The sequence below is a fragment of the Salvia splendens genome, chromosome 2 (genome assembly GCF_004379255.2).
Source record: "Salvia splendens isolate huo1 chromosome 2, SspV2, whole genome shotgun sequence".
Lineage (NCBI taxonomy): Eukaryota > Viridiplantae > Streptophyta > Magnoliopsida > Lamiales > Lamiaceae > Salvia > Salvia splendens.
The window spans coordinates 9544639-9614626 of record NC_056033.1 but is presented as its reverse complement, the minus strand read 5'-3'; the positions used below and the strand labels follow the sequence as shown (position 1 = coordinate 9614626).

Here is a 69988-nt window from a genome sequence, read left to right as displayed (position 1 = left end):
TTACCATATGTACCATCATCCTCTCTTCTCCAATACCGCCTTAACAGAAGATCCCTTCTTTTCATACCCCTGTAACAGATTATGCTATATATAACTCTTGAAGATAAATAAATAAATGTTCAATACTGACAGAAAATGTATAGATCAGACCAAGGAAGCCAATCGTGGAATAGAAGCTTGTGAACTATATCAGTATGTCCATCAATATGTTCAATCACAGAACCCTTATGAAAACAGAAGTCCCATCTGCATAAATGTAAACATAAGGTTATCAAGAAAGGGTGAGTGACAACTGAGATGAACAGCTCTACGATAACTGTCTCCAAAACGCATACTGGTATCTTTCTTAGTAGCCTCCAGTCTGATATGTAAGAGAACTACACAGTGGAGGTATCATAAATGGCATATATTTCACTTGTACAGAAGCTATAAAGTTCCGTGACATTAATTTAAATCTGGGAATGGATTTTTATGAACATGATTAAACATGTATCAAAGTCGAAGATTGATTGTAAGTTCAGATCGGTCTTATGTATGGCCTGATAGTGTTTACTTACTCTGATCTTGAAGGACCAAGAGACATTAGAGTCTGAAAAATAGCCTCTGAAGTTGCATCAATTACACCAACAGCCATTATTGCAGGATGATCATCCCACTACAGTATATGGAATTAATTCATATCAATTTAGCTTAGAGATATCAATGCATCAACTAAACTTCTCAACCTACCTTCCTATGAGATTCTTTGTCTTTAGCCTCCTTAAATAACCGGAGACCTGCAGATTTTTACATTAAACAAGGCACCCAGCAGTTTTACAAGATAGGAAACAAGCTTAAAACATACCATTCTGGCAACCAAATATTTTCCAAGGTGATGGTGCAATAACATCAGATGTCATTGCATCACTGACTGAGGATGAGTAGACAGTCCAGTCAATGGAATATGAATGCTTGCTAGAATAGTTTAGCCTGAACAATATGGAAGGACAGAGAGCATTAAAACTGATCTTATTTAGGCAAAATAAGATGGGTTTGAAATAAGAAATTAATGACTACAGATACTTTAAAGTCATTGTGAAAAAAAGTTTTAAACATATGACATTCAGCAAGGTAAAACCAACTCAACAAGGTTGATGAGAATTGAGTAGAGCAGTTTCATCTGAAATTGTTGGGTCAATCAGTAATAAAAGCTAAAATTTTCACCTCGATGACTGCGGTACACGTCTCGAAAGTTCAAAATCTCCTTGATTCTGGTTTGGCTGTATTAATTGGTAACATTAGTTTTCAGTCTACAATTACCAGAGAACTCACAAAAAGAACAGTTTCAACCTTTAAAGCTGATTCCTGGAAAGACTGGATCCATCTTGCGGCTTCTTCAGGCCTGTTTGCTCCCAACTGCAGATTGCAGACATTTCTACTTGCAACGTTGAGTTAAAGGAAAGGGCTAAAATTCAGAGTAGAAAGCTTGCATACCTTCAGTTGATCGTTGTGATTCGATGTGTTATAAAGAGTAAAGATGAAAAAGACCTGCAAATTACATATAGAAGAGAACCGTGCCATTCAGTATTTAGGACTGAACACAAATTTAATTATAGGATAAAAACAGGCACATAGAAAAGGAAATTTCATGCAACACCATTCGGTGGCATACCTTCCTCTGAATGCTCTCCCTTCCATTGTCAGTCACCCTTATGCAAGAATCAATAATGGCACTTCTAACAGGATCCTGAAACAAATGTTTCATGTAAGTCTTAGGCAATACATGACCTATAAGTATTTACTGGTACCAAATACCTATGCTAAACGAAAATGTGACAGCATCGACACTGGATTGAATATCAGATTTTCACTATAAGTTAGATAATCCTAGGCTAACAGGCTAACAGCTACTCCAACTGAATCATGCACTAATCTACCTTCTAGTGAAGGACTAGGTAAATGAATGCTACTAATTCTATCACATAATCGGCAGAACAGCATACAAAAATTTGAAAAACTATTCAAGTCAACAGAGTGGCAAGTGGCAATTTTTGCAGCTATGCAAATCAGTTTCTACTTGTAACCATCATACATCATCAATAATGAAAGGAGAAACAGGTAGGACCATGAGCTTTTCTCTAATATCAATCAAATTAACACAATATCATCAAATACATGTTTCTGTGCCGGACTATTCAGATAAAGTGTCAGATTAGTAAGAGGTGAAGATTGCTTTTAGCAGATTCCCATCTATGTTTCTCAGATTAATTAATTAAATGTGCATTGTATTCTGCTTATCACCTTGAGAACATATAGTTCTACCCATCAGATAGCTATACTCATAAACTAAACAAAGTAAAGAACAAATTAAACACAAAAATGTTTCACCATCATCCAAACGTGCATCCTAGGACACTTGCAAAAGAAGAAACACAAAATCAGATTTGAATCCTCTACATCAAAATTATGCAAAGAGTACGGAATTCGTGAACCACATTCTTGCTGATTCTTCAGCATCATCATGAAGAAAAAAGTAGAGGAGTTGGATGCTCACACTTACAGCATGACAACAGACCAATAAATGAAGACCACTCTATAACTACGCTGGATACTATATGCATAGTCCTAATTCTTGTGACTCGATATACATACGCGTTAATGCTAAGGAACCAATACACGCATCTCCATATTATGCATGATCGTATGTTTGTGGCATAGAAAAGGCTCACAAATTAAGACTATAAGTCCTACTATAACACAAAAGAAATCCCAAGAGACAGACTCTCCTAAACTTCAGTGCATACAAAAGTCACGCACTTATACAGTGCACCAAGCCTGATAAAAAAATATCACCCAACAATACAAATTATCCCAGTCCATGAGGCTTATAACTCTCTGCCTGACTACATAGTCCTGATTCAGTAAGCAAGCGCCAGATATGATACAACTAATCAATAGAAGAGATCAAACTCTCCGTTAACACGATATAACAATAACATCAGGAGATTTCAACAGATAAAACGAAGTCAAACCTCTCCGATTAGGAAATTTTACCGAACCACTGGACTCCTACTATACAATGGGGAAGCACAAGTACCGAAGCCAATCAAAACAGCAAGCAGAAGTCGAAGTTCGCCACGCATATAAAATTACACCACAGGACACTCGTGCATTTACACATAAACAACCGAAACATACATCGAAATGGACTGAGTTAACAAAGTAAACCTCGTCGGGTGAAGCTGGCACCGATTTGAAGCTCCTAAGCAGGTGATCTTGTAGAATGAAGTAGCGTTTCCTCGAATACTGAAGTCCAATCCGATTCGAGCGTATCGAATAAAGCCAGCCTTCCATCCTTCCACCATCACTCTGCAAAGCCGCCATTTCTATATCCGCCAATCCGAAATACGACCGCGCTACCCAAACTCCCCCAAAATCGTTGGATATTGTAAAGGAAAATGCCGGATTGAAGTCAAATCATGGAAGCGTGCGGCAATACGCGGAGGTCGCACAATTCGCAGCTGCTCTATGTTTGTGTGTGTGAGACGGAATATGAATATGTATAGAGAGAAAAGTGGTTGTTTAATGGCGTCGCCCGATAACTTCTTCTTTCTCTCTCCGTAGCTAGCTATAGCTATACGTTGGTTGGATGTTTGTTTTTACTCATTTGTTAAAAGCAACAGAAATCGATGCAACTGCAAATGTGAGACAAAAGCTTGTCATTCTACAGAAGCCTAATGATTTGCCACTTCAATGTACCAATTTGCCCTTTCTACCAGTATTAAATTCACCATCCTTTCACTATTACGCATCTAATTATACTTGATCAAAAGTATTAATCATTAATTGACTTTTGCTTTTTCAAGAAAATTATGTTAATTGTTTTGTCAAAGTATTGATCAGATCTTCGTGTTCAGCACATTCAAATTTGATTTTTATTTTTCAATTTCGATTTGAAGATAATATTCCCTCTATTTCATAAAAGTATATGCACTTCTCATTTTTATCACTATTAAATACTAGTTCATTCTTCTGTTAATAGAGACATATTTCTTTTCGGCACTATGTATAAGAATAGTGTGTTAAATGGATTATGAATAAAGTAAGAGAGATGAAGAAAGAATAAAGTAAAAAAGAGAGTTATTTTTTTTGTCAAAAATAGAAATGACTCAATTATCTTGGAACTTCCCAAAATAGTAAAATGACTCAATTATATTGAAACTTTCCAAAATACTCCCTCCGTCCCACAAAGTTTGTTCCACATCTTACCAAAAATAGACATTAAATACATCTCTCAGAGCATCCACAATCCCGGCCCGGATTCAAGCCTCAAGTCCCCTCCACGTCATCATTGCCCTAAATTTCTGCGTTAGGCCACAACTCCTCTAACCATGCAATCCACATCCAAGCCTCAACTATTAAATTACACTATTCACAACTATAAGCTATTTTACTCCTAAAAATTCATTGTTCAATTGAAAATAAAAGATTACAAACCCTAGAAAATAAAAATTACAAGTCCTAAAAATGGAAAAAAAAATTAAAACTAGTTCTTCTCCATCCAAACAATAAATATTGAAATAAATAGAGGATAAAAGTGAGAAATTGGTGGAATAATGTTGAAGAAATGGGATATAAATAAGCAAAAAATTGGAAGAAAAAAAAAGGATTCGGGTCCGACCCGAAGGCCCCATAACGCCGGGCCGGGACGCAATGTGGCACGGCCCCAGAGGCTCCAACGCCGGGCTGCTCCACCGTCCCCAGGCGCGGCTCGGGGTGCGCTTTCTTCTCCTCCAACGCGCTAGGTCGTGGACCGGGACCCAGGTGCGGTCCGGCCCGCGGCGTTATGGATGTTTCAATCTCCTCAATGTGGAACCTTTATTCCACTACGTACCTCCATTTAATACAAAGTCAAACAATTTCTTAAAATTCGTGTCGGGTCAAACTGGGACAAACTTTGTAGGACGGAGAGAGTGGTAAAATAACTCAATTATCTTTAACTACTATTTCACTCCTCTATTTTACTTTATTAATTTTATCTTAATTTTCATGTCATATCAATTACTTATTTTCTATGGGAGTAAATTATGTACGTGATATTTTTTACGAAACATGAATATAAATACTGAAACACTAGTACATACCTAAGGCTAAGAATACTTGATTTTCTAATTATAGCTAGATAACAATTACCTCAAAATCATGTGCCAACAACCAATGCAATCGGGAATCCCACAATTGTTCTTTAAAGTAGTCATATGCTGTGATGATGATATAATAACAATAATTCTAATGCTAGTATTACTATAGGTACGATAAAAAAATATTAAGTGTGGTTATTTTATGTTTACACGCTGCAGCTGCACTTTGATCATAAAAGTGTGTAAAAAGTGACAATTTCATAGGGCAATAATGTACAAATACCGAGTCTTTAGAGAGTGATTTTGAATATCCAAAAAAAAATACGAACTTAAAATGAATAAATTAGACAAAAAAATAAAGGGGATAGGATTTGTATGAGTGGTAATTAAGCATGATTGGGACATATGTGGTGGAGTTAGCCAATTTACTTAATTAATAGGAATTCCATCTTTTTAGGTTTGTCTCATTGTAATGGTTTCCAGTAGTTAGGATTAAATATAACCTAAATTAACACGCGAATGTATTTAATTAACCTAAAATACATCTTTACTTTTTTCCCCCTCACCTTTTAAGTGTAAAGAACGGAAGAATAGATTGGGCTTTAGTATCTTGCTTTTTTCCTTTTAAAAGATAAATTAGGTAAATTGCGAGGATTACACACTTGAAAAGTTTGAGATCACCGATTAAAAAAACAAAAATATATAAAATCAAATCATTAATAAAATGCTATGTATAATTAGTATAGTTGGGTAGCAGCAGGCAATTATTGAAAAAAAAAGAAACAAAAGTAGGCTACGCTTGTTCAAAAGTAAGTTACTGGAAATAACAATTATCACTATCAAAGTATCAATTAGATCGATATCGAAAACATGTAGTACGTGGTTTCTTAAACTATAATTTAAATAGCAAGTATCTGAGAAAATAGTCAGTTGCGAGGAATATAGAGAATTATAAATACTAGTTAAAATTAACAAAAAGAAAATATTATATAGCATTTTAAAATTATAGAATTAAACTACAAAGAATAATAAGTACTCCATAAAGTTTAGTACTCCTATTTTATAACAAATCAAACTTCGGTAACTAATTTAATACAATACCATAATTTGGTAATAATTTATGTAACTTGATGATTCCGCGAATTTTTGATGATGATAAATGCTCGTAAAAATAAATTACGACACAGAGAATTTTACGTGGTTCGATTTACTGAGGTAAATCTACGTCCACGGGGAGAAATGGGGGCAGGTTTGTATTGCTTGATCTGCGAATTACAGCTTACAACACAGACTTTCTATATGATTATTTCTCTAGAGAGATTCTAACCCTTTTCTACCAGATCTAAGTTCTATTTATACATTGAACTAAGATCGTGGCTTACATCATCACTCTAGGTCGTGGATGTCGTGTAGGTCATGGCCTAAGATCGTGGCCTGAGTTGACGCCACGTGGTAGTGGGTGTGTTGGAAGTTGTGGAAATCCTGCATGGGTCCACTAACTCCTTGTTCGGTCGAATACTGAGACCGAACTGCTTTGGTTGCCGATCTGAGAGTAGAGCTTGATGCCGACCTGAGAGCAGAGCTTGATTGGTTGGCTTTTACCGAGCTGTAGGCTGAGGCCGAACTCTTTGGTAATGCCGAACTCATCCGAACTCTTTGGTCATGCCGAACTCATACTCTTCCTTGGGCTTCGGGCTGATGGGCCGTCATTGCTGTTGGGCTTGTTTAGTCCGTACCCCATCACTACCCCCCCCGAAAGACGAAGCGAATCACTTCGGCGAAGCGAGTCACTTCGGCATTCTGGATAAAGGTACGGGGGAGGCTGACGTCAGGGGACGTGCCTTGCATGTGACTGCATTAAATGCGACAGTAAAATCCGGCCGTTGAATCCTGAAAAGGTGGGATTCGAAACGGTGCGACGATTTTGAAATCTTCGCCGAATCTGATAAATATGCTCTTTCTTCCTCATTTGAACACCTTTGCTGTTGCGTCTTCTATACTCTCTCTTTCTCGAGAAATTTTCTTCCGCTTTCAAGAGCTTCTTCAGACTTTCTTCACTTTCAAAAAGTAAGAAAAATGTCTTCTTCTTCTTCTTCGGTGTCGGGTAGCGGTAGGAAAGGGGATAAGGGGTCTTCTAGCCGGAAAGAATCCGGGGAGAAGACCGTAGAGTATTTTCACAGTATCTTGAGTAAGGATACTGTGATATCCCTTCACGAGAAATATTTTTTACCTGGGGGGAAGGCGGTGGTTCCCGACGATGATCATAGGGCTAACGACCCGCCGGAGGGTTATGCCACCGTTTACGAAGCCTGCTTAGAATGCGGGCTTCGTTTTCCTCTTCCCCCACCTTTTGTAGAGCTTCTTGATTTTTTTCAACTCCCTTTAGGTCAGGTGACTCCGAACTCTTGGAGGCACTTATCGGCTTTTGCTGCCGAACTGCGTAGGCTAGATAAGGATCTGTCTCTGAGGGCAATCCTTAATTTTTTCCAGTTTAAAAGGAAGGGATCTTGGTTCTACTTGATCCCCTTACAGCCTTTTAGGGCCTTCTGCCGAACCAAGTGGCCGAAATGGCAAAACCGTTTCTTTTTTTATAATAGGACTTCGGCTCCGGGCTTTCCTTGGAGAAGGCCGAAGTCCGTGATTCCCCATCCTCGGTTAGAACCGTTGGCCGAGCTCGAGGGCGAGCTCAATAAGATTCCTATGATTAGGAAACAGTATTCGGAAACTGAGCTCGTCAAGGGCGACCTCGTGTTCAATATCTCGTCTTCGGACGAAGAGGCCGAGGGTGAGGATTTCTCTTTATCTTTATGCTCTACTGCTTTAACGAAGAAAACTAACCTTGTTTTCTTGCTTTTTGGCAGTGTTCATGCTGAATAAGGCTATCCGAAAGTCCTCCGAGCTTAAGGAGCCGGAGAAAGAGAAGGCTACCAGCTCGGCGCCTGATGCCGAGAAGAATCCGAAGAGGCAAAAGACCTCTTCGGGTCCAAAGAAGCCGGAGTCGACTTCGGCAAGTAGGAAGGGGAGGACCCAGAAGCCCCCGAGAGCGCCAGAGAGAGATGTGGTCTTGGCGCCTCCTTCGGAGCATATCTGTGAGCCATTTTTATGGCCCACGGACTTCGCCGAGGTGAATTGTCTTCTTGATTCTTTGGCTTGGCTTCTGTCCTGTATTTTTGGTGCCCTCTGTTGACTTTTTTCCTTATCCATTTTCAGAGGAACGATATGCTCTCCAAGCTCGTCGCCGTCGAACTCTCCAAAGCGTCCAATGACTATGCCGAGATGCAGAGGAAGTTGGCGGCTGCTTGTCATCGGGCCGAACAGGCTGAGGCTAAATTTGAGAAGGCCAGAGCTGCTAGGATTTCGGCCCAGGATGAAGCTCAGTTTGCCAAAAACCAGCTCGTCATCCAGCGAGAGCAGGCGAAGCGGAGCGATGCTGCTGCCGTGGTTGCCCAAGGGGAGGCTCTCCGTGTTTACACGGAGAAACTCTTTTTGAGCAGCCAGTTCTCGGCCTTTGTCGGTAGCCTGGTAAGGCTAATTGCCGATAAGGGCGAGCAGGGGGCCGATGTCGTGCTGCCTCTGTACAGCCGAGAGATAGCAGCTCGGCTTCAGAATCTGCCGCTCCTTGAGGAGCTCGCTTCATCCTCGGTCCTGCTTTCTGCAGACCGAGTCCGGAGTTGTCGAGCTGATCGGGACGAGAACCTGGAGGCTATCTTTGCCTCCGTGGGACCCGTTTCACCCGCTTCGACTTACAACGGAGAGGGTGAGGCCGAGCCGATGGAGCGGGAGGCCGAAGTCGAGCGAGCTGGGCATCCGGAGAAGGAAGCCGATCAGGAGACGCAGCAGATCGGCTACGGTGGCGCCGAGCAGGCTGAGGAGAGCAAGGAGGCAGAGGCTGAAGCTGAAGCAGATGAGAAGGAAGCTGAACCTCACCGAGAAGGTGGAGACGAAGCTAGCGAAGTATGATTTCGTCTCCCTTCTCTTAGTTTAGTTTCTTCCTTTATGTAAAATGGCCTTGAAGCCCTCCTTGTATAAAAAATTTTTTTTCTTATGAATGAAAAAATTCTTCTTTCTGCTCTTGTGTCTTCGTATAGCCTTTCGTACTCTCTTTTACTCCTGTTGTGGTTTACTACCTGCTCGGTAAGCTGAAATGCCGAACTGACGTAGCTGCTTTGTATTCTTAACTCTCAAGGAGCTGGAGGTACTTCACTGGAAGCGGCTGTACTCTTCGGCTTTAGACGAAGCTGAGAAAAGAGCTATAGCCGATCAGACGAAGAATGACGAGCTTCTGGCTCGTTTAGTGAAGCTGGATGCCGATAATAAGGACTTAGAGTCCGATAAGAATGATCTGGAGGCCGAGCTGAACACGACCATTGCTGAGAGGACTGCGTACGAGGATTACATCCGTGTGCGCGGGGGAATGACCATATCAGATGTTCAGAGTCGAGTTGACGAACTGTGGGAGGAATATAATGTACTCCGGAGGAACAATGCGCTGGAGAGCTCGGCTTGCCAACAAGTCGTGACATCATTGCGGCGCTGGGCTTCTCGGTACAACATTGTTCTTTCTCGGCGCCCCTCCATAGAAAGATTCCTTCGGCATATCGTGCCAACAGATGCTCGCACTCCAGATCAAACCTTTGATTCACTTGCTCAAAACCGTACTCCAAGTCAGCAACGAACTCTGGAACAGCCGGAAACGTCAAGACGAGAACAGGCTGAAGTTCGTAGAGGAGCTGTGATTATGAGTGAGCAAGATCGACAAATGCTTCGTGAAGAGACTCTTCGCCGCCGAGGTGCTAGGGCTTCCCGGGCTCAGAGAAGAGGTGGCAGGTCGATTAGAGCATCTCGTCGACCTGCTTATTCTGCAGCTGCCTGGAACGCCCGAACTCAGCTTCACGAGGATTTTGTGAATAGATGGCTCAACTTTAGCAACCCTGGACAGTAGAATAGTCCTTTGTAATAGCGTAACGCCATCTTGTAGGGTAGCGGAGTTGTGTGCCGAACAAGATTTGAAAATGAAATTTTGTTTTTGTTTTCGCTTCTAACACTGTGTATTTACAGCTTAGCGAAAAAATTTCATCGTACTTGTCCTCGGTCTTATGAAGTAAACTTCTTTGACCGGACTTGTCTTTGGTCTGATGAAATAAACATCTTTGACCGGACTCGTCTTTGGTCTGATGAAATAAACATCTTTGACCGGACTCGTCTTTGGTCTGATGAAATAAACATCTTTGACCGGACTCGTCTTTGGTCTGATGAAATAAACATCTTTGACCGGACTCGTCTTTGGTCTGATGAAATAAACATCTTTGACCGGACTCGTCTTTGGTCTGATGAAATAAACATCTTTGACCGGACTCGTCTTTGGTCTGATGAAATAAACATCTTTGACCGGACTCGTCTTTGGTCTGATGAAATAAACATCTTTGACCGGACTCGTCTTTGGTCTGATGAAATAAACATCTTTGACCGGACTCGTCTTTAGTCTGATGAAATAAACATCTTTGACCGGACTCGTCTTTGGTCTGATGAAATAAACATCTTTGACCGGACTCGTCTTTGTGTTCTAATTTGGCGATTTTCGTCGCCGGGATCGAACTTTCCCTTGTCCTAATTCGGCGAGTTTTATCGCGTGGATCGGACTTTCCCAGTTAACCGAAGTGGTCTTATGCAGTAAACCTCTTTGACTAGACATGGTCGTCCTCGGTCTTATGAGGTAAACTGCTTTGACCGAACTTGGTCGTCCTAATTCGGCGAGTTTTATCGCGTGGATTGGACTTTCCCTTGTCCTAATTCAGGCAAGTTTTATCGCGAGAATCGGACTTTTGTTGCAGTTCGTTTCAGACGAAGTGCTTGATTCTTAAGCAGAATTGTGGTCTTGTATCCTCTTTAGAAGCTTTGACACACAATCGTGGGCTTGTTGCAGCTCGTTTCAGACGAACTGCTTGTTTAAGCTGAATTGTGGTCTTGTATCCTCTTTAGAAGCTTTGACGCACAATCGTGGGCTTGTTGCAGCTCGTTTCAGACGAACTGCTTGTTTAAGCTGAATTGTGGTCTTGTATCCTCTTTAGAAGCTTTGACGCACAATCGTGGGCTTGTTGCAGCTCGTTTCGGACGAACCGCTTGTTTAAGCTGAATTGTGGTCTTGTATCTTCTGTAGAAGCTTTGACTCACAATCGTTTAGCTTGTATATGTTCTAAGAAGGGGATCAGCCTTCGAAGAACAAGATACCTCAGTAACATTTGTAAGAGACGACACGCACATAGACAGACAAGACGCATATAGACAAATAAAAAGCACATAGAGACGAACAAAAACCAAGCAAACCAAAGAAAGCACATTGACCGGACTGTCTCTTACAAATGGAACTTTTTGAGGTTGGAAACGTACCATGTTCGGGGTACTTGTGCTCTTGACACGTGAGTCAATTTGTAAGACCCTTTGCCGAGGACTTCTGACACCCGATATGGAACTTCCCATGTGGGTTCGAGTTCGCCCAGCTTTTCTGCTCGGCTTACTTCGTTGTTTCTCAAGATGAGATCTCCCACTTGAAATTGCAGCTTTTTCACCCTTTGGTTATAATACCGGGCTACTTGCTCCTTGTACTTGGCTGCTTTTATGCAGGCCAATTCTCTTCTTTCTTCGGCCAGATGTAGTTCGGCTCTTAGTCCGTCACCATTCATTTCTGAGGAGAAATTGAGTTCGGGGACTGGATATGCCGATCTCAACCGGAATCACGGCTTCAGTGCCGTACACCATCGAGTTCGGCTCCGGTGTGACTTCGGTCATTTCGCCGGCCTCTGATTCCGGCTGCTGTGATTGCTATGCTTGATGGTGCCGAACTGATTGCTCGGCACTTTTAAGCGCAATCTGCGAACACACTTGCTCTTTTTCGATCACCTCGGATGACCGCTATCTCTCCTTTAGTGGAGAAGGTGTTCGGCGAGGATGCCTCTGATCGCTATGACCGGGCTTCTTTTTGTCTTCTCTAGATGAGCTGTCTAAAGACCGTTTTCGACGGTCTGCCTCATCGGCACGAGAAAACTTGTCCACAATGTCCCACATCTCTTGAGCTGTTTGCGGACCGCACTCCACGAGCTTTCTGTAGAGAGCTCCGGGCAGGATTCCATTTTGGAATGCCGAAATGACAAGTAGATCATTGAGATTATCTACTTGTAGGCATTCCTTGTGGAATCTCGTCATAAAATCGCTGATCTTTTCGTCGCGACCTTGACGTATAGAAAGCAGCTGAGCCGAAGTGCTTCTGGCTTCCGCTTTCTGAAAGAACCTCCTGTGGAAAGCATCCATTAGATCTCGGTAGGATCTAATGCTGCCTTGAGGGAGGCTATCGAACCACCTTCTTGCGTTCCCGATTAGCAGCTCGGGAAACAGCTTGCACATGTGGACCTCGTTGAGACCCTGGTTCGCCATGTTATATTGATAGCGTCCCAAGAAATCATGAGGATCCACGAGTCCGTCATAGGTCATCGACGGAGTTCGGTAGTTCTGTGGTAGGGAAGTTCGGGTAATATCGTCCGAGAACGGAGTCCTCAATGCTCCGTACATGGCGAACCCGACATTTCTTCGGTATGGAGGAGATGGAGTTCTCCTGTGATTCCGGTACCGAGGATTCTTTCTTCTGGAAGACATGATACTACTGCGGTAGTGACTGTCTCGTATGGAGGGAGAGAGAGAATCCGCCGTTTTCGTCTCCGGCTGCTTTTGGCTTCTCTGCAGGAAGGTTAAGAATTCCTCCTGCTTTTCCGCCAAAAACAGCTTGACAGCCTCGTTCAAATCGGGCTGCTGGGAAGACTCGGTGTGACGGCTTTTGGAGCGGCTTGTTCCTCCACCATGAGAACTGGTGGTGGATTTATCCCTAGGCTGTTTTCCCGACCTATGGGATGGATTGGCTTCCTCCTGGTTCTCACGGGCAGGAATACGGGTACTCTGCGACCTGGTATGCATTTTTTGGGTTGAAAAAATGGTCAAAAATTCGCTTTATCACAAATTTGGTTCTCTGTTTCCCACAGACGGCGCCAGTGATGATTCCGCGAATTTTTGATGATGATAAATGCTCGTAAAAATAAATTACGACACAGAGAATTTTACGTGGTTCGATTTACTGAGGTAAATCTACGTCCACGGGGAGAAATGGGGGCAGGTTTGTATTGCTTGATCTGCGAATTACAGCTTACAACACAGACTTTCTATATGATTATTTCTCTAGAGAGATTCTAACCCTTTTCTACCAGATCTAAGTTCTATTTATACATTGAACTAAGATCGTGGCTTACATCATCACTCTAGGTCGTGGATGTCGTGTAGGTCATGGCCTAAGATCGTGGCCTGAGTTGACGCCACGTGGTAGTGGGTGTGTTGGAAGTTGTGGAAATCCTGCATGGGTCCACTAACTCCTTGTTCGGTCGAATACTGAGACCGAACTGCTTTGGTTGCCGATCTGAGAGTAGAGCTTGATGCCGACCTGAGAGCAGAGCTTGATTGGTTGGCTTTTACCGAGCTGTAGGCTGAGGCCGAACTCTTTGGTAATGCCGAACTCATCCGAACTCTTTGGTCATGCCGAACTCATACTCTTCCTTGGGCTTCGGGCTGATGGGCCGTCATTGCTGTTGGGCTTGTTTAGTCCGTACCCCATCATAACTCGAGAAAAAATACTTTGAGTTGTAAGTAAGTAAGTACTCACTGATAAAGTAAGTTATACAAAATATTGCTAATAAATGTAAAAATTGTTACTCACGTATGTAGTTATGTTTATCAAGTTCATGCATATAATCTACGATTTCAGACTCTCAGTCCATTATTTATTTTGAATGTGACAGTTTTTATTAACCTAATATTTTATTAAAATTCATGTTGCACACTATAGTTTTTTGAGGTGGTTGATGAGCAACGTGCAAATATGCCCTTTCTGTTTTCTTGAAATGCATTAACATTTCCCATCAAATTACAAAATTCGTCTGAATTGTTTCATCTAATAAAATCGGAACCAGCATACATACTTAGTATAATTTAGTACTCCTTCCCCCTCACTTTAAGAGTTCCAATTTACCATTTTTGGATATCCCACATTAGTAATCCTGATTAGAATATTCCATAAATGATAATTAGTCTCACATTCCACTAATATTTTTTCACTAACATTTTATTATAAAACTAATATATAAAAGTAGGACACATTCCATATATTTTTTCATTAATTTTCCTTTATATTTTTTAAAACTTGTGTCGAAATTAAATGAGACTTTTAAAGTAGGATGGGGCGAGTAGTATTTAATAGTAGTAGTTTTTGCTTTTGATGCTAAGATTCCTACCATCACGGAGTAATATTGTATGATAAAGACTTTTCGTTTGTGTTTAATTGACCCCAAGAAAAGGGCTAATTGAACGTTAACCAATAACCATGGAATCTTATTACTTAAATATAATCAAAATGTTTAAGCTGAAAGAAAAGGAGAAAATTAAGAAAAGTTTGATTAACCGAAAATCAGGCATGGGCCTCTATTTTAAACAATTGAAATTTAGACTCTTTGTCTAGATGGCTCACTAACAGCGGTGTGCTTTCCCTCTCTTTAACCTGAGACAAACAAAAATAAATAAACAGATCAAAACAGAAAACTATACTACTATAATACTATAATGATTCCATACGAGGCATACAAAATTCATTTATAATATAATAATAAATCTCACCACAATTTCTGCTCATTTTAAGAAATAGTATGACTTATATTTGTATCAGGAAACATTAAACACGCACAATAGTTCACCACTTGGGATCTTCAATTTCATTTTTGTATGTTCCAGTACCGATATTTTTTAATCACTTATTCAATTTCAATTGCAAAATTATTAAATATGTCACTAACCCAATTAAGTTTTATAATTATATAGTACAATATATATCAATGGTATGACACGAAACATTATTTAATACTAGGATTTATCATATTATAATTAACTTTATTCTCAAAAAAATTATTAAAATTATGGAAATTAATAGCCGGAGCCCGGATACAAAAAACTATGGCACAAATGAGCTGAACTGTCAATTATAAGTTTGGTGGCCTTTTCTATCATCATTTAACAACACTTGACACTGTCAAACTCATCAAGATGACAAAAAAATAACTCACAATCACCATCATATCATACAAAGTCATCAAAAAAGTCAAGTAGGCAAACATAGAAAAATTGAGAGAAGAATGTTTGTATATTACCTGGGAGGAGAGAGAAGGGGTGTGCTTGTTCTTGGTTTCAAGAGTGCAGAAGTAAGAATATAATCCCATCCCAACCATGGCAACAAGTATGCCAAAGATGTTCCTTGAAGTGAAAGGATCATGCAACAGAGTATACCCAAATCCAAGAACAAGACATGTCTTAAGATGCCCCAAAACCTGGTATGTAACAGGAGAAGTCTTGCCTATCACCAAGAATGTGCTGAAGTTCACAAACACAGCAATCAAGCATGACAGCAATATGAAAACCTGCACCAATCATCTCAAAATTTACTACTACTACTACTACTACTACTACTAGTATTCTTGCTATTATTGCTAGTGTTGGTTTTCTTGATAGATACCATGACACTGGGGGAGTATGTGTAGGCGAAGACGTTCTGTCCGGTGAGGCACTGGTCCAAGAAGGGGCCGATGACGAATAGAATGGCTGCTTGGAATGGAGATGACTGATACAGAAGCTGAGTTGATGACACATTTAGCCTCTTCTGTATTGTGTTTGTCAACTGTAAAAGGATTTGTGAGTAACTGACAGATAATATGGTTGAGTTGATGAAGAAGTGAAGATATGTACACACAATTTGGCCAATGCAAGTTGTTAGAATGGCTATGAGCGACAGAATGGTTCCAACGAGGTTTAGCTGAAGATCGGTCACAGATGCAATGCCAACTCCAAGTAGTAGTATTGACAAAGAGATCTTTATCTTGTCACTGCATGCCCACAAAAGACACACATATACTATATACATCAGTCAATGTTGAGATCCTTCTGAGAGTCAGTTTCACTAACCTGAATTGCTTCTTGAGGAACAGAGTTTCCAACATGACTGTGAAAGGAATTATTGCAAGTTTTGTCATCTGCATCATAAGAATGAGTGTCATCACATCAACAAAATTGGTGTTTTAAGCAAGAATTGATCAAGAACCTGATAGAAGCCAATGGAGTTGAATCCCAAGCTGAGGTTCAGGAATCCAATGGAGATGCCATTCAGAATGCCAAAGACCATCACTGTCTTCATGTCAATTGTCTTGTTTTCGAAGAAATTTAGGCGCGATGCAATGTGGAGAGTGCAATATGTTACCATCAGATGCCAACTGGTAAGTGTTGTGGCTACAACAAAAAAACAAGTTGATATATTTGTTCATTTTCATGGCAATTTGTCTTCATAAAGCATGCTAATGTATATTACTATTGTTTATGAAGTTTTCACATACCAAATTGGAAACCAAGATTGCTCATCAAGGCCTTGTTGCAGATGACTATGGAGACGGACGACGCCACGGAGAGGAACAGTGCGCCCATCACTCCCAATTGGTTGTTCGACATCTCCCCCATCTTCTATGGAGATCACAAAAAAAAATAGACCAATTTTATTTTCATGAAAACAAAGTTATACTATTAGCTATGCAGATATCTTTAATACTATAAAAGACCATATTTCCTTCTCTCCATTTTTTTTGCTGGTGGTCATTCACATTCGCATTAAGTGAAATATTTATTGGAAAGCACACATTTAGTAAAAGTTTAGTGACAAGGGAATTACAAACCATGTGGCCTAATTAATCTGGAATCCCAAGTTAATCAATCTTTCATGTGACAATTAAAATCATTAAGTGGGATGGGACAATATATGATTATACAACATAGTATGAGATGTGCAAGATAAAGTTAGAGCCAAACCTCTTGTCCTCTCCAATAGAGAGAGTGAGAGAAAGAAAGAGAGAGACTTGTTGTAGAATGAAGAAGAAAGGAGAGTTGGCTTATATTATATCTATTGCCACGTGGTTGTTGCTAAGGTTGTTTGATATGGCTATTGTTGGCTTTGCCATTATTAACGACCATTTTAAGCAAAGGGTAGACCTTTCGATTCGTCATACATAAGGTTACTTAGCCCACCATTCATTCAAGATCTTGAAATTAACAGTATGTAATAATTATATATAGAAACATATATAAAATTATCCTTAAATTGTAGATTTTGGGTAATTTTGCTATGTCAACATGATTATACTAATTAGCATATGGATACCGTGCAACGAAGCTGGTGTCCGAATTGTGCATTATTAATGTTGCTAACTAGTAACATATATATTCTCAAAAGATGTTCCTAATGCTAACTAACATTTATATTATTATAGATTATAGATATGTATAGTCTTGGCACGGAAGATAGGAAGGTGAAATCAGAGTAGTTTGTTTGTGCATAAGGAAAATGTTGACAAAACCTTACAAAAACTATTGTTGTTTGGTGAGATGTTATATGAACTTTAATCTTACCCCACAATGACATTGGAGTTTTTTTTAGAATGATATGGGAGTTAAACCCATACTTCTATATTCGATATTATTGATTTGTTATATGTTGGGTATGATTTACATTTCATCATATAATGTGGATGGTGGGATCGTGATCCCAAATTGCTACATAGAGATATCATATAGGAGTATTAATTAAAGAGTGACACTTGCGTTGGGACGTCTGCCATCTACAATTAATTGTAATTTATTATAATGAGAATATAATTAAGGGGTTAATTAAGTATTTAGTAAGCCATCATTAAATTTATTAATCAATAGTTAGGATTAAGAAAGTGTCCGCGCGCTGCTGCGCCCATAGAGCCATTCATCTATTTAAAAGTGAGAATGTAATGTGATGAAGAATAGATGATCATGTAACTTTTTTTTTTTTTTTAAGAAATGATCGTATACCTTTTTTATTTCACTTTTTAGCTTTTGGTTTTGCAGTTTCTATAATTGCACCTTCTTAAAGGTAATCACGTAATGAAAGGCCGGTTAAAGATTCTCCAACTTTGAAGACTTGAATGGTTATGGGATCCATAAGCAGAGATTTATATGTCCATTTATAGAGTTTTAAGTACTTCTGGAGTTTTTTTATTAAAAATAGTACGAATTGGCGTTATATAAATCTTTAAAGCATTTTGCGAATACTTTAGATTTTAGATATCTTGAACAGATGAAGTAAATGTGGAATCGAATTCTCTAAATCAAGTAGTAGAGTGATAACCCCCCACAATTGAAGTCGAGGTCACCTTGTTACCATTTTCCCTTTCCACCTTGTTTTCCCTTTTTTTCTGAAACACCTTTAAATTTACAAGCAATTATCATAACGTAAATATATGCAATAATTTTTTAACTATAAACAATAATACTCCCTCCGTCCCATAAAGATTGTCCTATTTTTTCATTTCCGTCTGTCCTACAAAATTTGTCTCATTTCACTTTTTACCATTTTTTATAGTGGACTTCATATTCTACTAACTCATTCCTACTCATATTTTATTATAAAAGTAAGACTCATATTCCACTAACTTTTCATTATATTTCTTAAAACTCGTGCTCAATCAAAGTGAGACAATCTTTGTGGAACGGAGGGAAAGAGTAACTTGTAAAAGTCATAATTATGTTTTCAAATACTTTTGAAGTATTAGTACTTCAATACGGTGATAAAACAACAGAAAAAGTGTCAAAAGACTCAAAATACACATACTGCTGTAGCATTGTATTTTGAGGTCATGTTTAATTTACTTGTGCACAAAATTTCATAAAATAAAATGTTCAATGACGTGATGCGCACAACAATTTTTTATGCGTAGTAATAATATAAGTAGAAAATAAGGATATCCTCTGGTTTAACATCGATGTAGCTCCATTTGATGATGATGATGATGATGATGATGATGATGATGATGATGATGATGATGATGATGATGATGATGATGATGATGATGATGATGATGATGATGATGATGATGATGATGATGATGATGATGATGATGATGATGATGATGATGATGATGATGATGATGATGATGATGATGATGATGATGATGATGATGATGATGATGATGATGATGATGATGATGATGATGATGATGATGATGATGATGATGATGATGATAATAATAATAATAATAATAATAATAATAATAATAATAATAATAATAATAATATAATAATAATAATAATAATAATAATAATAATAATAGTTTGAAGTTCACACTGGAATAGAAACATAGAAGAGCACTTGAACAAGAATTCAAGTAGACAAATCTACGTACCAGCTCCTAAAATCCGCTATTTAAACATCATCCAATGATGATTTACACTAATCTTAACGTCGTTAATCTACGCCTCGCGAAAAGCTGCATCTCACAGAAAGAATAAAGCTACAAAACAACACTCAGAGATGATAGAAGTAAAGGGAAATGCCATGCAATATACACACTATAGAGCTATTCTACAGCTGGGAAAAGTATGCCTTGTCTGCGGTAGAAAGCCGATCCTGAAAAATCTTCCATTCGTTTCTGCATCTCTCTCGTACCTATGATATGATGAACAGAACAGGAATGGATTGAAACACTGCGAAGATTATAAAGATACTCAAACCAAGATATACATAGTTCTGGATGTACATACCCCTTGCCATGGAGCTTTTCCATCAACAGTCTGTCCCTGTGGATTTTCAGAAATTTGGCTTTAGTGGAACTTCCATCGACAATTCTAAGTAGTGCAAGAATGACATAGAATATGTAACACCAATTGAAGCCCAGGTAACTATTGCTCAGCAACAATGGCAAGGTAGAGAGGATAATCATCATCAATGACAAATATTTAGAGCAAAAGCATTCCACACATCCTAAAAATTTGAAAGCCTAATTTACTGTCAATTTAATTATCAAATCCAAAACAATTGAGCGTCAAACTCAGGTCACATTCTAACTTTCACACACAAAAACAGCAAATACACCATTAGATTCAAGAAAATGATTTAGATGGAAAGAACCAGCGAGTAGGTTGGAAGATTTGGCTGTTAGTGAGGTGTTGATCTCTAACCTGATTTCCAAGTGACGGAATTACTTGATGGACAATCCATTGTGAGTCAACAACACCAATTTTTTCATGTGCAGGCTGCAGGGCAAAGCGGAAGTGAGAAGGTTTTGACCTAGCTGGTGGATATTGGGAACTCACCCATCTCCAAAAGCAAACTAAACAGAGGAGCTAATGCCCCGACACACACAGAGAGAGATTGAAACTAACATCTGCACATCTTCTTAATGCAAAATCCAATCCCCATCCATGTACCAAATCATTCTGCGAGCACAAGATTACAAAGGGTGATAGTTAAATATCTATACATCAAAAAACTGACATTAAAAAAAAGTAAGGGCAATGTGATAAGCTCTAAGATATATTTATATATGTCGGAGAGACTTGAATGGAAGAGTGGTATTCTCTAAATTTGATAAACACCTGGATCATATGCCAAACACATCTCCAAGCTTCACGAGAAAATACTGGAGCCATGATTTCTACAAAGCTGCAATATGGTAACTTATGAATTATTCAAGTGCATTTTCTAGCTGAAAGTGTCTAGTTTATGAGTTAATACAAAAACAGAAGATCTATTAAGATGTAAATCCATATGCATCGTGAAAATTAACAGCTTAATGGTGCAAGGAGAGGTCAAAATTTAAACCCTTCACATATTGTATATAGTGAGGGAAGTTCACGAATTTAGAGGCACCATATCCCTCTCACTTAATAGCACCATAACATAATTGTCAAAGACAATGCCCGAGCACTATCTACATAGAAACTATACCCTTTATTAAGATATCTCAGTTGATAGTATTCCACAGGAATCAGACAGACAAGTACCCAGTGCATGCATATAAAAATGCAGAATGAAAAGAAATACAGAAACACATAATGGCGGAAAGTACTTACGCTGCACATGGAGGCAAGCGCGGATCACTGCACCAGCCTGGTTTCTCCTCTGTATCCCTGTTAATCAATCAATTCACATTTGAAAAATGAATATCTTCTCTTTTGCAGGAAAGAGGTTGAGGTAGAAAGACAGGGTGGGATCGGTGGGGTGTCAACTGTTAATCGGTGGACTTACTTGTGAACTTCTCTGTCACCACTCCTTTTAGTCATCTGCCATGTAAGTCCATTGTTGGGTTCAAGACCGGGTTGGGAGATCTCTAAACCATGTTTTTTAACCAATTGAATATACCTAGCAAGTGGAAAGTGCCAGATAAATTGATGGGAAAATATTGTCATATAAAATACATGACCTTATGTTTTCGGAAAAACAGAAAAAGATTATTACTTATCAGCATTGAAGTGTTCAACTCCAAGATCTTCATCCCAAATGAAAATATAATCATAAGCTGATACAACATCTGGGTGTAAAAATCTCTTTGCGTACCACCTGTAAAGGCCGTAACATTCAGAACTTGATAAAGGTGGAGAAAGTTATTCTAATATTCCAAAAAAAACAAGATAAGTCTTTATAAGCTTCTTAATTTTATTATGTGTGTCTAAAAATGAATTAACATATGTAATCAGCTTGAGTTTCAGCAAAGCAATTCCAAAATCCCCTCTGTAGAACCAGGTTACAAATTTGATACTGGATTAGTCAGCAAGACATTTAAACTGAGTAAAAGGCACCAAGAAACTTGTTATTCTAGCATAAAGTGTGGAACCTAAACCTTCAAAACACACCTCATAGGTTCTACACAAAGAGAAAAAGGCACGGAATCTAGCAAAAACCTGAAGATTATTACCACTTTGTTTGTTTTATTGCACTGACATGTATGGCACGCCGTGACCACTCTAATTGATCCCAGTCACTGGCTCGACCATCATAATGGAAAAGCAGTATTTGAAAATCCTCAGAGAACTACAGAATTATAACAAAACCAAATTTGATATAATTGCTCTTTGGGGTAAGAAAAGACTGTTTACAGCATAATAACATTCTAAAGTAACCTTTTTCATTGTTGCATCAATACGGTTCATTTGTTCAAAACCAACAGTAAATGTCACTAGGTACTTTGGCTTCCTTTCCAGATCCTGAGAATTCACAATGTAAATGTAAGCACACTCAAATTAAATAAATTCTTTGATGCGGGACACATATGCTAATGCACCTACTATTGACAATTATATCACACCAATACTTATAACTCCAGTAAAAAAAATGCATTAAGATCAGGAAACATATAATTAGTGAATCCATCAGCAGTAATCCACCAGTTCATCCCGTGCTGCAAGTTTGCAACAGCCATTAAGTTAGTTGATTCAAAAAATAACTGAAGCCACCTATGACTGTGAGAATCTAAATACTCCATGTTTTCAAAATTAAACATATTACATATATCACACTGGTAAATGATCAGACATCACTGGAGAGATAAATATCAAGAAAAAACACAGATTCATTCAGAGTGTTTGGGCTATAATCATTTCCACTTATTCATTACCTCATTAGGGTCACCCCATAATCTCCGAAGATAAAGGTCAGATTCTGAGACAACGATTCCTGGTGGCAAAGACTCTGCACCACGGGGATTTGTAGGAACATATATCTGAGATCCAAAAGGAAGTGGTTTAATATAAAAATGCCTCACATAAATATTAAAGCCAAACATATAAGAGTAGATAGTGCAGTTGCGGCAGGTTTATGTCCAATCAATCAGGGGAAAAACAAGAGACAGGAGTACGAAAAGACATACTAGCAAAAGACAGACCTTAGTTGTCAAAGGAGTACTTCCGGTAGCAAGGTTTCCAGGAAAACTGCGACTAGTAGAACTATGAGGATCATCATTTAAGGCCATGTCAAGAGATGTCATTAAACTTGAAGGTAGATTAATCTGCCAGCCGAAGACAGACAAGAAGGATGGAGTATAATGAACCTAATTGGTGACAAACATTTTCATTGAGCAAGTTACTCAGATATTCAGATCATACCTTACTTAAGTAAACAGATGGAAATGAAACACCTATAAAATATCCCAAGACCATCCCCATGATTGTTGTTAATAGAAGTCGGGCAGTGTCATTTGATCTCCTTAATATCCCACTGCGAATGCAAATAAAATAATATTTAAGCGACCTCATTTGTCAGATGAAGCAGTTTATACAACTCTGTAGAGCAACATCAACATCCAGACATACCTGCGATGTGAGGTTCCCATGATGATGATAGAGTCACTCAACTCAAGTTTGGTACGGCAAATACAATTATTTAAGAAACTCAAGCAGAATATATTGAAGTTGCCTCTTCAATAACTCGATTTTGCTCCATACCATAGATACCTACAAAGCATCAAATTTTGCATCATAAGAGATTTTAAACTTCATACTATATACCCATTTCCTGCTCAGTAACTACTTCCTTAATACAAGCCTAGCAAACTATAATTATACGAGTATCATTTCCAATCATTTGGCAGGTGTCCTGAGTGCGGTAGATGAAAAGAACATAAATCTACCTAAAAGCAGTAACTTCAAATGCTCATTTATAGCATAATATTACAACAAAACAACAGCATTGCTCAAGTTTCCATTTTTAAGAAACTGCTCCAAACGCTACTGCCGCAGTACTCCACTTTCGGCGCTATCAGAAACTAATAGCTAGAGTTACATAAACAAGCTCGACACTGATCTTAATGTTGATTTTTCAGACTCTTGGTAGCATTACGGATGACATAAATCTAAAACCCAAGCTTCTTATTGGAAACATACAGTAGAAAACTGAAGTGTCACTAACAAGCCAAAATTATAGCTGGAAACGCCGAAATACCCTCCAAGCTCCGTCTCCTTGTGAAAGATCGATCACTAGAACCCCAAATGTATAAGAAACAAATACAAATTTGAACAGAAAATACTAGATTATTCAGAAAAAGGAACCAAATTAATCATATAAGTTCGAAACTGAAATTTGTGAGATTGTAGAGAGAAAATAAACTAGAGTTAGGAGAGATAGAGAGAAATCCAGAGATCGGCGTGAGTGGTTATTGATACATATGGTTGGCGAATGCCGGTGGAAATTAGATGAGATGAAGTTATTGCAAATTATCCCCTGTAATTTTACGAAATTACATCGAGTAATGTCGTTGAGTCCTGTCGGCGTGTTCCAAATCCTATTCAATATCACATCATTATTTTATTTATTTATACATATTTTTTTTCAATTATTTAGTTATTATGTTGAGCGATTAATCTATAAGGCCATCCACAATAGGAATAGTCCAGCAATAGTCCAGCCATAGCCTAGCCACTGACACATCATCAGCACTAAAAATCCTCCTGCCACATCATAAATAGCTCAGCCATAGCCTAGCCACATCATAAATAGCCCAGCCACATCAATAGCCACATCACTAATAACAATTGTATAAAATGACATAATTAACAATCACACAATATACGGAATTTAATTTACGAGACATATACGGGAAACATTAATAATACTATTAAAAATTTAAAAAGTACAATAATTTAAAAATATTACAATAATTAAAAAAAAGTACAATAATTAAAAAAAGTACAATAATTCACTCCTCGTCGCCGTCGTCGTCTCCTCCGTCGTTGTCGCCACCATCGCCTCCGCCTCCGTCGCCTCTACTCCCGGCAGCTTCCCTCCGTGCCGCCTACAAATCCTCCTGCATGCTCAGGAGCAATGTTTGAGATCCGCTACTCCCTGAAGTAGGCTCGTTGTTGAGATCCATTTACCGTTGTTGATCTTGTACAGAAATTTAGATAGAGAGAGTACTCGTTAATACAAGTGGTGCGAATGAAAATGACAGGCAAGTCGCGTATATATAGTGTTTCGGAATAAAAAAAAAATTAAAAATTCGCGCTAGGCGATCCGGACGCTGCAATAGCGCCTAGCGGATTGCCTAGCGGATCGCCTAGCGCCGCGGAACCGCCGAGCGCTAGGCGGTTTTTTTCCGCGAAATCGGCTAGGCGGCTGCAATAGTTCGCCTAGCGCCGGCGCTCGGCTAGGCGGTGCGCTAGGCGCTATTGTGGATGCTCTAAAGGTGCAAGTAGTTTAAAACTACTTTCATTGTTTCCTTTTTTAAAAAGATTTTTTTTTTCGAATTCGTATGGTTTATTTATTCAAATAAATAAATTAAAATATGGAGTAAGTAATTTGATTTGGTGCTAGTAGTTGGGGTTTTCCAGATCTAATTAGTTGTTACTTTTGTCCGAGTCCAGTTACTATAAGTTTTGCATTGTAGATCTAGTGATCAGTATAAAAAACTCAATGGAAAAATGTGTTTTTTTTATGGGTTCAACATCTTTTTTTATCCTGTACTCTACAAATGATCGGTAGAAAACAAAGAACTCTCGAAAGGAGGTGGCGCGCTTTTTTCAACGGTAGGAATAATTATCAAAGATATTCAAATAATCTTAAATTTTATGAATAGTGTGACACTATTTAGATTGAGGTAACTTGTGTAGCACAAGCAACAGAATAGGACTTAATTTATTTTTCTTTTTTCAAACGGGTTGCATTTTTTTTGCCGCCTGCTACGAGGTCAAATATTCAGTATGAATCATAGTTCAATTTTACATCATAGAATGCTGGCACCTTGCAGCGAGAAAAGAATTGGATAAGGGTGTTCCTAATCTTTCCCCGCATTGTTCTCCGTAGGCCTGCACGAAACCGTGGATTCAGCGATGCGGTACAACACACATGACTTATATATACTCCATATAAATTAACTTAGGTGAGCAAATAAAATGAGTAGCTAGATGATGTTCATGTCATGGACCAGGTGACGGGTACGACGCCAACGTCAACATCGAGACCCAGAGCCTTCCAAACGGCATCGGAGCCGTCAACGATGTTGTTGTCGCAGGGCGGCTGCCCCTCGTGCTCCTTATCGCAGCCGTACATCGAGTCGCTCTCGTCCACCACCTTCGCCGTCGTGCTCCGTCCGTTTTGCGCCACGATGCGTATCTGCCTCCCGCACCTCTGTTGGAATAGATAACAAAGTTGGTAAAGCCGCTGCATACCAAGTTGATAAAGCTGTTGGTAAAGCCGCTGCATGCCAAGTTGATCAAGCTGGAAGAGATACCAAAGTTGGTAAAGCCGATGCATGCCAAGTTGATCAAGTTGTTGGTCAAGCCGCTGCATGCCAAGTTGATCAAGCTGTCGATCAAGCCGCTGCATGGCGAGTTGATCAAGTTGTTACTTGCAATGCTGAGATTACGCGTGATAAACAAGCCATCAACTCCAGACGAGCCAAGGCGACAGAAAAGATAAAAGAGACGGCAAAGGCTGCTGCACCAAAAGAACCAATCCGAGAGCTCACACGAGCTACAACTGTGATTGAGCCAAGCATGCCAGCTAAGGTGGAGGACCACCGTTGTACTTGGAGAGACGTGTTGCTCAATGGAATGAAGAAGAGAGAGATTTTGCAGAGTTTGTTAAAGCAGACTAGTACAATGTTCAGAGTTTGTTAAAGTAAATTAGTACAATGTCCTAGAGTGAAGAATATATGTATTGTAACTTGTTACATTCGGTGCAATGAAAAATGCTGATTTGAGAGCTCTCTTCAAACATAATTCTAGCATGTGTATCTTCATAGCTTCCGCAGCTTCTTTTCAACCTCGACCTGCCGGCGTACCACCCTGTCGACAACGCTACTACGCTCTCGCTGTTGTCGTGGTACCGATCGTCGCACTCCGCCGGACCTCCGCCATCGCCGCCCTCGCTGAAGTCGTTCCAGGTGAGTTTCGCCGCTGTGGAGGAGGAGATGGGCGGAGAGCATGTGTACTGAGGGTACGATTTTCCACCGCAGTGAAGCGTGCCGGAAGGACTGCATTGCCCTCCCCCTCCTCCTCCTCCACTCCCTCCTCCGCCACAGGTATGACTTCCGACGTCTGGGTCGTCGCTGCACTTCCCGTTGATGCAGATTAATTGGCCGGCGCAGTCGTCAAGGGTTTTGCATGGGCCATTGCAGGAAGATTGCGCATTTCCAGGGGTAAAACAGGTATGTTATGTGTATCGATCGATAAAGTTTTATCGAGGGCGATAGGCTATAGGAGATGAGAGTTTGTGAGTATCTATATATAGTACCCAATAATTTCACTGTAACTTACTGCTCCGATTTGGGAATATATGGGATCACCCTTGATACGGAATTTTATGTTAAATTTTGATAGGTTGATATGGACTTATATAATGCGGACAACTACTTTATATCACATGAGTTAATGAGTATATGTTTATAACTAGAAATACTACTAGTGATAATAGTTTACTTTAATTTTTCACCATCAACTTACTTACTGACAACAATGCTGCGTGGATATGAGATATTTAATACTCCCTCGTCCATGAAATATTGTCCAGTTTTGTAATTTTGATCGGTCCCTTATTTGGTAAACAGATCACACTTTCCACTAACTTATTACACTCACATTTAATTATAAAACTAATATATAAATATGGTACCTACATCCCACTAACTTTTTCCATTCATTTTTTTTACATTTCTTAAAATATGTGCCAAGTTAAACTTGGACAATATTTTGTGAACGGAGAGAGTAATAAAATATCAGTAATGGTTAAAAAATATATTGTGGGTGCACTACAACAAAAAAAGCAGATAAGAATAATTTTAATGTTATTAAGGACTCTAATTTGTATTATATTAGCAGTGCTTTATTAAATGTCCTTATTGTTAGTATCTCAACTAAAATTAAAAGACACAAATAGAAGTATTCTAAAAAAGCAAAAGATTAAGATATTTGCCCTTAACTTAACGCTTTGTTTTGTGTCATAAATTATGATTATTTTTATTTAATGCTAGTAATTGAGTCTCAATTTTTGTGTCCTTAAAATATAAAGTAAGTTTTTTTTTGTAGCGGTGGAGAAAATGGAGAATAAGTCTACCACCGTGGAGTAGTAAAAATAGATACAACTAATGAAAATTGAACAATTTTAGTGGACGTGAAAATTTGAACATACGACTATTTTTAATGGATGGATGAAGTAATTCTAAGGATGAATTAAAATGAAATAGCTAGATAGAAACTGAAAAATGAAATTATTAAAACTAGCAATGTAGATTGTGGGAAGCATAACCACATAGAAATTAGAATAATGATTTCAAATCTCACTTTCAATAGTCATTTTTTGTAACTTTTGTAGGCAGCGTGCCGCTAATGCTGATATGGAATTCACTATAGAACATTTAGTTACGCCAAATACTAAGAAATTTAATGTGACATCTGAACTAATATTACTTGTATGTGAATAATTCAATTAAGCTAGCCGCCAATTTCATTGTATTACCAGAAATGGATCTAACTTTCTAATTTAGTGGCAAAAATATGCTGATTGTTACAGTTATCTTTCAAAACACATCCCAAACAAAAGAATATTGCCATATGTATCATTTTCAACATGATCATTTTATTAATCAAATTAAGAGTTTATCCACATAAATCCACACTGAAGTTGATCGCTCTTTGTAGCACTTTGTTCACATGCCCACAGATACTAGCATCTACTACTTGTCTAGTCTTAACAACTGAGAGTTGTCAGCGACAACGAATAACGACGTGGATAAGGGTTCAAAATTAGTGAAGAAAATGCTTTTATGAAAATCATTTTATTGTTTTCTACCCATCAATTATTTTTATTTGAAAGATATACTAAGATTTTTTCTTTCAGCTAAAAAAAAAATTGAACTTGAATATAGCGTCACAGAGAGAACAAGTACTGAAACTCAAAGTCATAAGGCAACATCTCCACCACGGCCGACGCCCTGCCGCCGTTAACTTGCTTGAAGCAATCGACGATCGATTTTCTGAGAGACCCCGATGCCGGCAACTGCTGGCAAAGCCACTCCACCAGCGAGCCCATGTCTTGTCCGAAATCGAACATATTCCGCAGCAGAAGCTCAGGAAGTGCTATTTTTTTGGTGCTTGTCACAACTATCGAAGCTTGCAGATATTCGAGCTTCGATCGCTCTAATTCACCTGTCACGCCCTCTGCTGTGTATATCTTCACCTACATATTATAGCCAATAAATACGATCATAATCGAAATACATGCATAAAATGAAGATAGATTTAATCATCCGCCTAGTTGAGTTACCGCTGGAGAAGAACGAGTGGCACAGCATAAGGCGAATATGATGTTTGGATCCGAGGATTTGAGGCCGTAGAGGTCGTGAAGCATCATCTCTTTACCACCAAGTATCTATTGCACAAATGACCAGTTTGTCAATCAGATTATCAAAATTTGAACGTGTCATGAGAAAAGTTAATAATACCTGTTTTTCTTGTGAATTAGCTGGTTTTCTTAGAATACTGCGTTCGATTGTTTGAGCGTTGATTGAGTTGCCAGCAATGTTAAGAGTTGCCTGATTAACCAACACGTTTTTACAAGAAAATAAGCGCATTTAAATGAGTTCAAATTTACTGATATACCAAGTGTTTCTTGATTTGTGTCAATATATTACCTGGTTGATAAGTTTTAGCATCTTCTCAGGGCTAGAAGCAGAGGAAATTCCATATTGAAGATATCCCTATATCAATAAGTATTTTTTATAAGTTCATAGATCCAAAACACGAATGTATAAATTTAATCGATTTCAGTGTATGTAAAATGGTAGGAGTATGTATTATATACATGCATGATGCAAGCGTTGTACATGTTGATCCAAAAGGCTAGCTTCTGTCTATGGCTCAAGAACCTCAAATCCACTTTCTCGAGACCATCCATCAAAGTCCTATTTAAACAAAAAATGAAATAAAAAGAATCAGTTAATACATAGGAGTATTAAAAAAAGATGACAAGAAGTTTAAAAAACTGTGTATCTTGTTACTCACTTCAATTTCTGGAACAAAGGAATGCAAGCAGAATTCTGAATGCATTTGAGATCCATGGAGGTTGATGTGAATCTAACCAAATTCTTGTAAGTCCCTATATCCCTAATCAAAGATTCTTTGGAATCAAAGATTCCATAAGGATCTTGCTGCCGCGAGTCTTTTGGGAAGACAAGGCCAGCTGAGCTTGTTTCAGCCCTGAAGCTAAGTGAGAAGTCTGTGGACCGAGCAATAGGCTTCTCTAGTTCCACAGTTCTAGATGTCCGGAGCAGCCTCAAGTAGATGAAGATGAGACACCTCATTATGTTCTCAGATAGCTTGTTTGGTGACCATTTGTGGATGCTGTCTTCCTCTGGATGCAAAGGAGTTGACATCACAAGAGCCTGGTCCCTCTGAAACAGCATTAATTGAGTTATTTAACTACGAACAACTTTAGTTATTATGATCAAGATTTTTGTACGACACCTTTGGTGTTGGATGCCTCGATGGAGATGGCCGCCTCAGCAAAGGGCCTCTCTTGGAGGGCTTATTATTGTTTACCGTGTTTTCCTTGAATCTCTTTGAGTTTATGGCTTTGTCATTGTGGGTGAAGTCACTCAGCTTGTAGTCTCCTTTAATGGCCTTGGTGATGAAATGGAGGGCCTTCATCTCAAACGACGTCGCCTTCTCATTAGACCTCTTGCTGATGTTGCAAGGATCTTGTGCAAGTGGTGCTTCCTGCTGGATGCTTCTCTGATTTGCAAGCTCCCATTCTTGCAAAGCTGGATGTGTATGGACTCGTTTGTTGTGTTCTGGTTCTGCTTTGAGCAAGTTGATTTGATTCTCTAGTCGACTTATCTCCTTCTCCACCATTGCTAACTCATCAAGTAGCTCTATCATCTGTCTACTTTTTCAGATCAGAATCCATTCTTGGATTATGGAGTTTGGGCTACTAATAGTTGATACAAAACACATATGAATGATATGACATGAAGAGCATAAATTTTGTAAAATATTAAAGTGAAGTAGACTTACTTTTGGGGAGAGAGTTTTGAGAGCAGAGTCATGTTTTGGACGCGCCTGCAGTCGATCTTCATAGCATTTTTGCACCATTTTGTGGAGTGCAGAAACCTTATAGAATGTTTCAACTTTGAAATTTCTGTATAAGGTTGCTAGTTGAATCATACTAAGTCATGGAAGTTTTTGATTGAAATCTACTTTTAAGTGGATAGAAGCATGTAAAGATTAGAAAATCAATGGAAAAAAATCAGTGTTGATTGTTGATAAAGTGGCTAGAATTACAAAGGCAACCCATGACCTATGTTTGTACTACTATTCATTTATGGGTCTGTACAATTCGGCACCAATCAATTTTGACATTCTGCACATGCATATGCTAATCTAATCTCAATGGTTAACTATACAAATCATCACAAAATATATAAGTATTTATGTGCAATAATTCGACTGAAATATGACAAATTGATCCTACAAAATAGGCAGTACCTCTCTTGCAAGTTCTTCCTTTTTTTTCTTGGCGATAAAAGTTACTTTTTCTGTAAAACACAGGACAATTAGTTAAACCGTACGAAGAGCTAATAGCAATTGTAATAGATTACTTTTTTTCAGTTTTAGAATAAACTTTTGATTGAGACTGATTTAGTGTGGAATATAAAAAAAAATGAATTGGTGGCGAGGCATGTGCATGGAAAATGACTCAACCACATTTAAACACATAATAAAAGGTGAAAAATGTTACTGAAATTAAGTAAAAATGCATAAAACTTACGTATTTCGAAGGAAGATTGGCTAACAAATGATCATGCTGGCTAGCCATAAATAAACACAAGACCATAAAACCAAAGATTCAACAAGACTATACTATATATAACCACAAATAAAATAGACAGAGAGAGAGAGAGAGTGAAGGGGTGGTTAATAAATAAAATGATGGGAGTGGTGGTGGTTGGTGGGTGTAGAAATTGTTTGTGGTGTGGAGTAGCTTGCACTTGCAGTTTTGTTTAATCTTTTTTGTCCTTGGTGTTTATGAGTATGATTTCTTCTTTGTGAAGTGATTTAGATTGTAATTATTGTTGTTAGTTGTTACCAATTGTTACCATACAAGACATTGCATTGATTTTGTGGTAGCAAGGACAAATATCACAAGATTTACTCTGGATTTCCGGGATAAAAAAAAATACTTCAATCTTTACTTGTCAAGTTTATTTTATTATCAATGAATGTAAAATGATGTATTGCTCTAATTCGTGTGATACACGAACAAATTAATATTTTATTTTTTCGTCACATAGTAGTATAATGAATCAAATGATTGATAACTCTGGTCATCTCGTTGTCCTGTGTGATGTAGAATCCAAAATAATATGAAGTATTTTTTTTAAATGAAATTAAGTTATGACTGAAAATAAGGTTAAAAATGAAATTTGACATATTGCAAGTGTTAGAGTTGAAATGAGAAAAACTGATATACCAGCTGAAAAAATACTCCCTCTGTCCCATTAGAAATGAAACGTTTTCCTTTTAGTTTGTCTCACTAAAAATGAAACATTTCCTAAAATGGAAACAACTCCCTCTTTACTTTTCTCTCTCTCTTACTTTACTCTTTCTTCATTAACTCACAAAACAACACTGCATAAAATCCCGTGCCGGAAATCAAATGTTTCATATTTATTGGGACGGATGGAGTAGAATTTAGACTGATCTTTTGAGGCTAGTAGTCTTTATAGTATAAGAGCATCTCCAAGAAGAGAATGTATATAGAAAATGTATATCATGCATTTACCTTCTTAATAAGTGAAATATACATATCTAAAAAGTAACATATTCCAAAGGAAAAAGATATATAGAAAGGCAAATTATTTTTTAAAAATAAAATAATAGTACAAAAGTGCATTAAAAAACATAAAGTGTTAATACCTTCTCAAATACATTTTCATTGGAGAATGATTTTTTATGAAAAGAAGGCAAATATGGTAATTATAAGATTTTACCTCTCCATTAATAGAGAGGTAAAGATGTCTCTTCAAAATGGGAAAATGTATAATACCTTCTCAAATACCTCTCCCCTTAGAGAATGATTTTTCATGAAAAAAGGTAAATATGATAGTTATATTAGTTTACCTCTCAATTTACCCTTCCCCTTGGAGATGCTCTAAGTAGAGAGATAAAAAAACAACGATCTCTATATCTTTGTACATCATTTAATTATCTCCTTATTTCCCTATCACGCAAGTCATTAACATTGATATAATCTATCTCATTATTATTATTATTATTGATTTCGTACTAATTTTTTAATATATCTATATCTAATTTATGTGTTTCATAACATTTTTTTGTTGGATTGATTACTTTATAGTACTATGAGGCTAGTTACTTTTAGTATGTAATTAATAATTATCGTGATGGTTTATATAATTACTAGTATTACTATGAGAAGGAGAGGCTATTTTAAAAGTTGTAAAAGTATTCCAGTGAATATATATTTTGGACTGAATGTGGAAATTTTGAATTTGTAATTAGGCGGTATATATATTCACTATCATCAATATGTTTTAGAACTAAACACTGTTTTAACAGTCTGGTCGGTAGAAAAATAAATCTAGGAGAAGTTGTTTAGTTTCCTATTTGTGACTAAATACAATCGAAATTGAATAGTGAGAGAAGCTTCTGGAAGCTAAACATCTCTCTCTCTCTCTCTCTCTCTCTCTCTCTCTCTCTCTCTCTCTCTCTCTCTCTCTCTCTCTCTCACACACACACACACACACACACACTAAGCCCTAGTGTGTCAGACTTCATCCCACCAAACCCCTAACAAGAAACTTCATTTCTTCTTCATTTCCCAAACCTCGCAAAACCCCTATTTCCTCAGAAATGGCGTCTGCAAACACAATCTCGACCGCCTCCATCCTCCCTTCCTCATCTAAACAGGTACTGCACTTACATACACTTCTCTATGACTATGTATTTTGTTTGGTTGGCCTCTGAGTTTGTGTTTGTTTTCTATGTATGTTTATGTATTTATTCGTTTGTGCTTATATAGAATGGGTTGAAGAATAGGAAGGTGAACCAGTTATTGCAGCAGGGGCAGAGGATCGGGCAGAAGCAGTCCAGGAATCGCTTTGTGGTGAAGGCCAATGCTAAAGAGATCGCCTTTGATCAGAAATCGCGCTCTGCAATGCAGTCCGGGATCGATAAGCTCGCCAACGCTGTCGGCCTCACTCTTGGCCCCAGGGGTAATTACTGGAGAACTGGCGTTGTTACCATGTTTTTGCTTACCGCAGTTTCATTGGATTTCTGACTTTTATCAACCAATGGATCTGTTGGTTTTGGTATTTGCTGTTTGTCTTTGTTTTCGGCTTTCTTATGAGATGGGGCGAGAGAGAAATGGTGTTTTTTTATTTCTATACTATTGATCTTCACCTTAATGATCGGCCAGAAGGTTGTAACTATTGTCTGTGGCATTGAATGTCGATGTTTTAGGCTTAATTAAGTAGTAGAGTTTTTCTAGTGCGGTTTGCTTGTTTGAAAATGGTAATAATAGTGGAATCATCGAAACTTATCTTGTGAAGCATTTTTGTAGACAGAGTAGGGACAGGGTAGATTCCATTGTCTGACGATTTCAAATAATGCTAACTTAATTGAAATATATTCAATATTTTTCAAATGATTGTGCTAGGGAGTTTACTGAATTAGGCAATGTAAGCTGCTGGTACAAGATTTTTTTTCTGTTCTTTGCTAGTATGTATTCTGCACATCTGGGTGCTGGTTTAGCTGCTGGTGTCTGAAAGCATGTTCTGGCTCTGCTTTGTTGCTCTTTTGTGTTGTTACACCCAGTTTAAGTTTGTTTAGCTGTGTGTAGGAAGGAATGTTGTGTTGGATGAGTTTGGGTCCCCTAAGGTGGTCAATGATGGGGTTACAATTGCACGTGCCATTGAGTTGCCTGATGCTATGGAAAATGCTGGCGCTGCTCTGATTAGGGAGGTTAGTTCTTCATCTTTTCTCTTCTCTGTTCTTGTAAAATCAGTTTACTATGTTAGCATTCTTGCACATCAGAGCAAGCCACTTTTTTGGCTGATTTGACAAATATCCAGACCCTCCGTTTGTTGTTCAATTTCTTATTGAGTGTGCATGTTATGTGAAGGTTGCTAGCAAGACAAATGATTCAGCCGGTGATGGGACTACTACTGCATCTGTTCTTGCACGCGAAGTTATCAAACTTGGCCTGCTCAGTGTTACATCCGGTGCCAACGCAGTTGCTGTGAAGAAAGGAATTGAGAAAACCGTGCAGGGTTTAGTTGATGAGCTCGAAAAGAAGGCTAGGCCAGTCAAGGGCCGGGATGATATTAAAGGTATTTTGCATTCATGAGGTTGCTCCTGTGAATTTCATGTGGTCTGCTTCTAATGATGTTACTACTCACTACAAAAAAAGAATTAGTAGTTCCTACACTAAAAGTTTGTTTTTTGTTGCTTGCAGCTATTGCCTCCATCTCTGCTGGGAATGATGAGATAATTGGGACAATGATTGCTGATGCTATTGACAAGGTTGGACCAGATGGCGTTCTGTCCATTGAGTCATCATCCTCCTTTGAGACCACTGTCGATGTAGAAGAAGGAATGGAGGTGTGCATCAAGGGTTTTCCTTCTCGTGTCGTGCATTGCTCTCTGCTATTACATTTTTTGGGTGTTCGGGGGGAGGGGTGCTTGCCCTTAACATGTCATGTTTTTATCTTGCTTAAAGTACTTGACCAATGCTGGTATTTTCTAATCACAGATTGACAGAGGATATATCTCTCCGCAATTTGTCACAAACCCCGAGAAGCTGACTGTTGAGTTTGAGAATGCTAGGGTATTAGTTACAGACCAGAAGATCTCAGCAATCAAGGATATCATTCCTTTGTTAGAGAAAACCACCCAGTTGAGGGCACCTTTGCTCATTATTGCTGAAGATGTCACTGGAGAAGCTTTGGCAACCCTCGTTGTAAACAAGCTCCGAGGTGTCGTAAATGTGGCAGCCATCAAAGCCCCTGGATTTGGAGAACGGAGGAAAGCTGTTCTTCAAGATATTGCCATTTTGACTGGTATGTGACATGTCTGTGAATGAGTGTAGTGAAAACAGAGGGGGTTCCACAGGAGAAGAACTGCAGTCGAGCATAGAAACATCATTTATTGTATATGTTGAGGATCTTGTGCGAAATTTTTTATTCAGTTTTGCTGTGTTGCAGGGGCTGAGTATCAAGCTACTGATTTGGGATTGCGCGTGGAAGACACTGATATTGACCAGCTGGGTATTGCTAGAAAAATAACCATCTCCAAGGACTCGACAACAGTAATTGCCGATGCTGCATCTAAGGATGAGCTGCTGGCTAGAGTTGCTCAACTTAAACGGGAGCTTTCTGAGACTGATTCTGTTTACGACTCTGAGAAACTTGCTGAGAGAATTGCCAAGCTGTCTGGTGGTGTTGCTGTTATCAAAGTTGGTGCTGCGACAGAGACTGAGCTTGAGGACCGCAAGCTCCGTATTGAAGATGCCAAAAATGCAACATTTGCTGCCATTGAGGAAGGAATCGTGCCCGGTGGAGGAGCTGCATTGGTGCATCTCTCAAATTTCGTCCCAGAGATCAAGGACAAGCTTGAAGATGCTGATGAGCGACTTGGTGCTGATATCATACAAAAGGTGACGACTGCTTCACTTCTTTATAGTTGTAATAATTGATCTGGTATTTGTATAAAGACTATGTTGGATGTGCATGAAATGGGAATGTATTCATGTAATTGCAGGCTTTAGTAGCACCGGCAGCTTTAATTGCCCAAAATGCTGGTGTGGAAGGAGAAGTAGTTGTGGAGAAAGTGAGGGCCAATGAATGGGAGTTTGGTTACAATGCACTTACTGATTCGTACGAGAACTTGGTAGAATCTGGAGTGATTGACCCAGCCAAGGTGACGAGATGTGCCCTGCAAAACGCAGCATCAGTTGCTGGAATGGTGCTCACAACGCAAGCCATTGTGGTCGAGAAAGCCAAGCCTAAGGCAGCAGCCGCTGCCGGTCAGCCACCTGCAGGCAGCTATGCAGTCTAATCTGGGAAAAATTTTAGAAGGTTTAGTGTACTATTTAAGGAGAGGGATTGTTTTGGGTGTTAGTGAGCTGAGTTTCATATATTGGTCGACAACATTCAACTGATAAAAATGGCTTCAAATTGTAGGGCTAGATAATAAAATTACTCTTTGCATTCTGCCACTTCTTCATGCTTACTCTGAAGTCTGAGCTGATAGATGGAGTACTAGCTGTTTCAAAATACTACTACAAATGAAGAGATATTTTGCTTTATTGACAATTCGGGTAATTAATGTTTAAAATGGCAAACATTAAAAGTTTTTTTTTTTTTTTTTTTTCAAATTGCATATATAACTTGTGTTTATATAATGGCTTTGTTGCATGCAATTTTTTTATTTGCATAAAATTTGATGTATGGTTATGTGGAAGAGTAGTGCTAAATGGTCATAATGTGGCTGGCCATAAAAATAAAATATTCTTACCTTTAATGCTTATTTACTTGGATTTAGTTCATCTTAAAAGTAACAATTATCTAAGACTAATTTACCCTTTATCCCGAAATAATACACATAAAAGACTAAGTCGTCAAATCATCTTAGAACTTTGAATATGTAGCTCATTTTCGTTTCTTATGTTAGATATCCACTCAGTTTTTTTAAACTTTAATTTATTATTTTATATTTTATAATTTAATTGTTTAATATCTATAACTACTTTTAAATCAAAATATATAAATATCTTTATGATTTTATTAATTTATTAATTGTTTGGTATGTATATTGACCAAAATATCCTATTATGGTCAGGCATAATGTGGTCACATAGCATTTCCCTACGTGGAAATACAATAAATTTGGCCACATTGAGGTCCACGTGGCATCTAACAATATCTACATGTACTGTCTATCAATTGGTTATATAATTTCAACTCAATTATTGCACAAACTAGTTCCATCTGCGGACTTGTCAACTTATTTTATGGGATGGGGGTGGGTGCACTCATCATAGATTATTTGTTTGAATTTTATAATTTCCAGTTTGGACATGCCAACAATCACTATTTACATGTCACTTTCTGTCATTGATCTTCACTCCCTAGTATGGGATAGCAAATAGTGTCCATTGACCATTGGTATTTCGTATATCTCACTTTTTCTTTTTTCCCTTATTAATTGCCCATTTTTAATTTGAATTTTAATAGTACGTGTTTCTTATAAATGGTTAGTGGATTTGTTTAATATCTAGTCACTACCAAAATATAAATATCAAGTTTATATATTATGTGACTGAAGCTTAGTTTACTAATCAAGTTTATATTGTTCGATTTTGAATCGAATAACAATTTTTTTTCCAATCATATATGGCCACTAATTTTTCATATCCTTTTATCATCAATAAAGGTCCCATACTTTTCTCTAGAATGTTTGTGCTAGTTTTAGTGTGGGAATCAAATGGAAAAGCCGACACTTTGTGTGAAAGCTCCGCAATTGAATGCCACATGGTCATGGACCCATGATTTCAACTTCCCGGTTTCATTATTCTATTAGTATTTGATATTTTCGTCATTATTTAAATCTTAAACCCTTATTTATTCTTAAATCAATTAAATTAAAAGTTATAAGAGAAGTTACAAATAATAATTGGGAACTAGAAAAAATAAGTGAATAACGTGGTTTTCAATTCAGAATATCTTTTAAAAGTGGGCTAATAATGATTATCCTTTGGTGACAACTCAAACGTCCAAAGTATATTGAACTGTATCATGGTCAATATTTTAAAAGTTAGTTTGCTCTACATTGAGGAAAAGGAAAGGGGAAAAATTTCCCAAGAAAGAAATGCCAAGAAGTTAAAAATTAATTGGCCGCACAAACTACCAATTAAAATGAATCCATACGTTATTTACTCTTCATTAGCAAATCGCTAATATATCATGTACTGTTGGTTGGTTGAAGCCTTGAAGGTTAACATTTCCCACTACGCATTGATAATCATGCCATGACCTAAATCTATACAAGGTCAGCATTTCCCACTACGCATTGGTAATGCTGTTTATCTTCAACACGAAATTAATGATGGCAAGGATTGATTAAGCGCATGATTTCAATGTATATGTCACACATTTCTGTGCCAACATTTGAAAATTGAAACTATCAAGTGGTAGGGGGGCTCAGCTGCACCACTACCAACAGAAACTCGTGACTAAAGCTTCAAACTCGTGAGTAAAGATATAAGGACAAAATCAATACATCAGCATTACTTGTTGATTAATTGCAAATTTCACTATCTTGCTCTATATATATATATTTCAGTTGACACATTGATAGAAGCACAACAATGGATGTTGCAGTTTTGAGCATTGCAGCTTTTGTGATAATAGTTTTGGAAGTTTTGAGAAGGAGGTCACGGAATAGGGCGCTGAATCTGCCTCCGGGGAGCTACGGGTGGCCGATTCTGGGTGAAACGTTGGAGTTCTTCCGCGCTGGAGTGGATGGAGAGCCGGAGAAGTTTGTGATGAAGAGAGTGGAGAAATACAATTCTCAAGTTTTCAAGAGTCATATAATGGGGGAGAAGGTGGTGTTCATGTGTGGAGCTGCAGGTAACAAATTCTTGTTCAGCAATGAAAACAAGACGGTTACAGTGTGGTGGCCGAGCTCCGTCAGGGAGCTGCTGGGGCAGTGCGTCTCCACCACCGCAGGAGAAGAAGGCTGCCTCATGAGGAAGATGGTCTCGTATTTCGTCAGCCCCGACGCTTTCACTAAGCTTTACATCAACAAAATCAATATGGTCTCCCAACACCATATCAAGACTCATTGGCAAGGTATGTATATAAAATTGGATGCCTAAGATTTGGTCTCTCTCTCCCTCTCTATATGTGTGTGTGTATTTCAATGCATGTGTTATTAATTACTGTTTTCTTTAGGTAAAGACGAGGTGAAAGTGTTCCCTACGATCAAGCAATACACGTTTGAGCTAGCATGTAGGCTGTTCATGGGACTTGAAGATGAGGAGCATATTCGGAAACTTGCTACTTTGTTTAATGTATTTCTGAAAGGTATAATCTCAATTCCCATTAATTTTCCTGGGACAAGATTCTGGAAAGGAAAGATAGCTACAAGGGCTATCAAGGAGGAACTGCTCAAGATAGTGAGAGCGAGGAAAGTTAGTTCAGAGCAGAAAGTAGACCTTCTGTCTCATCTACTAATGACCCCAGATGAGAACGGCAAGTACATGTCTGAGTCTGTGATTGTCAACAACATCCTCATGCTTCTTTTCGCTGGACACGACACCTCCAGTGTTGCGATAACTATAGCCATGAAGTGGCTAGCTGAACGCCCAGATATTTATGACAAGGTGTTCAAAGGTATATATTTCCCTAATTCCCTCTCTTTCTTTCTTTATTAATTAGTACTCCCTCCATCCTTTAAATTTTATATATTAGTAGTTATATAATAAAATGTGAGTGAGAATCAGTTTAGTGTAATATGTGGTCCACTGCCAAAAATATTAAAATATGAAATGTGACAAATTTTGTGGGACTGACAGAATAGTAAAATGTGACAAATTTAAGGGACTAAGGGAGTACATGTGTGTTTTTGTTTTTAACTAATGAATGATTGGAGACATGTCGACAGAGCATGAGGATATAGGAGAGTCTGTGCAGTGGGAGGGCTTGCAGAAGTTGAAGTACACGTGGAGCGTGGTGTGTGAAGCTATGAGGTTGGCACCACCGGTCATTGGTGCTTTCAGGGAAGCCTTGACAGACATAAGCTACGGCGGCTACCACATCCCCAAGGGCTCCAAGGTATAAACTCTAAAGAGAATAAAGTAGAGAGACTGATATTTCTATTTTAAAAATTTAGACTAGCCATGATTTATGCTTATTATTTATGTTTGTTTGTTGTTTTTAGTTGTATTGGAGCGCAAACAGCACACATATGGACCCGAGCTATTTTACTAGCAACACCAAGTTTGATCCATCTAGATTTGAAGAGGCGCCGGGGCCGGCCCCCTACACGTACGTTGCGTTTGGTGGGGGGCCAAGGATGTGCCTCGGGAAAGAGTTTGCTAGGCTGGAGATACTAGTATTTTTGCATAATGTGGTGAAAAGATATAGGTGGAATCTCATCAATCCTCATGAGAAAGTTGTGTGTGATCCAATGCCCACACCGCTCTATGGTCTTCCCGTTCATCTCCAACCACATGCCTAGTGCTTAACTAATCTCTCGTCCTGTAATAGTCGATGCATTGTTTTTGGCATGACGACTAAGAAAGCATGTTTCTTTTAATTTGGTTTGATAATAAAGTTATTCGATGCTTTCATTTAAAATTATGCTATTTTAACATTATTAATTGAATTACATTTTTATATACTACATCCAATTTTTCGATCTATGCTATAAGAATTACAAAATTTAATTAATTCAATTTATAGCATGAAAAGATTTTCGCGTAAAGGAAGAAATCTTGATAAACTCTTAAAGTAATTAAATAATGGTTAATCCATTAAATATTCTGTAGCTTAAAATAATTTTAAATATCCATTTTGATTCATCCCTTAAAAGTAGTTTATTTCTATTTTTTTAATTTTCTCTCTTATGAAGTGAGTCAATTTTTCACTAATAATTTCCAATTACTTGTTCTTTCTATTTCTGAAATTTTATTAATTTGTCATTAAGATCTATGTTGTATGGGAATGGGAGTAGAAAATATTGAAAATGTCGCAATTCCAAATATTTACAGATTATGTGCACCGAGAGGCTCATGTAGCAACTTGAAAAATTGACTATCATCAAGAATTCAAAATCCAAACGTAAGACAATGACATTGTTCAGTAAACTAAATTTCACTTTGTGAATGGCATATGCTTTAATGCATAATTTGTAAAATAGTAGGAGATATCGAGAGAAAAAATAGTTGAAATACCGTTTGTAGATAATGAGAACATTATTATCAAGTATTGTATGGTGAAAAAGTTTTCAAACACAGAGAAAGATTATTTTAAATGGATAGACAAAAATGATAGTATAAGAGGACTATTTTGTGGAGACTGGAAGAGTATAATGATAATTATCATCTAATAAAATATAAGTAATTACTAACCGTAAAAGCACTATATATGGGTTTGGGGTTTGGGGTTTGGGGTTTGGAGTTTGGAGACAAATTATGGTAGGCATCGATCCAACACATATCCACCGTCAATATAGCATAATCTACAAAATAACCCATCACCACATCGCCTGATTTTTGTTAAATTCATAGCTAAGAACTTGGGTTAATTGGACTAATGACTCAGATCTTCACGAACTCACAATACTAAAAAAAAAATCTGAATTAAACAGAAAAGTCCATAGTTATTGTTCAACTAAAACTGAGTATTGACCAATAAAAAATTAAAGGAAAAAGGGTCACATTGTGTGGAATCAATGAAGGCTTGCACTAGTGGTACTACCCAGATAGATGCCTTCTATATTGTGGTGGATCCCCCGTAAGTATATATATATTTAAACATGTATTGTAGTTAAATATTTGAATTATTGAGATAGAAGGAATGAAAACAAATGCATTTGGAATAGATGAATAAAGAATAATGTGCCTATAATCTTAGTAATTCTTAATTAGTTCCCATTTTCAGTAAATTGATGCTGAACAGTAACAAAAATGGCCCTATACATATGCTATTTAATTTCCACATCTTAATTAATTCCCATTTTATATGTATAATCTCGACAAACCACGGACCCTACCTAGCTACATTTATCACTAGTTTGTAATTATATTTTTGAACTATATTAAGTCAGAATTGCTGCCAATGCACCTGTCAATCAATCATTGTTTGAGAGAGAGATAGAGAGAGATGCACAAATTTGAACTTTACAACGACATAAATTCTACTCCAATTATTTGGAAGCGCCATGCAATATTTAAATTATTTTAATTTGGAGTTTGAGATTTAGATTTGATCTCTACTTACAAATATGGCTTTCACGACTAGGGTTGGAACGGTACGGTATACCGGGCCGAAATGATCATACCGCATACCGTACCATACCGTGCGGTATGACCAAAAACTATACCTTTACCGTACCGCTTTTGTCGGTATACCGCAATTGCGGTATACCGAAAAGTCGGTATACCAAAATTTAGATATCGTTACCGTACCGTTTTTGTCGGTATACCGTACCGTGATTTCGGTATACCGCAATATGCCGTATACCGTGTTATCTGCGGTATATACCGCAATTGCGGTATAACGCGGTATACCGCGGCATATACAAAATGCATACCTTTACCGTACCTAAAACTGTCGGTATGGTATGATACCGTACCGAAAAGTACGGTATACCGAAAATTCGGTATTTTCGATATTTTTTGGTACGGTAAGTGCGGTATTTAGGTATATTTTCCCAGCCGTATTCACGACTTTAATGGCCTAGCTCCAAGAGCAACACCTACAAACGATCTCTTCTGACCTATATATATATATATATATATATATATATATATATATATATATATATATATAGGGAAGTGATCAATGTCGAACCAATTTTAAAGACCGAACTAGAGACCAAATCTCATCCATCCATTAGTCACATCTAATGGTTATTAATAATTACACATTATCTTATTTTTTATTTAATTAAATTGACACAAGGGTAGATTTGGAAGACCAAAAAGGATGCAGTTACGTGAATACTCTTCTTCCTCCATTCCCAAATCCAATCCACTTCTCTCTCTACGTTTTTCTCTCACCGGTCCCCGGCTGGCCAGCTCCAACTACCTACCGTGCGGCCTCCCCCGACCCACTGCATTGGAGTTGAGGAAGAAGCACCACACAGCGGAGTGGATCTCCGATCTGGTGGAGATGGAGAAGCTCTCCGACTACACGTGGAACGAGGCATACACAGCAAATCGTCGATGTGGTCTGCCGGTCTTTTCTCTTGTTAATATCTATCTTCTTATCTCAATCTTCCTCAAATCGTGTTGCAATCATCATCTAATCGTGATTCATCTCTGAATAAAAAGCGGAGATATCTACACAACGAAGCAGGACGTGAAGAATTTCGATTACTTCGTGAGATCAGAATTCCGATTACTTCTTAAGCTTACCTTCAGAATCTCATGGAGAATTCCGATGTTGATGGATATTTTTTCGAGTTTTTCATGCATGTAGTATAAACAGATGTATAATGAAGTAACAATTTGGCTGAATGAAGTAATCCGCAGATCGAATGAAGTAACATGAACTTTATTGTGTTGAGATTTATGTAGTCAACGAAACGTTCTCGAAGAACTGGGCTGTGTCATACTCCACATCTTTTGATTCATATGCATGTAGTTGTAAGATGTTTGGGAGGATTGGGCTTGTATGCAGTCACATCTTTTGGGTCTTGAGAAACAAAAAAATTAAATTAATCCCTAATGAGTTACATGGAGGACGTTGGTTGAAGTCTAAATTTGTCAAGGCTGTGCATTGTGGGTTTGATGATGATATTGAAGCTGGTTGTTTTATTACTTCATTCGGATATTTCTGTTCTTCATTCCCTTACTTCTGTACTTCAGTCCTGTAGTTTCTTACTTCATTTACATTTTGAATTTGAATTTGTTAAAACTTTTTGCAAGCTTAAAGAGAATAGACTTAAGTGTTTTTATAATGACTTAATTTTTCTTTATTATAATGTTTTTCTTAGTATTACTTTGATATATTTTCCATTTGTCATTCACTTATCAATAATCAATAGATCTCAAAAATGAACTAAGATCTCTGAAATGAACTAAATATGGTACCCAATGCAGTATTACAGGCTAATACTGAACAACATTTAAAGAGGAAAATCCGATGTTGAGGCTGGGTGTTCTATTTAGTTCAAGTAGTTCTGTTCCAAATTTACTTTATTCGGATAATTATGTTCTTCATTCCCTTACTTCTGTACTTCAATCATGTAGTGTCTTACTTCATTTACATTTTGAATTTGAACTTGTTTAGACTTTTTGCAAGCTTAAAGATAATAGACTGAATTATTTTTATAATGTCTTATTAATCTTAAAGAGAATAGACAAAATATATAGTAGGAGTAGATTACTAATCTTACTTTATATTTTCCATTTCTCAATAGATCTTTGAAATGAACTAAGATTTCTGGAATGAACTAAATCTGTTACCCAATGCAGTATTATAGACTAATAATGAACAACATTAGAAAGAGTGGTACTTTATTTCAAAATGGCTCATAACAGATGTATGTCGAATACAAAACTTGTTGTGATTTAGACACACAAGGCTTTCACACACTCAAGAAGATCACACACACACTCACTGTTGTATGAGATCACACAATGCAGAAACACACACACTCACACTTTGAGTATTGAAGATGATAATCTTGGAGAGAAACTGGAAAACTCTTTATTGATTAAACTACTAACTACATACACGGTTTATGAGCTATTTAAAGCTCTACAATCAAGTAGCAACTGCTACTAACTAACTACAACAAGAATCAAGAAAACAAGAAGAATAACCGCTACATCTCAGCTAACTAACTGCTGCTCCAACGGCTAGTTTCTCTAGGTTGCTTCTTCCTTCTCGGCTCAAGACCGAACTCCCTTCTCGGCTCAAAACCGAACTCCCTTCTCGGCTCAAGACCGAACTCCCTTCTCGGCTCAAAACCGAACTCCCTTCTCGGCTCAAAAACCGAACTCCCTTCTCGGCTAGTTCCAGCTCAAAGCCGAGCTTCCTTCTTCTGCCTTCTTCTTCCAACTGAAATGAGCACTCCATTATTACAATTCTCCACCTGAGGGCTCATCTCAGTTTTTGCACAAACATTGATCAACTTCTTGCAATGATCAAACTTGTCTCTACCTAGAGACTTTGTTAGCATGTCAGCCGGATTGTGCAAGGTGTTAATCTTAATCACCTTCACTCTCCCCTTCTCAATCTCATCTCTAATAAAATGCAACTTTATGTCTATGTGCTTGCTCCTTTCATGAAAACCCGGATGTTTAGCCAAGCACATAGCTGAGCTGCTGTCACAATGAATCACCATTGTCTTTTGGTCAAAACCAAAGTCAGAAATCACTCCCTGAATCCAAAAGCTCTCCTGTACAGCTGCAGTGAGAGCTATATACTCTGATTCTGTTGTTGAGAGAGCAACAACACTTTGCAAACCTGATTTCCAGCTGATTACAGTTCCAAACATGGTGAAAAGATAACCTGTTTGGGACTTTCTGTTGTCCAGGTTTGCAGCATAGTCTGCATCACAATAGCCCTGCACAACCTCCTCAGATTCACCTTCCCAGCCATTGAAGACAATTCCCCAGCCACTGGTTGACTTCATGTACCTCAATATCCACTTAAGAGCATTCCAATGCTCCTTCCCCGGGTCAGCCATGTATCTGCTAGTCACTGAGATAGCATGTGCCAGATCTGGTCTGGTACAGATCATAGTATACATAACACTTCCAACCACACTAGCATAAGGAATAGACTCCATCTCCTCAGCCTCTTGCTTAGATTTAGGGGCCTGCTCCTTTGAAAGCTTAAAACTCTGGGACAGAGGAGTTGATGCAGCTTTTGCATTTTCCATTTTGAATCTCTGCAAAACTTTCTCAATATAGTCAGTTTGAAGCATCCACAGCTTCTTGCAGCCTCTGTCTCTCTGAATGTGTATGCCTAGGATCTTCCTTGACTCTCCTAGATCCTTCATTTCAAAGCTAGACTTCAAATCCTCCTTGACTTGCTGAATTTCTGTCATAGAAGGTCCTGCAAGTAGCATATCATCCACATAGAGCAATAGATAGGCAATAGGTGTTTTGCCCTTCCTCTTGATGTAGATGCAATCATCAAACTCTGATCTAATGAAGCCAATCTTCTTCATTTGTGCATCAAACTTCTTGTTCCACTGTCTAGGACTTTGCTTAAGACCATAAAGACTCTTTTGTAGCAAGCACACCTTGCTTTCTTCACCACTCTTCACATAGCCCTCTGGCTGATCCATGAAGATAGTCTCCTCTAGGTCTCCATTTAGGAAGGCAGTCTTCACATCAAGCTGCTGCAATTCCCAATCTAGCTGATTCACCACAGCCAACAAAATCCTAATAGAAGTGTGCTTAACAACCGGAGCAAACACCTCATTGAAGTCAACTCCTTCTTGCTGTGTAAATCCCCTTGCCACCAGCCTTGCTTTGAACCTGATTCTGTCTTTATCAGTGGTCTCTACCTTCTTTTTAAACAACCACTTGCAACTGATCAGCTTCCTCTCCTTTCCATCTGTATTCAGCTTGGATTTGTCCACCAAAATCCAGGTTTTGTTCTTGAGTAAAGACTCTATTTCTTCATTCATGGCCTCTATCCATCTCTCTCTGTCTTTGCTTCTCATGGCCTCTTTATAGGTGAGAGGATCAGCAATATCAATACTCTCAGCAGCACACAGTGCATAATAGACCATATCTGCAAATTTCTCAGGAGGCTTTGCATTTCTCCTTCCCCTATCTCTTGCAATCTGGTACTCTCTGGTAGGATCTGCTGTGGGCTCATCATTTCTTCTACCTTGAGCTGGAGCACCATCACCCTCTGGATCAGGTTCATTTTCTGAGTCAGTGACTCCACCTGCTCCTAGGCCAACTCCCATAGGCTCCACCTTGAAGAAATCACTCTCAACTTCACTGGAGTCACTGGAGTCCAGCTTATCTTTCAAGTAGGGCATCTGATCCTCCAAGAACACCACATCCCTACTCACCACCACCTTCTGCCTACCAGGCTCAATACACCAGAGCCTATACCCCTTAACACCCCTCTGATATCCCAGCAAGATACATTTCAGAGCCCTAGCTTCAAGCTTACTTTGCCTAGCATGAGCATAGGCTGCACACCCAAACACCTTGTATTTTGAGTAGTCACTATGAGCTCCATACCACATGTAATCAGGAGTTTCAGATTTCAGGGCAGTAGATGGGCATTTATTGATGAGATAGGCTGCTGTATACACCGCCTCTCCCCAGAACCTGCTGCTCAAACCAGAACCAAGAAGCAGGCACCTCACCCTCTCTAGGATAGTCCTATTCATCCTCTCCACAACACCATTTTGCTGGGGATTACCAGGAACAGTACGGTGCCTCTTCATACCCTTCTCTTTGCAAAATATATCAAATTCAGCAGACAAGAATTCCAAGCCATTATCAGTTCTTAAACATTTAACACTCCTTCCTTTCTCTAGCTCCACCTCCTTACACCATATCTTGAACTTAGTGAGTGTTTCAGATTTTTCCTTAAGAATATATACCCACAACTTCCTTGTATAGTCATCAATGATAGCTAGATAATACTTTCATCCACCAATTGAACACACCGGTGAAGGCCCCCAAAGATCACTATGTATGTAGTCTAAAGGGGCTGTAGAAGAGTGAATACCTGTAGGATAGGGTGCCTTCTTTGCTTTTCCAAGTATACACTGCTCACAGGGGTCCATCTTGTTGAAATCTCCAGAGATCAGGCCCTTCTTGATGAGTTCTTTCAAGCTTCCTTCTGCTGGATGGCCCAGCCTCTTGTGCCATAGCATTAGGGAATCATCTGACACAGCATTGCTTTCTCCATCAACAGCCTTAGCCTTCAAATAATAGAGAATATGCTCTCTGTCAGCCTCCATCATCACTGCATCTCCAGATTTCACAAACAATTTTCCTTGACTCATTAATATAGTGAACCCCCTCTGCTCCAGCATTCCCAATGAGATGAGGTTCCTCTTCACTTCTGGAATATACCTCACCCCAGTCAGGATCTTCACAGAGCCATCTTGTAGGCTTAGCTTCACCTTCCCTATCCCTTTTATCTGACAAGTATGATTATTTCCAAGAACAACCGTACCCAATGCTTCTTGAAGATCATGAAACCAGCTTCTATTGGGGCACATATGGAAGCTGCACCCCGAGTCCATTATCCACCTGTGACTGACCCCACTGTCACTAATATTCATAAGTTGAGCCGGGGGATCAGCACTCTCCACACAATCAGATTGGTTGTGTCCCTCAGAGGCCATCTTTCTCTTCCATGCATGACAATCTTTCTTCAAATGTCCAGGTTTCTTGCACCAATAGCAAGCTCTGGTTTCCTTCTGAGCATCAGAACTTGAGGGTTTAGGGCCCTCAAACTTCTTCTTGAAGTTCTGCTTCTTGAACTTCTTCACATTCAAGGCCTCTGCAGCTTGAACATTTGGAGCTTGCAGAGCCTCTGTTGGCTGTCTTCTGGAGTTCTTTGGCCATCAAGGCTGAATAGACTTCTGCATAGGTGATAGGTTTATCTCTTCCATAGATAATTGCATCACTTAACTGGTCATACGAGCTAGGCAAGGCATTCAATGTGAGAATGGCCTTATCCTCATCTGAAATCTTGACATCAACAGATCCCAGGTCATCAATGATCTTGTTGAACTCCTCTAGCTGCTCAATGATGGACCTATCTCCAGAAAAACTATAGGCATACAGCCTCTTCTTGAGATACAGCCGGTTAGCCAAGGATTTGGCCAAGTAAACTTCATCCAACTTGTCCAAGATCTCCACCGCAGTCTTGGCTTCTTGAACATCCCTCAAGACCTTATCTCCAAGGCACAGAATCACTGCAGAATGTGCCTTGAGCTGCATCTCCTCCATCTTTGCCTGAGCTTTATCATCAAGCACTGGAGCCTTTCCTTTCTCCTCTGGTTTTGCAAGAACTGCGGCCAAGCCTTGTTGAATTAAAACCGCCTTCATCTTCATCTTCCACAGGCTATAATCATTCTTGCCTGTGAACTTTTCTGCATCAAGCATTGCTGCCATCTCTGAAACCGTTTGATCCTCTGCAAATCAGCTTCAATATCCCTTCCCACAGACGGCGCCACTTGTTGTGATTTATACACACAAGGCTTTCACACACTCAAGAAGATCACACACACACTCACTGTTGTATGAGATCACACAATGCAGAAACACACACACTCACACTTTGAGTATTGAAGATGATAATCTTGGAGAGAAACTGGAAAACTCTTTATTGATTAAACTACTAACTACATACACGGTTTATGAGCTATTTAAAGCTCTACAATCAAGTAGCAACTGCTACTAACTAACTACAACAAGAATCAAGAAAACAAGAAGAATAACCGCTACATCTCAGCTAACTAACTGCTGCTCCAACGGCTAGTTTCTCTAGGTTGCTTCTTCCTTCTCGGCTCAAGACCGAACTCCCTTCTCGGCTCAAAACCGAACTCCCTTCTCGGCTCAAGACCGAACTCCCTTCTCGGCTCAAAACCGAACTCCCTTCTCGGCTCAAAAACCGAACTCCCTTCTCGGCTAGTTCCAGCTCAAAGCCGAGCTTCCTTCTTCTGCCTTCTTCTTCCAACTGAAATGAGCACTCCATTATTACAAAACTTGATCTACTAAAATCATCATTTCTTCTTTATATACGCTGCAATAATTTTCTCAACATCAATTTCAATGTGTTTGCTTTCCTCTTCGTAATACGCCGCTGCAACATTTTTTTTGTTAAAGCTCTCGTGGCTATTTTGGGCGAACATCAGCGCCGAACAATATTTGGCCCTCAAGCTCTGCAGCACCCCCAAACTTGATTTCTTCAAGCCACAGTTTCAGCAACCTTCACGCTCACCCTTGTACGTTTCCATATGCGGCATCAGAAATACTCCACAGTCTTCAACATTATCAACTGTCCTCAATGGCATATTCAATCTCTGCATTTTGGAGTTGGACACGATCTTACAATATGCGTGGAGACCATTCTTGGCAAGGAAGTGACAAAAGTATGATCTCTGTATGTACAAAATAAATACATGTCATTTATAATTGTGTGTATTTATATGTATGTGCTGTAAAATTCAATCATAAGAGAAGAATACGAACCAATGTTTCTGGAATGTGACCATAATTTATTGTGAGGTCATTGTCATCCCCGTTTGCAGAATTGTCTATTACAACAATAACGTATCTCTTGAAGCAAAAACAAACAGCATAATAATGTTGATTTGCACATATGGGGAATAACACCTATTGAATGAAGTAACAAGCAACATGAATGAAGTAATAAAGTATAAGAATAAAGTACTATGAACAATCTGAAAAATGAAGTAACAGGAAACATGATTGAAGTAATATAGTGTACGAATGAAGTAACATGCAACATGAATGAAGTAATAAAGTGTACGAATGAAGTACTATGAACAATCTGAAAAATGAAGTAACAGGAAACATGATGAAGACATAAATCAGACTTGAAGTAATACTAATGATGTAACAAGCAATACGAATGAAGTAACAAGCAACATGAATGAAGTAATAAAGAATAAGAATGAAGTACTATGAACAATTTGAAAAATGAAGTAACATGAAACATGATTGAAGTAATATAGTGTACGAATGAAGTAACATGCAACATGAATGAAGTAATAAAGTGTACGAATGAAGTACTATGAACAATCTGAAAAATGAAGTAACAGGAAACATGATGAAGACATAAATCAGACTTGAAGTAATACTAATGATGTAACAAGCAATACGAATGAAGTAACAAGCAACATGAATGAAGTAATAAAATATAAGAATGAAGTACTATGAACAATCTGAAAAATGAAGTAACAGGAAACATGATTGAAGTAATATAGTGTACGAATGAAGTAACATGCAACATGAATGAAGTAATAAAGTGTACGAATGAAGTGCTATGAACAATCTGAAAAATGAAGTAACAGGAAACATGATGAAGACATAAATCAGACTTGAAGTAATACTAATGATGTTGCAAATTAGCCACCAGCAAACGATTATATTTCACCCCTAATTGAACTTGTTACCCACTGATTGATGAACTAATTACGCAAAAATCAGAAACCAAAGTAAGAAAGTATGAAGTAAAGTAGAATTTTGAAAGATATAAAACTTCAATACAGTGTATTACATGAGACATAATGTTTTGCCGGAACGCAATCGGCGTCCATCTGAAACAGTAAATCGAAGCAATTTTAGCCATAGACTTCAAAATAGGAAGTTCAGAAAAACAATATAATATAAACCTTCACCTTCCATTGATGAATTTCTGGTGTCAACTATTTCAAATCGCGTGGAGATATGGACGTCGGATGATAGAGAGATAGAGATGCTGAGATCGACGGATATAGATGCTGAGATCGACAGATATAGATGCTGAATCCGTGGTTAATCAACGACTATCGATCGACGACTTTCGTGTGTCAACCATTCTGTGGTTAATCGACTTTAATCAGCTTGAGATGTCGTCGATTGTAGAAGAGGAAGTTGTGGAGTCGTCGATTTTGGCAGAGAAGCAGCGTTTGAGCGCCAATTTGCAGTAGAAGTGAGAGTTGATTTGGAGAAGAAGATGAGCGTCGCTTTGAAGAAGAAGATTCGTCGCTTTGTGGAAGAAAATTCATCGATTTGTAGAAGAATTCTTTGATTTGGAGAAGTATTCTTCGATTTGGAGAAGAAGAGAACGAGAGAGATGAGAAAGAAGATGAGCGGCGTGAATGAGGAGAAGCAGCATGTAATTTTTTTTAGCCTAGATGTAATTTGACTGAAATACCCCCGATTTGAAGTATATTGCTTACATAATGAAGTAGCGAAATTCATGAGACATGGTTTAATCTCATCCATTCAAATCTAGATCTAAAGGCCCTAATTTGGTCTCTAGTTCGGTCTTTAAGAGTGGAAATGTAAATAATATGACTATATATATATATATATATATATATATATATATATAGGGATGTATTCATTTCCTTTTTACATATTTTGTTCTAATGTCCTTCTTAATCTCGTCCATTCAATTTCAAGATCTGATGGCCCAAAATAATGCCACATAAATTTAATTTAATTGATTAAAAAAATGGAAATGGTCAAAATTGGGATACACAAATGAGTTTGTTATGGTAAGTAGCTTGATTTTCTCACTCAAAAGATTGCAGCGGTTTTCTTCTACAAATGCACGATTCTGTATTCTCTCTCTCTCCAAATTTCATTCTCTCTGAAGATTGCAGCGTTGAACCACTTCCAGATTTAGGACATCTACGTTGAGCAATACGAAGGTATACGTTCCATATACGTGTATGTGTGTATCATTATACGGTCGGTGCGATTTTAATGACAATTTGCGCGGTTTACATTTCCCTTGCCCCAGAAATTTGGATATCGTTTTCAGGAAAAAGTCAATTGTGATTTGTGAACTTGAATGCCGTGACTGTCAATTCACTCTGTTTGTTTTTGGAGTTTACCAAACGGTTATTGTCACGACCGCCCCCTAAGGTTAATAAAAGCGGGCGATCGCGACTTAAAGGTGGTTTTAAAGGACATTCAAAGAAGGCTAGGGTTTTCAATAAAAGTGTGACCAAAATTTAGGTTTAATAAATAAAACGACCAAGATTAATTACGTTTAATAAATAAAGGACTAAGGGTTTAACCATATCTGCCAATACATGACAAGGAATGCGGCCGCAAACCAGGTCACTAGACCGGCCAGCCCGTACGCTAGCACACAGTCTACCATAGGTGTACACTAATCCAAGTAGGGTTTGCGGCCCTACGAGGACCCGAATTCGATTTATATAATAGTGGCAACAGCCACATCAGATAGGTATGTTAAAACAAATCACGGCATGATAATCGCTTTAAACCACCCTTATAACACAACGTAATATTTTTGGAAAAATAAAGAGGTTTGAAAAGAAGCCCACAAAAATGTAGGGTAGAAAAGAAGCCCACCTCGATCCTTTAGATTTCAAGTTTCGCTTTTCCTTTGATATCACGCTTTACGCACGAATTTTCACCTTTAGATAAGGTATTCCCAATTAGTCACTAACATGGACTTAGTATTATGCATGTCCTTAATTTTTCCCTTTTCCCAACAACAAATGGAAATCAAATCATAGCATAACATCTTTGCATATCACATCATCTCGTCACATATATAATTCATGTATGCCATTCAAAACATAAAAATATAGTTATTTTGCAAAGGTAGAAATCTGGCAGCACTGCGCAACCATTTTATAAAAATCATTTAAAAATCATCCGACTTCCGTTGGGGCTAAAACTTTACGACAAAGTAGTAGACTCATCAAATAACTTCCAGTTTAAATTTCATGTCAAAATAACCTTTTTAGGTCGGTCAAATAGGAAACGTAACCTACTGGTCGAGAAAACAGTTTCTGCCAGAAATGCGCAGTCAACTTTAAAAATTTACCAAAAGTCCATCTTTTATCCAAATGAGTTTAAATTTACACAAAACACAGAATACATCATGAAGTTTACTCAGGAAAAAGAATCGGTCAAATCGGAGTTCATTTGGTCGGTCAAAAATGAGTCGTAACTTACTGTTCAGAATCACAGTTTCTCATGCTTTTAGGAATTCGAATTAGGGTTTACCCCCACTTATTCAAAATCAACATTTTCATGGTTTTAACATACAAGCATGCTCAAAAGGGTCCTTAGACACATATTTTCATGAAATCACATATCATTCACCGAGGATTCATTAAATCATCAACCAATTGAAATCAAAATGCATTCACACATACGATTACACATTCCCACCGATTAAACCCTTAGATCCGCATTCCCTACACTCTCTACATGCATGACGGAGTCAAAGAAGGTTTAGGTGGAGAGGAGTGAAGAATATGAGTTTGAATTTACCTTTCTTGGACGAAACAATCGGTAGAAAGCGAATAAAACCTTGGTTCTTCAATAATATCTTGGGAAATTGAGGGGATCTTGAGTAGAATGGATGAACAAGTGTGGGAGAGTGGAGAAGAGGGAATGAGCGTGTACTTCAAGGGAGGGGGCGATTTTTTTGGTGGGGGCTAGGGTTAGGTTTTGTTTTATTTATAGAGTTAAGATGAAATCTCCAATTAATTACATGAAGATATGGAGAATAAATCAAATAAAGATTTGAGAGATTTGGGGAGGGATGATTGGCATGTAAATTGAGGGAGAATAAGGAGGATATTCAAAAATCATGGTTATTTAATTAGCCATGATTTAATTTGGTATTTTCACGGAGCAGAAAAATAAATAAAAATCCTCCCATGAACTAGGAATAGGCGTGTGAAATTATTTCTTCCACAAGGAATAATTTCCAAATCTTTAACAAAATAAGATAAGGCAAGATTGGCTAGGATATTCCAATTAAATCATGGAAAGAAACAATTAAGGGATCAAAATAAATAATGAATAATTTCCTTCTCCCACAAACTAGGAGATTTCGAAATCTCCCTTAGGAAAGATAATAGGGCCGATTTTTATCATGAAGAAATAAGATAATTAGGCTTTAGGATTTAATTTGGATAACTATCCCAAAACAAATAATTAAATCCAAGAAAAATAATTCCTCTCCAAATAATAAAAATGGTCGAAATTTTCTCCACAAAAGGGCAAGGTAATTACTTATGATCCTAATTAAATCTCACTCCCCTTAAAATATAAGTTACCGCAATATATTTCATTCCACATCAATTAATTTAAGCCACGTCATAAAAATCAACGAAATTGACTAGGTCAAAACAAAATTAGGTCATCGAATAAATCACATAACGATTCGCCATTTAATTGCGACAATCAAAGCAATAAATACAACATCTTAGGATTCAAAAATTAGGGTTCGAAAAGTGGGGCGTTACAGTTATTTTGTTTGGGGTCGGGGTGGGGGCAAGTTTAACTAAAAACCGAGATGGAACAATTATTAGGCTAACGAAATTAGCATATACTTCTAGAAAAGAGAGATTCTGCTTTTTGACTAAATCATATTGTTGAGAATTTAGTTGGAATTTTGATTTGACGCTAAAGCTTCTAGGTTTCCTGAATTTATTTTGGTTGATTTTATGCTCTGCTTGAAACGATCTATGAAAAGAATATAACCATTCATATCATGCAAGGATTAATGGCAACAGTTTGTGACAGACTGATCAGTGTAGAACTAATGTTAATGTGATTTAGAAAGCTGGTTCGTAACCTTAGCTGGAAATGAACTTGAGTTTTGTTGTGGATCCTTGTATGTGTTCAAACTTTCATGGTTTAGTTTAAGATTTACAAAACCGTCGCAAAGTCCACGAGTTTCAATCATTCATCTAGGGTTTAGATATCATCTCGGTTAGAGAGTAATTTTTACTGATACACATAATGTACATATATTACACTGTAATGGTTTTTTTTTTCCAGTAATGGACGATTTATGATCTGTAATGTAAATGTTTGCTGAGCAGTTTAGTTTAAGATTGGCCGTGTTTGATTGTTCGCCGCACGTTTCATGTATTCCCCAAGGGTTTAGCAATCCTTGGGGCTAGGGTGTAGTATGTACTAAGTAACAAAACCGTCGCCAAAGTCCACGAGTTTCAGTCATTTACCTAGGGTTTAGATATCATCTCGGCTAAGGAGTAGTTTTTACTGATACACATAATGCACACATATTACTCTGTAATGGTTTTTTTTATTTTCAGTAATGGACGATTTATGATATGTAATGTAAATGTTTGCTGAGCCGTTTTTTTTGCGATTTTATACAGTGGTGGTAGTTATACTTGGTAATTCTCTTCACCCATTCACCTATGTACACAGCAGTCAAATAATGCATAATATTTGATACATAATGTATACTACTAGTTTAATAATGTACAGATTCAATCAAATAATGCACTAAGGAATATTATATTAGCAGATTCGGGAGTTCTCGTTTTCACCCATTCACTCATGTACACAACAGTCACATAATTCCTTATACTTGATAAATAATGTATAATACTTGATAACTAGTGTACAGAAGCAATCAAATAATGCACAAAGGAATATGACTTTCACCATTCACCTATGTACACAAGCAGTCACATAATGCCTATTACTTGATAAATAATGTAAACTACTAGGTACATAATGTACAGATTCAATCAAAAAATGCACAGAGGAATATTGCATTCACCCAATCACCCACGTCCCTCACAAAGCAGTCAAATAAGGTCTAATAATTGATAAATAATGCATACTACTAGATAAACAATGTACAGATTCAATCAAATAATGCGCACATGTATACTACACTGACTAAATCTCCCATGTACACAAGCAGTCAAATAATGGATACTATATGATAAATAATGCGCACATGTATACTGCGATGTTGGTTTTGATACGCACAAACAAGGGATGAGGAAGACGGGCGATGTTACAACCTGGTATTATGTTGTATGCAATAGGGAAGGCAAGAAGAAGTCGAACGAGGATGACCAATTGAATGCACGAGTTTCACTTATTCATCTAGGGTTCAAATATTATCTCGGCTAGGGAGTAGTTTTTAACGATACACATAATGTACATAGATTACTCTGGAATAGATTTTTTATTTTCAGTAATGGACGATTTATGATCTGTAATGTAAATGTTTGCTGAGCACGTTTCATGTATTCCCCAAGGGTTTAACAATCCTTGGGGCTAGGGTGTAGTATGTATTAAGTTACAAAACTGACGCCAAAGTCCACGTGTTTTAGTCATTCATCTAGGGTTTAGATATTGATGAGTCTCGTTCTCGGCCTTGGTTACTGGTCAGTATAAGGTGCTTTATTGGATAATATCTGCAAAATAGTTGTTAAAGTGTGCAGGTTGAAGTACTAAATCAGGAGGAAAAGTTCAGAAGAACTCTGAGTGAAAAAGCTGCGAAAAGTGTGCAAACTGGTTAGTATGAGCAAAAAATATGCAAACTGGCCAGGATGGATGCTGCAGAACTGGACACGAGAAGGAAGGACTTGCTTGGAATAATCACCTATCTAAAGAAGGGCAAAATTGTCATTCCACATGAAGAGAAAGCCCTAGAAATTAGGGCAAGCCACCCTATAAATAGGAGCTGAACATAAAGAAAAGTGAGGAATTTTTACACCACATCACTTAGGACTTATCATCACTATTACATCACTTTTGAGGAGAATAGCTCCACTAGCTCTTAGTTCCATCTAAATCCAGCAGCCTGACTTGAAGATTCCGGCCACCTGCCGGCGAGGAGCATCATGCCTGATTCATCATGCCTGGCTTGAGGGATGAAGTTTATTGTGGTTTTATTTTGTGGTTCAGCTTGCTTATTATTTCTTTCTGCCTAGTAGCTAGATCTGGTAGTTTTACGTTGATTTCTGTTGTTTAAGTGCTTGAATCAGCATTGCTTAGTTAGATCTAGGTTTTCTTGTAGTGTTTTTACAAGTTTTAATCGGGTTAAGTTCCTCAAAAAATGATTGGGAATCGTTTCTGCTTGCTTCTGTCACCTTGTCCCGCTGACCAGTTTGCGTAGATCTCAGTTTTCTTAGCTTTCGTTCTCGATTTCAAGTTAAATATTGCATTTACGAATTTTCAAGCTTGATCATTCATCAATGGAGTTTGTTAGATCTTGTTTGTTTAGCTTGGTGAAGAAGATAATGTCACAATCAAAGAATGGGACCACTTGTGTTGCTTTTGTTGCTTTTTGCTTTTGTACTTGCACTTTTTCAGCTTTTCTGCACACCAGGAGACAGTCTGCCAGCATGTCCTTTGATTCTCTTTACATTTTGTCTAGCCATTTTTAGTAAGTTTCATCTAGTAGCTTCTCACATGCACACTCGTACCCTAATTTACACACGCACTTTAATTTCTTTTAGCACGCAGCATTTAGAGCCCACCCTGACCTACTGGTCAGGAGGGGTATAGGTTCCATTTCATTTTCCGACTAGGTAAAACTCAACCCCAAAAAAGCGTGGTAGCTAACCAACCGCTCCCAGAATGTCATCGCAAGTGTATCTCGCCTACATCCATCTCTGTGGGATTCGACCCTTACTCCACTATACTAGCCAGTAGAAGTGGGTTGAGGTATTTTTTTGTTGATAGGGAAGATAGACACAGACCCAACGACACAGCTAGGTCTAGGTACCCTCCTGGCCAGTTGACACACACACACACAGAGTCATAGTCTCATCTTTTTCCTCTATCAAATGGCGCCGTTGCCGGGGATGGATGGCGTTTTTGCATACATCTGTTGCATGACACTTTGGTGTACATATAGTTAATTTTTTTTTCTTTTCTTTTGTTTCTTAGTTTATAAGGAGTTTTGTTTAGAATTTTGGTGTGAATATTGAAAATAAACTTTTCTTTATTTTGTGTTCCGCAGTTAAATGAAACTGAGTCCAACTGGCCAAAGGAAGAAGGGGCAAATCCAGTCACCACTCATTCAGAATTAACCACTGCCTTGCCTGTTGACTTGGATGCGAGCGGTGAGGAGGATCGCGGCACAGCCATCAAGAGTGAACCGGAATCAATATCCGCAACTGAAGAGGAGAAAGCCAACATTGCTGACCAGGAAAATGATCCCGAGATAAGCTCGTTGTAAGCTCACTTGGATGGCGAACCACCGCAAGCAATCGTCACGACCCTAGGACAAGAAGCAATCTACGTGGAGCCCCACATTATAGCCGTCTTGCCTGTGTTCTTGGGAAGGAGTTGTGACAGCCCATACGAGTTCTTGCATGAATTTTGCAAAACCTGCAAGGCTCTAAAGCGGCCAGCGGGGTCGAGCGAAGGCGACTACAGACTGAAGGCCCTTCCCTTTGCCCTTAAAGGGGAGGCGAATACTTGGTTCAAGAGGCTGCCACCAAATTGTATCAGAACCTGGTCTGACTTCAAGATGATGTTCTTGGATCAGTTCTTCCCAGCGGCCAGGACAAGTGCACTAAGAGATAAAATCCGAGGAGTTACACAAGGTTATGATGAGACCCTGAGTCAGTACTTGTCAAGATACATGGGTCTGTTGGACGCATGCCCAAACCACCACATGTTGGAAGTAGAAATTTACTCGATTTTCTATGAGAGGATGAATGCGGAGAGCAAGGACTTAGTGAACTCATCAAGTGGAGGATATTTTTCCAAACTACGAGTTAGTGAGGCCAAGAGAATCATGGAAAGACTTCTCTACGCGAAAAAAGCCTATGACAATCCACGTACTCTCCCGTCCAGAAGAGGTATGGCGAATGCTGCAGCAGTAGGAAATAATGATCAATTAGAGAGTCAGATTGACAAGCTCGAGATGGCACTTTTGTCAGCAATTGAGAAGAGTAAACCGCAAGTTCATCCAGTTAATGCCACCATGGTAACTGCCCAAGAGGATCACTATTCAAATACGATTGGGCTTTGGAATTCAAATAGGAACTGGAATCCTGAAAAGCAGGAGGACATGCCTTGGAGAGAACACCTGGACTTTAGATGCGGAGAGGGAAACTCTAACCAGCCCAACCCACCTCAGAATGCATACGATGGACCCCCAGCCCAAGATTCACAGCCGAACTGGTCAGGAAGAAACCAGCATAATCCGCACCCACCAAATCTATATCAAAATACCACCTATGTGCCACAATATCAGATGGGAAACCAGAATTACCAATCCCACTCACCCCAACATTGCCAAAATCACCCATGCCCCAACTCTAACCAGCATCACCACCCCAACCAGTTCAGTCAGTACCCTTCACACCAAAATCAACCAAACTACCCTTACAATCAAAACCATCCCATCTACCAGTCGCATCCCAACGGCCAGTATAACTCCCATCACTAGCAAAATCCCTACCTACACCACCTGAATCCCAATCACAGTCAACCCCACAACTCTAACCAATTCGACCAGTACCCCTCTCATCAAAATCAGCCAAACTATACCTACCACCCATACCCTAACACCCAGTATAATCCTCACCATCAGCAAAACCCTAACCATTACCTACACCAAAACAAGTCAGGAAGATCTATGGAAGAGATGATGGGAGAGATGCTTGCTTACCAGCAAACCATGAGGAGTGAATTTTAGTCGAATAATGAAGTGGTGCAAGGCATGCAAAAGGAATGCGGAAAATATGGACATGCTGAATAAGCAACTGTCCTACCTGGCCAGTTCGATGAACAAGATTTGTGGGAATGCGGAAAGGCTCCCAGTTACGGTGCACATACCTGACAAGGCTAATGTGAGCAAGGTGACAGTGTGGTCAGGAACATCCTACAAGGAGCCTGAACGGAAGGAGTCATTTGGGGAATCAAGCAAGACGAAGGATAAGGGGGACATACTGACCAAGAGGAGTGGTCATGATGAAACTGAACCAGTTGCTGAACCTCAAATCAATCAAGGTCCAGAAGAGAGTTCAAGGGAAACCACTAAAGAACCTGATGAAGAGGTGAAGGAAGAAAAATCATTCCCTTACTGTTTTGTAAAAAAAGAGAAAGGAGGGAGAACCCGTAGACTACATGTCTATCTTTGGGAAACTTGAAGTGACCATACCTTGCATCCAAGCTGTAAAGCTACCTCCATTCGGTACAAATATAAAGGTGTACATAGTTGGAAGTACAAGGGAGAAGAAAAGATTGTGATAGAAGGCAACACTCCAACCATGGTCTTAAAGAAGCTACCACCCAAGAGGAGTGACCCAAGATGGTGTGATCTAACCAGTAGCCAAACGCTTACTGACCAGGATATTGAAGAGACTATTTTTCAGAAGTCAAGATTCGCTAGAGCCACTGGGACTCACCAACTGACCGAGAAGAAGGCAGAGAGAAAACAAGGGCTGAAGCGCACATCGAGGCGAATCATCGGGCGTAGGATTGAGAAAAAGAAGGGGCCCAACAAGGTTCATGATCTTGTAGAGATCTCAAGCAAGGAGGACAAGACTCCTTGCAACAAAAAGAAGAGCAAGGACACTGATACTGGCCATGAAGATAGTGGACCTCCTACAAAACCTGGGGAGGATCCAAAACATGCTACAACCAAGTCAGAGACCCATGATGTTGCTGGACATCCGTCATCGACCCTCACTATCCAGGAAGAAGGTTCTCCTACAAAATCTGGGGAGAACCCGACTGCAACTTTCGCCCAGCCAGTACAGGAGGCCAACATCGACAATCCACTTGCCATCCCTGCTGCCCAGAAAGAGACACCAATACCAGAAACCGACTTACAGGAAAATCAAGATAAAGAAGGAAAATGCAACCAAGAAAGAAAGAGGAAAGGCAATGGGGTAGCAAAGCAAAAGAAGGAGACCAAGAAGCCCAGGGTGGTCCTATCGGCCATTATCATCAAGAAGCTGGGACAAGTGCCCAAACTGATCGGGAGCAAGGTCCCCAACAACCATCGTCTGCGGCCCATGGAAAAGAGGAAAATCAAGGGGACTTTCTAGAATCATAAGAAAAATAGTAACACCCCTGATGTGTACCAACAAAGGAACCCGAGAAGGAAACTGCACAAGGCTCCTAACCAAAGAGGATCCAGAGGAGAAGATGACCGACCCTACCAACTGACCAGTTAGCTTTCTTTTTATTTTCAGTAAACTTGAGTTTTTTTTTCTAGTTGTGTTGTTTCTATTTTTTTTTGTACATGTTTTAACATGCGTATACCCTCATTCATAACACTTAGCCTATTCCATAGTCTAAGTGTGAGAAGACGAGGGTTTACAACGTTATATGTGTTTAGGATGTTAGAAGTTGTCTTTGTTTTGTGTTTTTTTTATGTTAGTCCTATACCTTCTCCCACTTAGCCTATTGCATAGTCTAAGTGTGAGAAGATTTTATTGACATAGTATGTTTTGCATATTAGTTCTTGTTCCACATTGTCTATGTGTTCTCTATGTTCCTCTATGTTCATTATTCTTCTCCCGCTTAGCCTATAGCATAGTCTAAGTGTGAGAAGTTTCATATATAATATGTTTTCCATGTGTTGTGTGTTTTCTGGTTTTTTGTGCTTCTATGTGTTGGATACTGGTCATCTTGTTTTCCACTTCACTAAACTTGCGTGAAGGCAAGAAAGGATGAAGTGGGAGGAGGAGATAATGGCCAATATAATTGTATGTATGTGTTGTCATGTGTCGAGTCAGTCCCTAGTAAGTCAGTTTAGGTTAAGTTTTGTTTTTTAGGACATGTGTTAAAACACGGGCTTAAAACTCAACTGATCCAATCTTAAGGCGAGATGATCGATGGAAATAAAACACACCAAGAGTAGAAACCACATTTCTTAGATCCAAGCTAGTCTAGAGGATGCAATTATGAAAGAAAAAACCCAATTAGAAGCCAATTGTGAAAGCCCTCTTAAAATGGTGAGTTAAAAGCCTAAAGTGGAACCACTTTCCGCTAAACATTTAAAAAAAAAAGTGGCTGCCACATGATGCCTAGGGCGAGGTGACTGCGAGTAGTGATCTTAAGGGCAGTAGGAAACCCCCTCAAAAAAAATCCTACCCTTAGCAACCATTTTGAGCCTTTTGCAACCCTTCTTTTGTAACCAAGAAAAAAAGCCACATGGAACATGTATGTGAAAGGGCACTAGGCATGGGCAACTGACTAGGAAGATAGAGGCATGATAGGGCCTATTTCATGCATCGGTTTATAGGTGAAATACATGCTACTTGATCGGATTATCGCGCAAAACAAGTGTTAAATGTGCAGAATTACCACTTGACCAAGGCTTCAAGGCCGACCTGATCAAGCAAGTACAAAGGCGATAAAAGGCTCAGAATCTGGGGAGTTGATCAAGGGGAGCGATCAAGCAGTTAGGAGGGGACCACGGGCTACTGGAAGAAGAGCACGTGAGGAAATGAGCTGGATACAGCGCACCATTCTGTTATCAAGGACGACGTTCTAGAAGGGGACACGTGCTGGAATATGAGACGCAAGGACGAAGCTGAGTCACGAATTTGTTACCAAAAAGCGTCGACATTCTAGAAGAACAGCACGTAGCAATAAATGAGTCGCTCATTCTCAGAATGAGTGAATATTCCCTGATAAGATCGTTATCCAGCTGGAGGCCGAATCGAGCTTATAAATAGAGGGTGTGCCACCACAAGAAAAGAAGAGACACTTTACTTTCCGCCTAGTTTAGTTTAACATAGTTATCTAGCGTAGTCCAGCTCTCTAGCTTAGTTTAGTTTAATTCTCTAGCTTAGTTAGATAGCTTAGTTAGAAGGGCGACCAAAGGGAGCGCTGCAGAATACTCATTTCTGTTAGCGTGACTTAAGTTTCCCGCTGAGATTCTTCTCAGTTTACCGCTTTCTTAGACTCCAAGTGTTAGCTTAGTTTAATTTCACGCTGTAAGCAGTTTTTAGTTTAATCAAGTTATTTTCGCTTTAAATCCGCGCATTTACTTTTCTGTTGTTTCCTGCAAATCACTTGACCCAGTAGTTAGAATTCTGTTGATCAAGCTAGCTAGTTTAAATTCTGTCTAGATTAAAACAGTAGTTAAAACTCCCAAATTAAAGCGTGGCAGCAGCCAACCCCCTGTTCACTACTCACACACTCGACACACCAACTTCCCTGTGGGATCGACCCCGAACTTGCCGCTTTACTGTTAAAGTTGTGCAAAATTGGGAGTTATAAATTACTTTGGCAAGGCAGAAAGGGCGAGAGCTAGAGTGCATTGATTAAGTGGCAACGACATTTGCTAACTGATCCAATCGGTTCGGTTATCACTCCATATAACTTGATCCGCATTCTATTCGTGTTTTCGATCTCTTTCCTAGCCCCCTCCAAGGCACATAAACCAGTTAGAAGAAAAAAATAGAGAATGAGCAAATACAGCCTTATCCCAAGGGAAAATAGAGATAGAAGAGAAGAAAACGACCAGGACATATACCTGGTCCCAAAAAGAAGAAAAAAAGAAGAAGTGAAGAAATAAAGAAAGAAGAAACCAACCAGGAACGTACACCTGGTCCCAAAAAAAAGGAAGAAAGAAAGAAAGAAAAGAGAAGAACATATGTCTTTTCCCAAAAAGAGAAGGAACAGAATAAAAGGGCGAAATCACCAAGGGCCCTACTGACCAGTTGGAAGAGCAAAAAAATGCGAGAAATCAAGCCTAATCCAGTGCCCGATAGCATACATGTTTCCTCCGTTTCTCATAATAAAAATAATTTTGAACTTTGAGCCCCTAGGACCTAACCCATACATCATAACTCCCTAGCCTTAGGGGTGGGAAATTATACCGAAATACCGAAATACCGGACTTACCGTACCGGAAAAATACCGAAAATACCGATTTTTCGGCATACCGCAGTTTCCGGTACGGTATGATACCGTACCGTAGTGTTTCGGTACGGTAACGGTATCAAGTTTGCTATACCGCGGTATACCGCGGTATACCGAATCCACGGTATACCGGTATACCGCGGTATACCGAATCTGCGGTATATACCGAATATTCGGTATACCGGTATACCGCGGTATACCGAATCTGCGGTATATACCGAATATTCGGTATACCGCGGTATACCGGTATACCGATAGATTATTATATATATATATTAATATTAAATATGTTGTAATATATATATATATATATATTACATTTATATATATATATATATATATATATTATATTTAAAAAAATTAATACATTGATTAATACAATAAAATTAAACATTCAAATGATAATTTATTCAAACAAATTCACAATTATTTTTTTATCAACTCATCCTATTAAATATAATAAACACAATAACACATAACACCGAAAGAAGATTGGAAATACGATATCGGGATTCGAGAATATGTTTCAACAAAGCACATTTGAAAGAATTTGTATTAACTCACACCATTTAGTATATGATTCTTTGTGTAATGTCATATTCCAAATATACAAAGTAATTAAAAATTGTTTTATTCTTCGTCCCATTTCATAAAATTTCAATTAAAAATATGTGCAGCTGAAAATGAATCAAATCGTTTAATTAGTGTTTAATTCATTGTATGTTATCGTATTTTATATACTAGTACTACTTAAATTGAAGGATGAATAAACTATTGGAACAATCTATATAACCACACACAATTAAATTATATGAATAGTTTATGTACATTCCATGTATAGGAGTAGTATAAAAATATTTAATACTTGTATATTTTAATTTGTAATCATATTTTGCAATTATTTTCGATCATCTCACATGCAAATTATTGGTTTTCTCAAATATATACAATATATATGCAAAAATAATCTAGACAATAAAAGTTTAAGAATAACTTCAGTTTTGTTTAGCTAATTATAATGAAATAAAAGGTCCTATTTAAATTTCAATTTGGATTTATATTGAAGTAGATCGACATAAAAAAATTTAATTATCCCTAAATATTTGATCCACATATCTTTATCTTGACAAAAAAATCCATGGTCAAGGAATACCAACTTGACAATCCTACTTGGTATGCCATATCAATAAAATTGTGACAAATGGAAATACATATATCCCTAATTCCAATTAGATGTATAAACTATTGGAACAATCTATATAACCACACACAATTAAATTATATGAATAGTTTATGTACATTCCATGTATAGGAGTAGTATAAAAATATTTAATACTTGTATATTTTAATTTGTAATCATATTTTGCAATTATTTTCGATCATCTCACACGCAAATTATTGGTTTTCTCAAATATATACAATATATATGCAAAAATAATCTAGACAAATAAAAGTGTAATAATAACTTCAGTTTTGTTAGTTGAAACAATAAATTAAAATAACAATATGAAAGATTATATACGTATAGATTAAACTAAGTATATTAATAATTATATAGTGTAGCTCTTGTTTTATTTTTTCATTGCATAGTAATTTTATGAATATTATACCCAGGTTATACATTATTATAAAAAGAATTAATAATAATAATAATGATAATGATAATAATGAGATTATCTAAAAATTAATTTTATTATATTAGTAATTATTTCCGGTATACCGTTACCGTTACCATACCGTTATTACGGTATACCGTACCGTGTTTCGGTATACCGTTTTTAACGGTATACCGAAACACAGTACGGTATACCGCAATAACGGTATGGTAACGGTATAAAAAATTATCATACCGAATTTTCGGTATACCGGAATTCCGGTATACCGAAAATTCGGTATGGTATCGGTATGAAATTTTGTCATACCGTAATTTCCGGTATGGTATGCGGTATGGCACGGTCGGTACGGTATACCGTACCGACCCACCCCTACCTAGCCTCATTACAACCCTTATAAGACCCTAAGGGGCTACTTGTGAGATCTAAGCTCGAAACATCTGTGGTTTAGCAATAATGAGAGAATAGTCCTAACATTTCTGATGAGGAATGAATGACTGAGCGAACCTAGCTTTTGGCTTATAAGAGTGGCAATCTTGACAAGCAGATAGACTAGCCAGTGAAGATGAGGGTGGTAGAATTTCGAAGTTGTTTACAGTCGGATTAATTCAACCCAAGGGGGAGGATTGATTGAAAATATAGCCTGTGTAATGTGTTTATGAGTGTTTTTTCTTTTGTCCGTTTTCTTGTTTTTGTTTTCTGTGAGTCATCTATGAGTTGAAGAGTCTTTTAAGTTTTAGAATCTTAGGTCGGTGAAGGGAGGTAACCAGGCTTGCGAACTCAACTCATTATTTTTATTTAGCTTGTTTCTTCATACTTGAGGACAAGTATGTGTTAAGTGTGAGCAGTTTGATGAGTCTCATTCTCGGCCTTGGTTACTGGTCAGTATAAGGTGCTTTATTGGATAATATCTGCAAAATAGTTGTTAAAGTGTGCAGTTTGAAGTACTAAATCAGGAGGAAAGGTTCAGAAGGAATTCGAGTGAAAAAGCTGCGAAAAGTGTGCAAACTGGTTAGTATGAGCAAAAAATATGCAAACTGGCCAGGATGGATGCTACAGAACTGGACACGAGAAGGAAGGACTTGCTTGGAATAATCACCTATCTAAATAAGGGCAAAATTGTCATTCCATATGAAGAGAAAGCCCTAGAAATTAGGGCAAGCCACCCTATAAATAGGAGCTGAACATAAAGAAAAGGGATGATTTTTTACACCACTTCACTTATGACTTATCATCACTACTACATCACTTTTGAGGAGAATAGCTCCACTAGCTCTTAGTTCCATCTAAATCCAGCAGCCTGACTTGAAGATTCCAGCCACCTGCCGGCGAGGCGCATCATGCCTGATTCATTCCAGCCGTCGTAGTTTTAGAAATTCCTCCAGTTTCAGTTTCCGATGAGCCAAACAATCTTTTACTTGCTTTGTTTTTAAGATTTCTTAGTTTAAGTACTTATTTTTGCTTGCCTTTGACTTGGATTCCAGTAGCTACTTAGTTGGAACATCTTTTGGGTGATAATCTTGAATTCAATGAAGTTTATTGTGGTTTTATTTTGTGTTTCAGCTTCCTTATTATTTCTTTCTGCCTAGTAGCTTGATCTGGTAGTTTTACGTTGATTTCTGTTGTTGAAGTGCTTGAATCTGCTTTGCTTAGTTAGATCTAGGTTTTCTTGGAGTGTTTACAAGTTTTAATCGGGTTAAGTTCCTCAAAAAATGCATGGGAATCGTTTATGCTTGCTTCTGTCACCTTGTCCCGCTGACCAGTTTGCGTAGATCTCAATTTTCTTAGCTTTCGTTCTCGATTTCAAGTTAAATATTGCATTTACGAATTTTCAAGCTTGATCATTCATCAATGGAGTTTGTTAGATCTTGTTTGTTTAGCTTGGTGAAGAAGATAATGTCACAATCAAAGAATGGGACCACTTGTGTTGCCTTTGTTGCTTTTTGCTTTTGTACTTGCACTTTTTCAGCTTTTCTGCACACCCAGGAGACAGTCTGTCAGCATGTCCTTTGATTCTCTTTACCTTTTGTCTAGCCATTTTTAGTAAGTTTCGTCTAGTAGCTTCTCACATGCACACTCGTACCCTAATTTACACACGCACTTTAATAGACACAGACCCAATGACACAGCTAGGTCTAGGTACCCTCCTGGCCAGTTGACACACACACAGAGTCATAGTCTCATCTTTTCCCTCTATCAGATATCATCTCGAGTAGGGAGTAGTTTTTACTGATACACATAATGTACATATATTACTCTATAATGATTATTTTAGTTTCTGTAATGGACCATTTATGATGTGTAATGTAAATGTTGGCTGAGATGTTTTTTTGGTGATTTTATACAGTGGTGGTTGTACCCATGTACACAAGCAGTCGATTAATGCATAATACTTGGTAAATAATGAATAATACTTGATAAATAGTGTACAGAAGCAATGAAATAATGCACAAAGAAATATGACTTTCACCCATTCACCTATGTACACAGCAATCAAATAATGCATAATATTTGATACATAATGTATACTACTAGTTTAATAATGTACAGATTCGTCTTCATCCATCTCATTTCACAGTATTTATCTGGCTTTTTTTACTTCATTGTTCCTGAATCTCAGCTACTTCGCTGCTGTCCAACATACAACATCAGAACATTATTTAAATGAGAAGCTATCAATATTATGTCGCATTTTCATTAAATAATGCACCATTCACCCATGTACACAAGCAGTCAATTAATGCATAATACTTGGTAAATAATGTATAATACTTGATAAATAGTGTACAGAAGCAATGAAATAATGCACCAAGAAATATGACTTTCACCCATTCACCTATATACACAACAGTCAAATAATGCATAATATTTGATACATAATGTATACTATTAGTTTAATAATGTACAGATTCAATCAAATAATGCACTAAGGAATATTATATTAGCAGATTCGGGAGTTCTCGTTTTCACCCATTCACTCATGTACACAACAGTCACATAATGCCTTATACTTGATAAATAATGTATAATACTTAATAACTAGTATACAGAAGCAATCAAATAATGCACACAGGAATATGACTTTCACCATTCACGTATGTACACAAGCAGTCACATAATGCTTATTACTTGAAAAATAATGTAAACTACTAGGTACATAATGTACAGATTCAATCAAAAAATGCACAGAGGAATATTGCATTCACCCAATCACCCACGTCCCTCACAAAGCAGTCAAATAAGGTCTA

General features: G+C 38.3%; 7 protein-coding genes and 1 long non-coding RNA gene across 20 annotated transcripts in view; 2 read left to right on the top strand and 6 right to left on the bottom strand.

Moving 5' to 3' along the window:
* The window catches only part of LOC121787387 (protein ENHANCED DISEASE RESISTANCE 2-like), an 8470-nt gene extending 4764 nt beyond the window's left edge, over nt 1-3706 (bottom strand). The window contains exons 1-10 of one of the 2 annotated variants that reach the window (XR_006047484.1): nt 3208-3706; nt 1652-1726; nt 1474-1527; nt 1330-1395; nt 1204-1259; nt 845-969; nt 730-776; nt 558-655; nt 151-246; nt 5-69 (exon numbers count right to left, since the gene is read on the bottom strand). Coding sequence is in view for 1 of the 2 variants with exons in the window: in XM_042186101.1 (XP_042042035.1) it covers nt 5-69; nt 151-246; nt 558-655; nt 730-776; nt 845-969; nt 1204-1259; nt 1330-1395; nt 1474-1527; nt 1652-1726; nt 3208-3363 (838 nt within the window). In the remaining variant the exon portion in view is untranslated. The remainder of the gene's footprint in view (nt 1-4; nt 70-150; nt 247-557; nt 656-729; nt 777-844; nt 970-1203; nt 1260-1329; nt 1396-1473; nt 1528-1651; nt 1727-3207) is intronic. The other variant, XM_042186101.1, reaches the window with a different exon arrangement.
* A 10816-nt stretch (nt 3707-14522) lies between these two features.
* On the bottom strand, nt 14523-17174 carry LOC121787373 (UDP-xylose transporter 1-like). 2 transcript variants are annotated; one of them, XM_042186089.1, is made up of 8 exons: nt 17052-17174; nt 16586-16709; nt 16297-16481; nt 16161-16228; nt 15949-16081; nt 15715-15876; nt 15353-15619; nt 14523-14709 (listed from the first exon to the last, which is right to left on the bottom strand). In XM_042186089.1, the coding sequence occupies exons 2-8, from the start codon at nt 16704-16706 to the stop codon at nt 14620-14622; spliced, it is 1026 nt and encodes a 341-aa protein (XP_042042023.1). In that variant the 5' UTR covers nt 16707-16709; nt 17052-17174; the 3' UTR covers nt 14523-14619. The 2 variants fall into 2 exon arrangements, with proteins under 2 accessions (XP_042042023.1, XP_042042024.1); XM_042186090.1 differs by having other exon boundaries at nt 16586-16706; nt 17052-17081.
* A 2167-nt stretch (nt 17175-19341) lies between these two features.
* LOC121787369 lies at nt 19342-24276 on the bottom strand. 4 transcript variants are annotated; one of them, XM_042186084.1, is made up of 15 exons: nt 23925-24276; nt 23355-23495; nt 23148-23259; nt 22928-23050; nt 22661-22765; nt 22167-22250; nt 21962-22077; nt 21505-21606; nt 21295-21408; nt 21120-21176; nt 20643-20709; nt 20430-20483; nt 20226-20300; nt 19809-19844; nt 19342-19713 (listed from the first exon to the last, which is right to left on the bottom strand). In XM_042186084.1, exons 2-15 carry the CDS (start codon nt 23372-23374, stop codon nt 19630-19632), a joined length of 1149 nt encoding a protein of 382 aa, XP_042042018.1. In that variant the 5' UTR covers nt 23375-23495; nt 23925-24276; the 3' UTR covers nt 19342-19629. The 4 variants fall into 4 exon arrangements, with proteins under 4 accessions (XP_042042018.1, XP_042042019.1, XP_042042021.1 ...); XM_042186085.1 differs by having other exon boundaries at nt 23950-24276; XM_042186087.1 differs by having other exon boundaries at nt 23983-24276.
* A 1671-nt stretch (nt 24277-25947) lies between these two features.
* Nucleotides 25948-28286, bottom strand: LOC121773023 (kiwellin-like). The gene is made up of 3 exons (XM_042170007.1): nt 28213-28286; nt 26801-27175; nt 25948-26161 (listed from the first exon to the last, which is right to left on the bottom strand). The coding sequence occupies exons 1-3, from the start codon at nt 28284-28286 to the stop codon at nt 25948-25950; spliced, it is 663 nt and encodes a 220-aa protein (XP_042025941.1).
* A 554-nt stretch (nt 28287-28840) lies between these two features.
* On the bottom strand, nt 28841-31939 carry LOC121762585. 8 transcript variants are annotated; one of them, XM_042158539.1, is made up of 10 exons: nt 31801-31939; nt 31518-31567; nt 31047-31170; nt 30498-30915; nt 30036-30424; nt 29836-29935; nt 29666-29731; nt 29477-29566; nt 29299-29403; nt 28841-29211 (listed from the first exon to the last, which is right to left on the bottom strand). In XM_042158539.1, the coding sequence occupies exons 3-10, from the start codon at nt 31106-31108 to the stop codon at nt 28903-28905; spliced, it is 1539 nt and encodes a 512-aa protein (XP_042014473.1). In that variant the 5' UTR covers nt 31109-31170; nt 31518-31567; nt 31801-31939; the 3' UTR covers nt 28841-28902. The 8 variants fall into 8 exon arrangements, with proteins under 8 accessions (XP_042014473.1, XP_042014457.1, XP_042014481.1 ...); XM_042158523.1 differs by having other exon boundaries at nt 30498-30911; XM_042158547.1 differs by having other exon boundaries at nt 31047-31142.
* Nucleotides 31940-33772: 1833 nt separating this feature from the next.
* LOC121787366 (ruBisCO large subunit-binding protein subunit alpha-like) lies at nt 33773-37269 on the top strand. Its single transcript, XM_042186081.1, has 8 exons — nt 33773-33962; nt 34075-34267; nt 34894-35015; nt 35176-35383; nt 35509-35654; nt 35806-36112; nt 36257-36708; nt 36813-37269. Exons 1-8 carry the CDS (start codon nt 33906-33908, stop codon nt 37107-37109), a joined length of 1782 nt encoding a protein of 593 aa, XP_042042015.1. The 5' UTR covers nt 33773-33905; the 3' UTR covers nt 37110-37269.
* Nucleotides 37270-39270: 2001 nt separating this feature from the next.
* Nucleotides 39271-41413, top strand: LOC121763874 (beta-amyrin 28-monooxygenase-like). The gene is made up of 4 exons (XM_042159972.1): nt 39271-39904; nt 40007-40447; nt 40719-40888; nt 40995-41413. The coding sequence occupies exons 1-4, from the start codon at nt 39421-39423 to the stop codon at nt 41292-41294; spliced, it is 1395 nt and encodes a 464-aa protein (XP_042015906.1). The 5' UTR covers nt 39271-39420; the 3' UTR covers nt 41295-41413.
* A 27770-nt stretch (nt 41414-69183) lies between these two features.
* LOC121764841 overlaps nt 69184-69988 on the bottom strand; it is a 2016-nt gene continuing 1211 nt past the window's right edge. Inside the window, exon 2 of the long non-coding RNA XR_006042642.1 lies at nt 69184-69371. This is a non-coding gene — a long non-coding RNA (uncharacterized LOC121764841). The remainder of the gene's footprint in view (nt 69372-69988) is intronic.

Bases quoted from the DNA above. Each gene is read 5' to 3' on its own strand.
- LOC121773023 (XM_042170007.1), bottom strand. From the start codon at position 28,286: ATGTGGTTATGCTTCCCACAATCTACATTGCTAGTTTTAATAATTTCA. The intron at 27,176-28,212 runs ATTTTAATTCAT...TACCTGTTTTAC, and splicing joins AGTTTCTATCTAGCTATTTC to CCCTGGAAATGCGCAATCTT. The intron at 26,162-26,800 runs GTTGAAAAGAAG...ATTCCAACAGAG, and splicing joins TGGTACGCCGGCAGGTCGAG to GTGCGGGAGGCAGATACGCA.
- LOC121787369 (XM_042186084.1), bottom strand. From the start codon at position 23,374: ATGGGAACCTCACATCGCAG. The intron at 23,051-23,147 runs GTATGATCTGAA...TTCGGCTGGCAG, and splicing joins CATCTGTTTACTTAAGTAAG to ATTAATCTACCTTCAAGTTT. The intron at 22,766-22,927 runs GTCTGTCTTTTG...TTTGGATCTCAG, and splicing joins GTACTCCTTTGACAACTAAG to ATATATGTTCCTACAAATCC.
- LOC121787366 (XM_042186081.1), top strand. From the start codon at position 33,906: ATGGCGTCTGCAAACACAATCTCGACCGCCTCCATCCTCCCTTCCTCA. The intron at 35,016-35,175 runs GTTAGTTCTTCA...TGTTATGTGAAG, and splicing joins GCGCTGCTCTGATTAGGGAG to GTTGCTAGCAAGACAAATGA. The intron at 36,113-36,256 runs GTATGTGACATG...GCTGTGTTGCAG, and splicing joins AGATATTGCCATTTTGACTG to GGGCTGAGTATCAAGCTACT.
- LOC121787373 (XM_042186089.1), bottom strand. From the start codon at position 16,706: ATGGGGGAGATGTCGAACAACCAATTGGGAGTGATGGGCGCACTGTTC. The intron at 15,877-15,948 runs GTGTGTACATAT...ATCCTTTTACAG, and splicing joins CAACTTGCATTGGCCAAATT to TTGACAAACACAATACAGAA. The intron at 14,710-15,352 runs GTAATATACAAA...TGTTTGTCTCAG, and splicing joins CCCCTTCTCTCTCCTCCCAG to GTTAAAGAGAGGGAAAGCAC.
- LOC121763874 (XM_042159972.1), top strand. From the start codon at position 39,421: ATGGATGTTGCAGTTTTGAGCATTGCAGCTTTTGTGATAATAGTTTTG. The intron at 39,905-40,006 runs GTATGTATATAA...TGTTTTCTTTAG, and splicing joins TATCAAGACTCATTGGCAAG to GTAAAGACGAGGTGAAAGTG. The intron at 40,448-40,718 runs GTATATATTTCC...ACATGTCGACAG, and splicing joins TTATGACAAGGTGTTCAAAG to AGCATGAGGATATAGGAGAG.
- LOC121762585 (XM_042158515.1), bottom strand. From the start codon at position 31,196: ATGATTCAACTAGCAACCTTATACAGAAATTTCAAAGTTGAAACATTC. The intron at 30,425-30,497 runs GTGTCGTACAAA...ATGCTGTTTCAG, and splicing joins CGAGGCATCCAACACCAAAG to AGGGACCAGGCTCTTGTGAT. The intron at 29,404-29,476 runs GTATTATTAACT...TTTGTGCAATAG, and splicing joins CTAATTCACAAGAAAAACAG to ATACTTGGTGGTAAAGAGAT.